The sequence below is a fragment of the Phyllobates terribilis genome, unplaced genomic scaffold (assembly GCF_046119375.1).
Source record: "Phyllobates terribilis strain yellow unplaced genomic scaffold, ASM4611937v1 Scaffold_4__5_contigs__length_816908805, whole genome shotgun sequence".
Lineage (NCBI taxonomy): Eukaryota > Metazoa > Chordata > Amphibia > Anura > Dendrobatidae > Phyllobates > Phyllobates terribilis.
Window position 1 is genome coordinate 678,254,860 of NW_027362764.1, and position 71,350 is coordinate 678,326,209.

The following is a 71,350-nucleotide window of genomic DNA, read 5'->3' on the forward strand; positions in this document are numbered from 1 at the left end:
TTACGTGACGTTGGCATCGTCAATTCCAGGTGGGTTGGGTCGCTCCCCCCCCCCCTTTTAACTGTAAGAAACTACATACACTATGGCTTGGGGTAACACAGATGATTGAGTCTGAAGAGCTGTTTACTCAGAGGTCTGCTCCAAATCTTCAGTGTCTGCTAGTCAGCGTAGAATTTTTAACTACATCTAACCTAGGCAATACTTTGGGCGTAGTAGCCCAGCTGCGAAGCAAGCTGCACAGCCTGTGTATCTAATAAGAATTTTTAAATGCATCTAGCCTAGGCAGACTGTGGGGACCCCCAACCAAACCCAGACGCTCAGCCCCCCTACCGCCCCCCTTTCCTTGACAATACAATAATGTAACTCTTACAACTGGATGGGTGAGGATCGGCCACAGCTTTATTAACTCTTTATACTCATTCCATTAGAAAGACATTTTATTTCTAAAATAATTCAGCTTGTTGCAGCATGCCCTGGGTCTCCACTCCGGCAACTTGGCCAACAAGTGTAACTCTCCAACATGTCCTTTCTATTTCCAGGCCACGGAGGATCCTGCGTACTCGTATGCAGGACTCTGACCCCCACCCATCACTCTTAACGCTTGTTCCACTCCGTCCTGGAGTCCTGACAGGAATATGTCCAGTCCAATATCCATTAAGTGAACACCGTCGGGCCGTATGAGGCCTGCTTTATCTCCTTCCAGTTGTCGGTGTCGTACCACTACACCGCCTCTGTCTCTTCTAAATTTTGCCATCCGAATATTTATTACCCGCCTTGTCCGTTCGATGGCCGAGATGTCTCGCGCACCTTGCCATACCGCTATCGGCACAATCTCTGACCATACTATAGCTAGTTTTGTGAAAAATTCTCTGAAGCGCTCAGTGTCTAGTTTCATTATTGCCATTAGTTATGCGCTCTTGTGATGACCTAGGTTGTTTCCCCCGGCCTGTATAACTAAGGTGACCAGACATCTTGCCTCTCTCCCTACCTTGATTACCTCCATTAGTACCTGTGGCCATAGCAGGCCTCTAATACCTCTCCAGTTGAAATATGTGTTATGAAACTCTAATTTCCTCCCGCCTGGGCGGACTTTCGCCCTTTAATCTGCCCAATATATATACGAGTGGCCTATCACCCACACTGTTGGCTTAGCGTCACCTGTAAAAGAAACAAACCACGATAGGATAACAAGTCCGGTCTTATGTATCTTGCCAAACACGTGGATCACCATCTCTCTATCCTCTGAACTTCCGTTTCTGACAGTCCTGCTCTTGCTGCTTCTGTGGCCGCGCCTATGCGGAATGAGTGTGTCCCGTAATCTTTGGGGTGGTTCCCTGCCGATGTTATGCATTTATTAAATATAGCTTGGAACTGGTATCTTGATAATGGCGTCCCATCAATGTGTGATAGGAACAAATTACTTTGTGATCTGATGGTTAGATATGGTTTTACTATTGTTACCCGACTCAGTGTACCGTTTGTGGGTTGTAGAAGTACCCAAGTGCCACTGCCCACTGGAACCATTTTCGATTTGTGTATGCATAGACGTATTGCATTATTGCCTATGACTACGTCATGGTGTAATAAGCCTCCACTGGTGCTAATTTTGGATTGAGGGACTAATTCGCTTATGCATAGCGCCCCGAAGAAGGCGATCACAAATGCAGTAGACAGTAGTGTTGCTTCAAATTGTGAGTGTCATGTTAATGGTGTTAGGGATATGATGTGAGAAATCAGTTTTAGTGACACGGGACGGGACGTCTACACTCCTGACTTGGCTGACCCCTTTTCCACCCTTTTATGGATTGTCTGATGATGAATCTTTGTCACATCTCCCCAATTCAGTAGTTGGAAGTGAAATGCTACTCCGGTCAGACACCGCTGCGCTGACGCCCCTGATATGCCCCTCATCATTAGCTGGTGGAGAAATTCTATGGTGACTTGTGATCTGGCTTGTTCACATTGGTCAACCCGTCTGCCTGCTACTAGTCGTGTCCACTCTTCCCATGCCTTACCATATGCTTGCCACGTCGACGGGGCAACTGACGTTCTGATTAATGGCATCAACTATTCGCCACTAGATCCCATAGGGAAGGTGGGCAACTGTTGTCCCGATGGGTGGGCATTGTGGAAGAGCTCTGTGAAAATCTGCCAATTTAATTGTTATAAAGCGTTAGCAGCAGCTTTAGACCACTCAGCATAGTGGCTAGCGCGGACCCATACATTGTGTTTTAGGCACAGGAATGCTAGCCTGGGTAGTAGGACTAGCACTGGGAGAGACAATGATGCCATCTTATTAATGCAGTGCGCTAAGCTGGTGTTTTTTGTTATTAAGCGTATATTTTTGTAAGCCAGGAGCGCGCCCCATATTTCTATTGCTACCACTATTGGGAAGAAAAATTATTTTCAGGGCTAGATGCAGCGAAAAATTATTATTAATTGAAAAGCTGGTGGAGCTTGGTATAGATGGCCTAATACAATGAGACCCACACACTGCTAGAAGGCCAAATATTTTTTCAGAGTTAGATGCAGAAAAAAATTATATTCAGTTTGCAACCTGATGGAGGTCAGTATAGATGGACTAATAGAACAAGTCCCACACACTGCTAGAAGGCCAAATATTTTTTCAGAGGTAGATGCAGACAAAAAATTATTTTGAATTTGCAACCTGATGGAGGTCAGTATAGATGACTAATAGAACAAGTCCCACACACTGCTAGAAGGCCAAATATTTTTTCAGTGCTAGATGCAGAAAAAAATTATATTCAGTTTGCAACCTTATGGAGGTCAGTATAGATGGACTAATAGAACAAGTCCCACACACAGCTAGAAGCCCAATATTTTTTCAGAGGTAGATGCAGAAAAAAATTATATTCAGTTTGCAACCTGATGGAGGTCTGTATAGATGGATTAATAGAACAAGTCCCACACACAGCTAGAAGCCCAATAATTTTTCAGAGGTAGATGCAGAAAAAAATATATTCAGTTTGCAACCTGATGGAGGTCTGTATAGATGGATTAATAGAACAAGTCCCACACACAGCTAGAAGCCCAATATTTTTTCAGAGGTAGATGCAGAAAAAAATATATTCAGTTTGCAACCTGATTGAGGTCTGTATAGATGGATTAATAGAACAAGTCCCACACACAGCTAGAAGCCCAATATTTTTTCAGAGGTAGATGCAGAAAAATATTATATTCAGTTTGCAACCTGATGGAGGTCAGTATAGATGGACTAATAGAACAAGTCCCACACACTGCTATAAGGCTAAACATTTTTTCAGAGCTAGATGCAGAAAAATATCATATTCAATTTGCAACCTGATGGAGGTCAGTATAGATGGACTAATAGAAAAAGTCCCACACACAGCTAGAAGGCCAAATATTTTTTCAGAGGTAGATGCAGAAAAAAATTATATTCAGTTTGCAACCTTATGGAGGTCAGTATAGATGGACTAATAGAACAAGACCCACACACAGCTAGAAGCCCAAATATTTTTTCAGAGGTAGATGCAGAAAAAAATTATATTCAGTTTGCAACCTGATGGAGGTCAGTATAGATGGACTAATAGAACAAGTCCCACACACTGCTAGAAGGCCAAACATTTTTTCAGAGCTAGATGCAGAAAAATATTATATTCAACTTGCAACCTGATGGAGGTCAGTATAGATGGACTAATAGAACAAGTCCCACACACTGCTAGAAGGCCAAATATTTTTTCAGAGGTAGATGCAGACAAAAAATTATTTTGAATTTGCAACCTGATGGAGGTCAGTATAGATGACTAATAGAACAAGTCCCACACACTGCTAGAAGGCCAAATATTTTTTCAGTGCTAGATGCAGAAAAAAATTATATTCAGTTTGCAACCTTATGGAGGTCAGTATAGATGGACTAATAGAACAAGTCCCACACACAGCTAGAAGCCCAAATATTTTTTCAGAGGTAGATGCAGAAAAAAATTATATTCAGTTTGCAACCTTATGGAGGTCAGTATAGATGGACTAATAGAACAAGTCCCACACACAGCTAGAAGCCCAAATATTTTTTCAGAGGTAGATGCAGAAAAAAATTAAATTCAGTTTGCAACCTGATGGAGGTCTGTATAGATGGATTAATAGAACAAGTCCCACACACAGCTAGAAGCCCAATATTTTTTCAGAGGTAGATGCAGAAAAAAATATATTCAGTTTGCAACCTGATGGAGGTCTGTATAGATGGATTAATAGAACAAGTCCCACACACAGCTAGAAGCCCAATATTTTTTCAGAGGTAGATGCAGAAAAAAATACATTCAGTTTGCAACCTGATGGAGGTCAGTATAGATGGACTAATAGAACAAGTCCCACACACTGCTAGAAGGCCAAACATTTTTTCAGAGCTAGATGCAGAAAAATATTATATTCAATTCGCAACCTGATGGAGGTCAGTATAGATGGACTAATAGAACAAGTCCCACACACAGCTAGAAGGCCAAATATTTTTTCAGAGGTAGATGCAGAAAAAAATTATATTCAGTTTGCAACCTTATGGAGGTCAGTATAGATGGACTAATAGAACAAGTCCCACACACAGCTAGAAGCCCAAATATTTTTTCAGAGGTAGATGCAGAAAAAAATTATATTCAGTTTGCAACCTGATGGAGGTCAGTATAGATGGACTATTAGAACAAGTCCCACACACTGCTAGAAGGCCAAATATTTTTTCAGAGCTAGATGCAGAAAAATATTATATTCAATTTGCAACCTGATGGAGGTCTGTATAGATGGATTAATAGAACAAGTCCCACACACAGCTAGAAGCCCAATATTTTTTCAGAGGTAGATGCAGAAAAAAATATATTCAGTTTGCAACCTGATGGAGGTCAGTATAGATGGATTAATAGAACAAGTCCCACACACTGCTAGAAGGCCAAACATTTTTTCAGAGCTAGATGCAGAAAAATATTATATTCAATTTGCAACCTGATGGAGGTCAGTATAGATGGACTAAAAGAACAAGTCCCACACACAGCTAGAAGGCCAAATATTTTTTCAGAGGTAGATGCAGAAAAAAATTATATTCAGTTTGCAACCTTATGGAGGTCAGTATAGATGGACTAATAGAACAAGTCCCACACACAGCTAGAAGCCCAAATATTTTTTCAGAGGTAGATGCAGAAAAAAATTATATTCAGTTTGCAACCTGATGGAGGTCAGTATAGATGGACTAATAGAACAAGTCCCACACACTGCTAGAAGCCCAAACATTTTTTCAGAGCTAGATGCAGAAAAATATTATATTCAATTTGCAACCTGATGGAGGTCAGTATAGATGGACTAATAGAACAAGTCCCACACACAGCTAGAAGGCCAAATATTTTTTCAGAGGTAGATGCAGAAAAAAATTATATTCAGTTTGCAACCTTATGGAGGTCAGTATAGATGGACTAATAGAACAAGTCCCACACACAGCTAGAAGCCCAAATATTTTTTCAGAGGTAGATGCAGAAAAAAATTATATTCAGTTTGCAACCTGATGGAGGTCTGTATAGATGGATTAATAGATCAAGTCCCACACACAGCTAGAAGCCCAATATTTTTTCAGAGGTAGATGCAGAAAAAAATATATTCAGTTTGCAACCTGATGGAGGTCTGTATAGATGGATTAATAGAACAAGTCCCACACACAGCTAGAAGCCCAATATTTTTTCAGAGGTAGATGCAGAAAAAAATATATTCAGTTTGCAACCTGATGGAGGTCTGTATAGATGGATTAATAGAACAAGTCCCACACCCAGCTAGAAGCCCAATATTTTTTCAGAGGTAGATGCAGAAAAAAATATATTCAGTTTGCAACCCGATGGAGGTCAGTATAGATGGACTAATACAACAAGTCCCACACACAGCTAGAAGCCCAATATTTTTTCAGAGGTAAATGCAGAAAAAAATATATTCAGTTTGCAACCTGATGGAGGTCAGTATAGATGGACTATTAGAACAAGTCCCACACACTGCTAGAAGGCCAAATATTTTTTCAGAGCTAGATGCAGAAAAATATTATATTCAATTTGCAACCTGATGGAGGTCTGTATAGATGGATTAATAGAACAAGTCCCACACACAGCTAGAAGCCCAATATTTTTTCAGAGGTAGATGCAGAAAAAAATATATTCAGTTTGCAACCTGATGGAGGTCAGTATAGATGGACTAATAGAACAAGTCCCACACACTGCTAGAGGGCCAAACATTTTTTCAGAGCTAGATGCAGAAAAATATTATATTCAATTTGCAACCTGATGGAGGTCAGTATAGATGGACTAATAGAACAAGTCCCACACACAGCTAGAAGGCCAAATATTTTTTCAGAGGTAGATGCAGAAAAAAATTATATTCAGTTTGCAACCTTATGGAGGTCAGTATAGATGGACTAATAGAACAAGTCCCACACAGAGCTAGAAGCCCAAATATTTTTTCAGAGGTAGATGCAGAAAAAAATTATATTCAGTTTGCAACCTGATGGAGGTCAGTATAGATGGACTAATAGAACAAGTCCCACACACTGCTAGAAGCCCAAACATTTTTTCAGAGCTAGATGCAGAAAAATATTATATTCAATTTGCAACCTGATGGAGGTCAGTATAGATGGACTAATAGAACAAGTCCCACACACAGCTAGAAGGCCAAATATTTTTTCAGAGGTAGATGCAGAAAAAAATTATATTCAGTTTGCAACCTTATGGAGGTCAGTATAGATGGACTAATAGAACAAGTCCCACACACAGCTAGAAGCCCAAATATTTTTTCAGAGGTAGATGCAGAAAAAAATTATATTCAGTTTGCAACCTGATGGAGGTCTGTATAGATGGATTAATAGATCAAGTCCCACACACAGCTAGAAGCCCAATATTTTTTCAGAGGTAGATGCAGAAAAAAATATATTCAGTTTGCAACCTGATGGAGGTCTGTATAGATGGATTAATAGAACAAGTCCCACACACAGCTAGAAGCCCAATATTTTTTCAGAGGTAGATGCAGAAAAAAATATATTCAGTTTGCAACCTGATGGAGGTCTGTATAGATGGATTAATAGAACAAGTCCCACACACAGCTAGAAGCCCAATATTTTTTCAGAGGTAGATGCAGAAAAAAATATATTCAGTTTGCAACCCGATGGAGGTCAGTATAGATGGACTAATACAACAAGTCCCACACACAGCTAGAAGCCCAATATTTTTTCAGAGGTAAATGCAGAAAAAAATATATTCAGTTTGCAACCTGATGGAGGTCTGTATAGATGGATTAATAGAACAAGTCCCACACACAGCTAGAAGCCCAATATTTTTTCAGAGGTAGATGCAGAAAAAAATATATTCAGTTTGCAACCTGATGGAGGTCTGTATAGATGGATTAATAGAACAAGTCCCACACACAGCTAGAAGCCCAATATTTTTTCAGAGCTAGATGCAGAAAAAAATTATATTCAATTTGCAACCTGATGGAGGTCAGTATAGATGGACTAATAGAATGATGCTATGCCCAAAAGATTTTACTTCACTAGGTGCAGTAAAAAAATTGGTATTCTATACACAGGTGGTATATCTTGCATCACAGATAGGCTACTCCACTGACTAACACACTCTGCAATAGGCCAAAAAGGATTAGCTTTGCTAGATTCAGCCAAATGCTGTGAAAAAAACTTGCACAGCACTGGCACAGACCTGCCTGGCAAAAACTGATAGGAACTGATGTAACCTAGTCCTGAAAAGGACTCCAATTACAATTAGTCGTTACTCCCACAATCTATCTATTTAAGAGCACAGACCTGCCTGATAAAAGTCGTAGGAAATGCTGTAATCTAGTCCTTAAAAGGACCTCAATCACAACTATTCCCTACTCCCAAGCTATCTGTAGATTTGTGCGAAAATTGGCTTGAAATTAACAAGGTATAGCGCACACAGCAACAGCGGTGCCGTCTAACACGCAGCTGCAGCAGTGAGAAAATGGTGGCGACGGGGAAAATGGCTTGGTCTTATAGGGCAAGGACATGTGACATACACTGCCAATGACACATGCCCTTGCTTGTGTGAAAAAAAGCACTTCCCTCCGTGTGTGCGCTGCTGATAGGCTGACAGATTGCACCTCCCCACTGCAAATGCAGGAAAGAGAGAAAAAAATGGAGAACTTCATTGTTCCTGCAGAGATCCATCCCCTGCCCCTCCCCCCACCCCGCTGTACACTCAAACTGCGTATTAAAATTAATTTTCATCATTACTGAGAAAAAATCCAGTTATGATTTTGGTGCACGAACATTTATCGAACATAACCTCGAACAGCCGAATTTTTCTCAAATTGTTCGTGTTCGCCGAACGGCTCGAACACCGCCCAAAACAGCTCTAATTTGAGATTGGCGAACAGTTCGAGTAGAACAACGCTCATCTCTAGACTCAACGCCCCACTCAGAGCCGCTGAGCTCACTGATCGGCTGCAGTGCTGTCGACGGAAAGTCAGCTTCACGGCCAATACCACAGACCGGGAGCAGAGGCGAGACTCACCGGTAGACCCGGGTAGGGTGAGCAGAGCGCGGTTAGTTGCTTTCAAATAGCCTACAGCCGGGGATTAAATTTTAATGAAAGGGAACAATCCCTTTGACTGTCTGCAGCGCGCCACACCTAGGAAGTGCACTCTCACACACAAGCCAGCATGCACACGTGCTCGCACGTGACAACACCCCCTATCTGCCCCTACAACCTCTCCGTCACCATGCGTCAGAATCTCCAGCCTGTTTTATGATTTCAGGGCCCTAACAGGAATCACCCCCCCTACCCAATTCCTTCCTTGCCTTCCTTGCACTGAGGTTAGCTCTTTGTCAGCCGTCTGGCTTGGTTACAGAAGCTTCTTTGCAGAGAAACATGTTACTTCTGCTGGTCCTCGCTAGGCGGCAGGCATCCAAAACCTTCCCTGGGCACCTGCTGAAAGCCTGGCCCCTTCACGGCCCCGGGTGCTTTTAACGCCATCATTTCCACACGTCGAGCTGCGGAGTCAATAAGCACTCCTAGCCATGGCAAGGAGCTCGGTGTCAGGCCTGCGTGAAGGCGGCAGGGTAGCGTACTTAGCTGCCAACTGGCTCAGAGGCCTTGGGGTTTCCATCATCTAAGTTACTTAAGGTCGGTGTCCGGCAAGGCGCCGTTCCATGCTTGCAGAGCTGGGCAGTAGGGCAAAACGTCATCAAAATGGACTACAGCACCCGGTGTTCCCAGGAGGTCTCCCATCCAAGTACTGTCCGAATCCTGCCCTGCTTTGATTTCGAGATCAGACGAGATCGGGCGTATCCAAGGTGGTATTACCAGTAGACGCTGCTCGATCCATCGCCCGGCCAGCCTTTCTCAGGATCGCTTGGTGGCGAGCAATCTGGCTGTGACGGGGCGGGCTCCGAAGGGTCTATGCAAAGGCTGTGCCGTCCCTACAGGTGTGGTTTGTTTAGCAGTGATTCACGCACCGCATCAGGTGTCTTCAAAAATGTCTCGGCGCAGGGTCTCCTGCAGGCTAAACCCTTCATCGTGGTAATGTGACAGAAAGAGCAAGCTGGACCCATAACTTGGGGGCGGAGCGAGACGTCCAGGGGTGAATGAAGGAATAGGGTGAGATGGTTGCCAGTGACTTTGAGCTGCTCTTCAGGGGGGAGGGTCGTGTTGCCTGCAAAGGTCTTCTGCTTGAGGTTACCGGTGGTTGCCTCTAGCCTCCCGGGAGACGCTGATCCTGGTTAAAAGGAGCCTAGTATTAAAAGTAAAGAAGCAACAATGCTGGAGGCCCACGGTGATCAGAAGGATGCTGGTATTTTGCAGAGATGAAATAGCGCAAGAGAGAAAGCAAATGAAAAAAAGAAAAGAGAATGAATGTGTGCACTTGTGAAAGGGAATAGAAAAAAGGCACAGAAAGAGTGCCCCCTGCTGGTGGAAGGAAAGAAAAAGCAAAAGCCTACAGCACCTGGTAGTCCCAGGTGGTCTTCCTTCCAAGTACTAACCAGTCCCAACACTGCTTAGCTTCCGAGATCAGACGAGATCAGGCATGTTCAGGGTGGTGTGGCCGTAGGCAGACACAAGCCTCTCACTTGCTGCTTTTCTACTTTGAAGTCTGGCTGCCGGTTGCCCTTTCCAGTGCTCAGCAAGACCAGGTCCTTTTGTGCTTTCTCTTCTCTTCAATTTTTTTGCTGGCTTCCTTAAAAGGTCTTGTAGACACAACGCCCCACTCAGAGCCGCTTAGCTCACTGATCGGCTGCAGCGCTGTCGACGGAACGTCAGCTTCACGGCCAATGCCACAGGCCGGGAGCAGAGGCGGGACTCACCGGTAGACCCGGGTAGGGTGAGTAGAGCGCGGTGAGTTGATTTCTAATAGCCTGCAGCCGGGGATTAACTTTTAATGAAAGGGAACAATCCCTTTGACTGTCTGCAGCGCGCCACACCTAGGAAGCGCTATCTCACACACAAGCCAGCATGCACACGTGCTCGCACGTGACAACACCCCCTATCTGCCCCTACATCCTCTCCGTCACCATGCGTCAGACTCTCCTGCCTGTTTTATGATTTCAGGGCCCTAGCAGGAATCACCCCCCCTCCCCAATTCCTTCCGCACCTTCCTTGCACTGAGGTTAGCTCTTTGTCAGCCGTCTGGCTTGGTTACACAAGCTTCTTTGCAGAGAAACATGTTACTTCTGCTGGCCCTTGCTAGGCGGCCGGCATCCAAATCCTTCCCTGGGCACGTGCTGAAAGCCTGGCCCCTTCACGGCCCCGGGTGCTTTTAACGCCATCATTTCCACACGGCGAACTGCGGAGTCAATAAGCACTCCTAGCCGTGGCAAGGAGCTCGGTGTCAGTCCTGCGTGAAGGCGGCGGGGTAACGTACTTAGCTGCCAACTGGCTCAGAGGCCTTGGGGCTTCCATCATCTAAGTTACTTAAGGTCGGTGTCCGGCAAGGCACCATTCCATGCTAGCCGAGCTGGGCAGTAGGGCAAAACGTCATCAAAATGGTCTACAGCACCTGGTGTTCCCAGGAGGTCTCCCATCCAAGTACTGTCCGAGCCCAGCCCTGCTTTGCTTTCGAGATCAGACGAAATCGGGCGTATCCAAGGTGGTATGGCCAGTAAATGCTGCTCGCTCCATCACCCGGCCAGCCTTTCTCAGGATCGCTTGGTGGCGAGCAATCTGGCCTGTGACGGGGCGGGCTCCGAAGGGTCCATGCAAAGGCTGTGCCGTCCCTACAGGTGTGGTTTGTTTAGCAGTGATTCACCCGCCGCATCAGGTGTCTTCAAAAATGTCTCGGCGCAGGGTCTCCTGCAGGCTAAACCCTTCATCGCGGTAATGTGACAGAAAGAGCAAGCTGGACCCGTAACTTGGGGGCGGAGCGAGACGTCCAGGGGTGAATGAAGGAAGAGGGTGAGATGGTTGCCAGTAACTTTGAGCTGCTCTTCAGGGGGGAGGGTCGTGTTGCCTGCAAAGGTCTTCTGCTTGGGGTTACCGGTGGTTGCCTCCAGCCACGCGGGACACGCTGGTCCAGGTGAAAAGGAGCCTAGTATTAAAAGTAAAGAAGCAACATTGCTGGAGGCCCACGGTGATCAGAAGGATGCTGGTATTTTGCAGAGATGAAATAGCGCAAGAGAGAAAGCAAATGAAATAAAGAGAATGAATGTGTGCACTTGTGAAAGGGAATGGAAAAAAGGCATAAAAGAGAGTGCCCCCTGCTGATGGAAGGAAAGAAAAAGCAAAAGCCTACAGCACCTGGTATTCCCAGGCGGTCTCCCATCCAAGTACTAACCAATTTTTTTGCTGGCTTCCTTAAAAGGCCTTGTAGACACAACGCGCCACTCAGAGCCGCTGAGCTCACTGATCGGCTGCAGCGCTGTCGACGGAACTTCTGCTTCACGGCCAATGCCACAGGCCGAGAGCAGAGGCGAGACTCACCGCTAGACCCGGGTAGGGTGAGTAGAGCGCGGTTAGTTGCTTTCTAATAGCCTGCAGCCGGGGATTAACTTTTAATGAAAGGGAACAATTCCTTTGACTGTCTGCAGCGCGCCACACCTAGGAAGCGCACTCTCACACACAAGCCAGCATGCACACGTGCTCGCACGTGACAACACCCCCTATCTGCCCCTACATCCACTCCGTCACCATGCATCAGACTCTCCTGCCTGTTTTATGATTTCAGGGCCCTAGCAGGAATCACCCCCCCCTCCCCAATTCCTTCCGCACCTTCCTTGCCTTCCTTGCACTGACGTTAGCTCTTTGTCAGCCGTCTGGCTTGGTTACACAAGCTTCTTTGCAGAGAAACATTTTACTTCTGCTGGCCCTCGCTAGGCGGCCGGCATCCAAATCCTTCCCTGGGCACCTGCTGAAAGCCTGGCCCCTTCACGGCCCCGGGTGCTTTTAACGCCATCATTTCCACACGGAGAGCTGCGGAGTCAATAAGCACTCCTAGCCGTGGCAAGGATCTCGGTGTCAGGCCTGCGTGAAGGCGGCGGGGTAGCGTACTTAGCTGCCAACTGGCTCAGAGACCTTGGGGCTTCCATCATCTAAGTTACTTAAGGTTGGTGTCCGGCAAGGCGCCGTTCCATGCTGGCCGAGCTGGGCTGTAGGGCAAAACGTCATCAAAATGGTCTACAGCACCCGGTGTTCCCAGGAAGTCTCCAATCCAAGTACTGTCCAAGAACAGCCCTGCTTTGCTTTCGAGATCAGATGAGATCGGGCATATCCAAGGTGGTATGGCCAGTAGACGCTGCTCGATCCATCACCCGGCCAGCCTTTCTCAGGATCGCTTGGTGGCGAGCAATCTGGCCGTGACGGGGCGGGCTCCGAAGGGTCCATGCAAAGGCTGTGCCGTCCCTACAGGTGTGGTTTGTTTAGCAGTGATTCACCCGCTGCATCAGGTGTCTTCAAAAATGTCTCGGCGCAGGGTCTCCTGCAGGCTAAACCCTTCATCGTGGTAATGTGACAGAAAGAGCAAGCTGGACCCGTAATGTGGGGGCGGAGCGAGACGTCCAGGGGTGAATGAAGGAAGAGGGTGAATGGTTGCCAGTGACTTTGAGCTGCTCTTCAGGGGGGAAGGTCGTGTTTCCTGCAAAGGTCTTCTGCTTGGGGTTACCGGTGGTTGCCTCCAGCCACGCGGGAGACGCTGGTCCTGGTGAAAAGTAGCCTAGTATTAAAAGTAAAGGATCAACAATGCTGGAGGCCCACGGTGATCAGAAGGATGCTGGTATTTTGCAGAGATGAAATAGCGCAAGAGAGAAAGCAAATGAAAAAAAGAAAAGAGAATGAATGTGTGCACTTGTGAAAGGGAATGGAAAAAAGGCATAGAAGAGAGTGCCCCCTGCTGATGGAAGGAAAGAAAAAGCAAAAGCCTACAGCACCTGGTATTCCAGGCGGTCTCCCATCCAAGTACTAACCAATTTTTTTGCTGGCTTCCTTAAAAGGTCTTGTAGACAGAACGCCCCACTCAGAGCCGCTGAGCTCACTGATCGGCTGCAGCGCTCTCGACGGAACGTCAGCTTCACGGCCAATGCCACAGGCCGGTATCAGAGGCGAGACTCACCGGTAGACCCGGGTAGGTTGAGTAGAGCGCGGTTAGTTGTTTTCTAATAGCCTGCAGCCGGGGATTAACTTTTAATGAAAGGGAACAATCCCTTTGACTGTCTGCAGCGCGCCACACCTAGGAAGCCCACTCTCACACACAAGCCAGCATGCACACGTGCTCGCACGTGACAACACCCCCAATCTGCCCCTACAACCTCTCCGTCACCATGCGTCAGACTCTCCGGCCTGTTTTATGATTTCAGGGCCCCAGCAGGAATCACCCCCCCTCCCCAATTCCTTCCGCACCTTCCTTTCCTTCCTTGCACTGAGGTTAGCTCTTTGTCAGCCGTCTGACTTGGTTACACAAGCTTCTTTGCAGAGAAACATGTTACTTCTGCAGGCCCTCGCTAGGCGGCCGGCATCCAAAACCTTACCTTGGCACCTGCTGAAAGCCTGGCCCCTTCACAGCCCCGGGCGCTTTTAACGCCATCATTTCCACACTGCGAGCTGCGGAGTCAATAAGCACTCCTAGCCGTGGCAAAGAGCTCAGTGTCAGCCCTGCGTGAAGGCGGCAGGGTAGTGTACTTAGCTGCCAACTGGCTCAGAGGCCTTGGGGCTTCCATCATCTAAGTTACTTAAGGTCGGTGTCCGGCAAGGCGCCGTTCCATGCTAGCCAAGCTGGGCAGTAGGGCAAAACGTCATCAAAATGGTCTACAGCACCCGGTGTTCCCAGGAGGTCTCCCAATGAAGTACTGTCCAAGCCCAGCCCTGCTTTGCTTCCAAGATCAGACGAGATCGGGCATATCCAAGGTGATATGGCCAGTAGACGCTGCTCGATCCATCGCCCGGCCAGCCTTTCTCAGGATCGCTTGGTGGCGAGCAATCTGGCCGTGACGGGGCAGGCTCCGAAGGGTCCATGCAAAGGCTGTGCCGTCCCTACAGGGGTGGTTTGTATAGCAGTGATTCACCCGCCGCATCAGGTGTCTTCAAAAATGTCTCGGCGCAGGGTCTCCTGCAGGCTAAACCCTTCATCGCGGGAATGTGACAGAAAGAGCAAGCTGGACCCGTAACGTGGGGGTGGAGCGATACGTCCAGGGGTGAATGAAGGAAGAGGGTGAATGGTTGCCAGTGACTTTGAGCTGCTCTTCAGGGGGGAGGGTCATGTTGCCTGCAAAGGTCTTCTGCTTGGGGTTACCGGTGGTTGCCTCCAGCCACCCGGGAGACGCTGGTCCTGCTGAAAAGGAGCCTAGTATTAAAAGTAAAGAAGCAACAATGCTGGAGGCCCACGGTGATCAGAAGGATGCTGGTATTTTGCAGAGATGAAATAGCGCAAGAGAGAAAGCAAATGAAAAAAAGAAAAGAGAATGAATGTGTGCACTTGTGAAAGGGAATGGAAAAAAGGCATAGAAGAGAGTGCCCCCTGCTGGTGGAAGGAAGGAAAAAGCAAAAGCCTATAGCACTGGTATTCCCAGGCAGTCTCCCATCCAAGTAACAACCAGGCCCAACCCTGCTTAGCTTCCAAGATCAGACAAGATCGGGCGTGTTCAGGGTGGTGTGGCCGTAGGCAGAGACAAGCCTCTCACTTGCTGCTTTTCTACTTTGAAGTCTGGCTGCCGGCTGCCCTTTCCAGTGCTGAGCAAGACAGGTCCTTTTGTGCTTTCCCTTCTCTTCAATTTTTTTGCTGGCTTCCTTAAAAGGTCTTGTAGACACAACGCCCCACTCAGAGCCGCTGAGCTCACTGATCGGCTGCAGCGCTGTCGACGGAACGTCAGCTTCACGGCCAATGCCACAGGCAGGGAGCAGAGGCGAGACTCACCGGTAGACCCGGGTAGGGTGAGTAGAGCGTGGTTAGTTGCTTTCTAATAGCCTGCAGCCGGGGATTAACTTTTAATGAAAGGGAACAATCCCCTTGACTGTCTGCAGCGCGCCACACCTAGGAAGCGCACTCTCACACACAAGCCAGCATGCACACGTGCTCGCACGTGACAACACCCCCTATCTGCCCCTACAACCTCTCCGTCACCATGCGTCAGACTCTCCTGCCTGTTTTATGATTTCAGGGCCCTAGCAGGAATCACCCCCCCCTCCCCAATTCCTTCCGCACCTTCCTTACCTTCCTTGCCTTCCTTGCACTGAGGTTAGCTCTTTGGCAGCCATCTGGCTTGGTTACACAAGCTTCTTTGCAGAGAAACATGTTACTTCTGCTGGCCCTCGCTAGGCGGCCGGCATCCAAAACCTTCCCTGGGCACCTGCCGAAAGTCTGGCCCCTTCACGGCCCCGGGTGCTTTTAACGCCATCATTTCCACACGGCGAGCTGCGGAGTCAATAAGCACTCCTAGCCGTGGTAAGGAGCTCGGTGTCAGGCCTGCGTGAAGGGCGGCGGGGTAGCGTACTTAGCTGCCAACTGGCTCAGAGGCCTTGGGGCTTCCATCATCTAAGTTACTTAAGGTCGGTGTCCGGCAAGGCGCCGTTCCATGCTAGCCGAGCTGGGCAGTAGGGCAAAACGTCATCAAAATGGTCTACAGCACCCGGTGTTCCCAGGTGGTCTCCCATTCAAGTACTGTCTGAGCCCAGCCCTGCTTTGCTACCGAGATCAGACGAGATCGGGCGTATCCAAGGTGGTATGGACAGTAGACGCTTCTCGATCCATCGCCCGGCCAGCCTTTCTCAGAATCGCTTGATGGCGAGCAATCTGGCCGTGAGGTGGCCGGCTCCGAAGGGTCCATGCAAAGGCTGTGCCGTCCCTACAGGTGTGGTTTGTTTAGCAGTGATTCAACCGCCGCATCAGGTGTCTTCAAAAATGGCTCGGCGCAGGGTCTCCTGCAGGCTAAACCCTTCATCGCGGTAATGTGACAGAAAGAGCAATCTGGACCCGTAACTTGGGGGCGGAGCGAGACGTCCAGGGGTGAATGAAGGAAGAGGGTGAGATGGTTGCCAGTGACTTTGAGCTGCTCTTCAGGGGGGAGGGTCGTGTTGCCTGCAAAGGTCTTCTGCTTGGGGTTACCGGTGGTTGCCTCCAGCCACCCGGGAGACGCTGGTCCTGGTGAAAAGGAGCCTAGTATTAAAAGTAAATAAGCAACAATGCTGGGGGCCCACGGTGATCAGAAGGATGCTGGTATTTTGCAGAGATGAAATAGCGCAAGAGAGAAAGCAAAGGAAAAAAGAAAAGAGAATGAATGTGTGCACTTGTGAAAGGGAATGGAAAAAAGGCATAAAAGAGAGTGCCCCCTGCTGGTGGAAGGAAGGAAAAAGCAAAAGCCTACAGCACCTGGCATTCCCAGGCGGTCTCTGTTAAATGGTTAATTATGGAAATTCATTTGGAATGTTAATCGATAATCATTTTTCTGAGTTCTATGCCTCAGCCATCGTGTTTAGTTGACATGCGCTATTTGTGTGTGTACCTTTGGTTCACTACCATATGTAGAACAGGTGTCCATACGACTGGCTATAAAAGCCCATGGTACAGAAAGGGGGGGCTCTCTTGCTCTGCCCACCCCACAAGACACAGAATCTTCATGCTGAGAAGCAGATGACATGTAGGCCTGGACACATGCTGGACAAAGACATGATTTACCAGCCAGGATCCAAGGAAAGATGGGTGAATCTCAACAATTAAGCTAATTATGGACAAATGGACAATTACTTTATAACTAATTATTGTATGTACCTGCTGCAATCTGATTCTTTTTAATGGACAATCCAAGAATAAATAGATACATTTTTTTATAAGAATATCGTGATATTGATACTTTGAGAAGTCCTCAGTAGAAAAAAATAATACAGGAAGAGTATTATTTTACAATTGTGAGCCAGCCAGTCCTGATTTTTTGTTTTTTAAATTAAGTAAGAGAATTTCTTCCGTGAACAAGGGGGGAGTCCTGACGAGCTGAACAGCTGTTGTTCACGTGTCAGTAAATTCACTAGTTTGTCACGAGAAGCAGAAAGGACCTACAGACTGAGGAAAGACAGGAAGCAGAGGTACTAACAAGGAACAGAATCACACAGGAAAAGAATCAGACGAACTGAAGACAGGACGTGCTGATAAAGAGAAGCCAAGGAATCTTAAGGTAAGCAAAATATGGATATATTTTCTTCTTTAGCTAAACAAAGTAATATTAATTTCAAAGTTAATGTAGGAGTTGACATAGAAGTTTTGTGGCTCAGTTTATACAAAGAATGTGAATTGCAGAATTTACAGTTAACTTCTAAATTGGTAAATAGAGACAAACAGAAATTGAGAAATATTCTACATTTGGTAGATTTTTTTCATAGTCTTGTGTTAGAGATTTCTAAGCAGGAAAATAGTGTAGAAGTGTCAGACGGTGATACTGATTCTGACTGTAATGTGGAAAATGAACAAGAAGTAAGACACGTGTCTATAACTGAAGGTGACCTTGGGTCTGACCAAGAGACGGACATACAGAAACCTGACATGGGAGGAGACATGACTGACATACGAGAAACCGACATACTAGGTGATGTGGGAGGAGACGTGAGTGACGTAGGAGGAACGGACGTACAAGAGCCACTAAAAATATCAGAGAATTCTGGAATTACCCAGGCTCAACTCCAAATTAAAATGAGGAAAAATTTGTTGAAATTATACAAAATCATGCCAAAATATGATGTCAAAATCCATGCCTGTAGAAATTCAGAGACATTTGAGAGCTTCTCTGATAAGTTTGATTTATCCAATGAGGAGAGGAATCAATTATTTAAAATATGGATTCCTGTGACATTGTCCAGACGTTTACATTTAATGCCCTGTGAAAATGACTCTCCTAATGGATGGGAAAATGATTCGGACAGATTAAGATATTTGATTTATTGTGTCACAAAGGATTTTCCCAACATAGAAGATCTGCAGAAACTAAGGATTGGTAGGAAGGAATGTACATATACATTCATGTCCATATTTGAACGGTTGTACAAAGCTCTCATCAAAAATGGAAAAGTACAACATATGATAACAACTTTTGTACAAAAATTCAAATTCCTAAATTCAATTTCCCAAGTTATGGCATCACAAAAAATTCATTATTTGAATGTGCGCAGATGCTGGATTTTGTTAGAAAACATGAGAATCGTGAAAAGAAAATAAATCAAGCTAAATTTATAAAACCAGGAAAGGTAAAATCTTACCAAAAGCCAATATCAAACTCTCCTAGACTGAGTCAACCCCATAGTGAACTCTATCAAATACGCAGAAGATTTCATATATGTTATAAGCCATATCAGCCAGTGCAAAGATCCATCTCTTCACAGAATGAGTTAATTCTCAGTCAGAACTGTGATTCTCTAAAAAGGAAAATGGCTGAAACTGATGGACAGAGACAGGTGAGACGATCAACTCAGTGACGTCATGGAATGTGGACAGAAGAACAGGCAGTTCTCTGAGGTTTTGAAGGATAGAAAAATGTCTTTCCTAAATAGGGCGTTCCTGGGGATATTTGAGAGAGACAGAAGATTTGGTTTAGGGAGTGGCTAAGGAAAAACTGCAATTATATTGTTGTATCAAAATGTAATACAATGTCTCAATATTTATTTATAATCTTATGCAGTAAAATTGTAGTTACATAGTTTCTAATAGTTCATATATATATATATATATATATATATATATATACACTTGTCTAAGTAGAGATTGCGTATAATTGTATTTATATATACGTTTATAAAATATATTTATATATATTAATTAATAAATTAGAACTTCATATATATAAATTTAAGTAGCAATATTTTGAATTACATTAGAACCAACCAATATATGTATAAGATATTTAAATAATTCTGTTTCTGTATGAATTTGATATTTAATTTTATTTTCTTATATTTCCTTAGAGTTTTCATTCCAAAGCAGGATTTGATCAAAGAACTCTAAAATGGATTTATTTCTTTATTCACACAGGAAGTGAAAAAATTGCATGATTTTATGTGTATAACATTTTAAAATAATAACAATATATCTAGTTGAACTATAATATATATGTAATACTTATTAATTCTTTTGTGTTGCTAATATTTTCTGTGCATGAAGTGTTCGTGCAAATTAAAGTAGCTTTACAGCATGACGTGTGACAGCTGCGGCCTTTGAACTTTGAGCTAATAGTATAGGATCCCATTCATTCTATTTTCAACTGATGTAACTTAAGACCGGGCAGCCAGTGAAAAAAGAATCTAAGACAAGAGTTTTTTCAAGTGTCTGAAATTCCAGTGACTTACTCTCATATTATATAATATGTACTTGGGGAATATTCAAAGAAATATAAAGATATTCAATTGATATGGCAATGCGCATTAATAAATTGGGATACAACAATTTTGGGTTAAATATATATATATATATATATATCTAAAACTTCATATGTGGAATGTTTGAGTTTAACAGATCTGTGAATGTCAGAGTGAAGGTGACAGATGAGTAAATCAGCAGCTGCTAAGTGTGATTGATGTGACAGAGGCCTCGTATGTTTGTATGTTTGAAAAAAAAAAAATGTTTCTTTATGTGAAGGTACAAAAATATATTTAATTCTGAGGAAATTATAATACATAATTAGGTATTATCTACATCTGTATATTTCTATATTTCTTTAATAATTATTATTTCTTGATTTAACTAATAGTGGATAAGGGCAACCACACATCAAAATGGTTTACAAAGCAAATTTATATTTAGAATAATTTTCCACATGATAATATTCTTGAATAACTATAATATTATTTTTAATGGTTACCTAAATAGGTACACACCTCTCTTTAGTCAAATCTATGCTACTCATCGATATGAAATTTATGCACAATATTTCTAGAAGAATAATTATTTTTAATTTGGTTCTGATATATACATAAATTTTATAAAATAATATTTTTGGTATTAAGGGGGAAAATGTGTTTTTGATCCTGATTACATAATCACTTTTGATCAATACTTATTTTCCACACATTTTAATAAAGAAGAAATAAAAATAAGGTACTATGGTATAATTAAGAAGGGTATTACATGCAAAGTTGCATAATTTAATATTTTTTGGTGGTACAAGATTATGACAAATATGAAATCATCCAGATAATGGAGATATAAGGGTATTTTTATGGAGAATATAATTACTCTGCATTTGTCATTAAAATTTAAAGGCCTTATTTTTATTTTTATTCTTATTTTTACTCTTAATTTCATTTTTCATTTTTAAAATTTTATTCTTACTTTATACTTCTTATTTTTCTATTTTTTCATTTTTTAATTCTCATTTGATTTTATTTCAGTTCAATATCTCAATTGAGAAAACACATTAATATTTAATAAAGTAATGTCTAATACAAGAGTATTGCTTCATTAAATATATATTGCTAAGGAAAAAAATGTTTACATTTTCTGAGTAAACACAACAATTCATTCATTCATTTATTCATTCATTCATTCATTCATTCATACATTCATATATTTATTCATTTTGGTTCAGGAGTATACATTCTTTGATATTATTGGTTTAATAAAGATCTAAAAACTTGTTTTTTCAAAATACACTGACACCTATGGGTTGGAAAAGGTAATTACACCTATGACATAAAAATGTTCTATCATATGGAGAACTTGATTGATAATGAATTATTATCTATTATTGTTTATTATTCCAAACATAATTTATTTTAATATTTTGATAATAATTAGATGGATATTACTGATTGCTATGGTACGCTGTGATATTATAGGTTAGGAAAAACTGCCAGATTTGGTATCAGATTAGGGAATGAAGACTTCAATCAAGACATCGCAATTATGAATTCTATCTTAATAAAGACTTTTAATTTTTATAAATCAAAGAGATTCTCAAAAGTTACAAGAAGAAGCAACTGACATCCGGACGTCTCAGAAGGTAACAGGTGTGAATGCTGAGTGTTATAATAGACTGTGTCCATTACATACAATACAATTCACACCACTGATCACCAGGACGGCAGAGGACGATGATCCTATATGTACTGTGTTGTGTTTAAGTTTCATCACGTTCCAGTGGTTTCTTATCACCTGCAACGCTTCAATGAAAGCTGGTGAACAGGTAATACCTGGCATATGTGTCCTGTATATAAAGGACTGAGTACTGGTTATGGTGCTATATAAAGCAGGAAAGTGTCAAGTTAACCCTTGCTTTACTGACCAAAGACGTCACATCTGTTCCAAAAGTGACACGAGACCAGTGCGGACACACGGAAGATTCCAAAGACGATCCAACGTAGGTCCAGGTTACACTGCACAGATATTAAAGCTACATTTCATCCATGGACTTTGTTTTCTTATCAACTGACACACATGATCTTTCTAATAAAGAGTACAGTTTATGGACTGAACAATAATGAACACAATTATGGACTGTACAATATCTACATGCTGTAATTTATTTCAAAGGAGTTTTCATCTAAAGAGTGTGTTATAAAAGAACCAAGAAGAAGACGAGACGACGACTCGATGACATCAGATGATGACGATTGAACCCGCGATTGCTTCAATTTAGATATAGGGAAGTATAATTATACATATTAAATGAGTATTAGTCACGGCTTACCATAACATGAATTCACATCATTATATAGCAATAATCCGATATTGATACTATTATTACTATTATTATTATTATGGAAATTTAATGATATTGCCAAGGAAGAAGAAAAGAAAAAATGATTGATGAATGTATCTTCTTTTGATAAATTTCAGTTAAAGTCCTTTTATTCTCAAAAAAGGGGGAAATGTTAAATGGTTAATTATGGAAATTCATTTGGAATGTTAATCGATAATCATTTTTCTGAGTTCTATGCCTCAGTCATCGTGTCTAGTTGACATGCGCTATTTGTGTGTGTATTTTTGGTTCACTACCATATGTAGAACAGGTGTCCATACGACTGGCTATAAAAGCCCATGGTACAGAAAGGGGGGGCTCTCTTGCTCTGCCCACCCCATAAGACACAGAATCTTCATGCTGAGAAGCAGATGACATGTAGGCCTGGACACATGCTGGACAAAGACATGATTTACCAGCCAGGATCCAAAGAAAGATGGGTGAATCTCAACAATTAAGCTAAATATGGACAAATGGACAATTACTTTATCACTAATTATTGTATGTACCTGCTGCAATCTGATTCTTTTTAATGGACAATCCAAGAATAAATAGATACATTTTTTTATAAGAATATCGTGATATTGATACTTTGAGAAGTCCTCAGTAGAAAAAAATAATACAGGAAGAGTATTATTTTACAGTCTCCCATCCAAGTACTAACCAGGCCTGACGCTGCTTAGCTTCCGAGATCAGATGAGATCGAGCGTGTTCAGGGTGGTGTGGCCGTAGGCAAAGACAAACCTCTCACTTGCTGCTTTTCTACTTTGACGTCTGGCTGCCGGCTGCCCTTTCCAGTGCTCAGCAAGACAAGGTCCTTTTGTGCTTTCCCTTCTCTTCAATTTTTTTGCTGGCTTCCTTAAAAGGTCTTGTAGACAGAAGGCCCCACTCAGAGCCGCTGAGCTCACTGATCGGCTGCAGCGCTGTCGACGGAACATCGGCTTCACGGCCAATGCCACAGGCCGGGAGCAGAGGCGAGACTCACCGGTAGACCCGGGTAGGTTGAGGAGAGCGCGGTTAGTTGCTTTCTAATAGCCTGCAGCCGGGGATTAACTTTTAATGAAAGGGAACAATCCCTTTGACTGTCTGCAGCGCGCCACACCTACGAAGCGCACTCTCACATACAAGCCAGCATGCAAACGTGCTCGCACGTGACAACACCCCCTATCTGCCCCTACCACCTCTCCGTCACCATGCGTCAGACTCTCCTGCCTGTTTTATGATTTCAGGGCCCTAGCAGGAATCACACCCCCCCTCCCCAATTCCTTCCTTGCCTTCCTTGCACTGAGGTTAGCTCTTTGTCAGCCGTCTGGCTTGGTTACACAAGCTTCTTTGCAGAGAAACATGTTACTTCTGCTGGCCCTCGCTAGGCGGCCGGCATCCAAAACCTTCCCTGGGCACCTGCTGTAAGCCTGGCCCCTTCACGGCCCCGGGTGCTTTTAACACCATCATTTCCACACGGCGAGCTGCGGAGTCAATAGGCACTACTAGCCGTGGCAAGGAGCCCGGTGTCAGGCCTGCATGGTAGCGTACTTAGCTGTCAACTGGCTCAGAGGCCTTGGGGCTTCCATCATCTAAGTTACTTAAGGTCGTTGTCCGGCAAGGCGCCATTCCATGCTAGCAGAGCTGGGCAGTAGGGCAAAATGTCATCAAAATGGTCTACAGCACCCGGTGTTCCCAGTAGGAATCCCATCCAAGTACTGTCCGAGCCCAGTCCTGCTTTGCTTCCGAGATCAGATGAGATCAGGCGTATCCAAGGTGGTATGGCCAGTAGACGCTGCTCGATCAATCGCCCGGTCAGCCTTTCTCAGGATCGCTTGGTGGCGAGCAATCTGGCCGTGATGGGGCGGGCTCCAAAGGGTCCATGCAAAGGCTGTGCCGTCCCTACAGGTGTGGTTTGTTTAGCAGTGATTCACCCCCCGCATCAGGTGTCTTCAAAAATGGCTTGGCGCAGGGTCTCCTGCAGGCTAAACCCTTCATCGCGGTAATATGACAGAAAGAGCAAGCTGGACCCGTAACTTGGGGGCGGAGTGAGACGTCCAGGGGTGAATGAAGGAAGAGGGTGAGATGGTTGCCAGTGACTTTGAGCTGCTCTTCAGGGGGGAGGGTCGTGTTGCCTGCAAAGGTCTTCTGCTTGGGGTTACCGGTGGTTGCCTCCAGCCACGTGGGAGACGCTGGTCCTGGTGAAAAGGAGCCTAGTATTAAAAGTAAAGAAGCAACAATGCTGGAGGCCCACGGTGATCAGAAGGATGCTGGTATTTTGCAGAGATGAAATAGCACAAGAGAGAAAGCAAATGAAAAAAAGAAAAGAGAATGAATGTGTGCACTTGTGAAAGGGAATGGAAAAACGTCATAGAAGAGAGTGCCCCCTGCTGGTGGAAGGAAGGAAAAAGCAAAAGCCTACAGCACCTGGTATTCCCAGGTGGTCTCCTATCCAAGTACTAACCAGGCCCAACCCTGCTTAGCTTCCAAGATCAGATGAGATCGGGCGTGTTCAGGGTGGTGTGGCACTAGGCAGAGACATGCCTCTCACTTGCTGCTTTTCTACGTTGACGTCTGGCTGCCGGATGCCCTTTCCAGTGCTCAGCAAGACCAGGTCCTTTTGTGCTTTCCCTTCTCTTCAATTTTTTTGCTGGCTTCCTTAAAAGGTCTTGTAGACACAACGCCCCACTCAGAGCCGCTGAGTTCACTGATTGGCTGCAGCGCTGTCGACGGAACGTCAGCTTCACGGCCAATGCCACAGGCCGGGAGCAGAGGCGAGACTCACCGGTAGACCCGGGTAGGGTGAGTAGAGCGTGGTTAGTTGCTTTCTAATAGCCTGCAGCCGGGGATTAACTTTTAATGAAAGGGAACAATCCCTTTGACTGTCTGCAGCGCGCCACACCTAGGAAGCGCACTCTCACACACAAGCCAGCATGCACACGTGCTCGCACGTGACAACACTCCCTATCTGCCCCAACATCCTCTCCGTCACCATGCGTCAGACTCTCCTGCCTGTTTTATGATTTCAGGGCCCTAGCAGGTATCACCCCCCCCCTCCCCAATTCCTTCTGCACCTTCCTTGCCCTGAGGTTAGCTCTTTGTCAAATGTCTGGCTTGGTTACACAAGCTTCTTTGCAGAGAAACATGTTACTTCTGCTGGCCCTCGCTAGGCGGCGGGCATCCAAAACCTTCCCTGGGCACCTGCTGAAAGCCTGGCCCCTTCACGGCCCCGGGTGCTTTTAACGCCATAATTTCCACATGGCGAGCTGCGGAGTCAATAAGCACTCCTAGCCGTGGCAAGGAGCTCGGTATCAGGCCTGCGTGAAGGCGGCGGGGTAGCGTACTTAGCTGCTAACTGGCTCAGAGGCCTTGGGGCTTCCATCATCTAAGTTACTTAAGGTCGGTGTCCGGCAAGGCGCCGTTCCATGCTAGCCGAGCTGGGCAGTAGGGCAAAATGTCATCAAAATGGTCTACAGCACCCGGTGTTCCCAGGAGGTCTCCCATCCAAGCACTGTCCGAGCCCAGCCCTACTTTGCTTTCAAGATCAGACGAGATCGGGCGTATCCAAGGTGGTATGGCCAGTAGACGCTGCTGGATTCATCGCCCGGCCAGCCTTTCTCAGGATCGCTTTGTTATGATCTGCTACAGAGAGTATGGAAAGAAAGGAGATCTATCCCTACAATAGAACTAAACTAGATCCCTACGATGTAACGGGGAACCTGATCCTGCGATCAGACCCGCTAAAGTCCTCGGCTAGTCTAAACGCAGACCTATAGATGTGAGGGAGGGATCCCTACAAGATCTAGGGACTGGGAAAAGTTGGACACCTCCTAGCAGAAATAGTAGCAGTCAAAGACAAACACACAACAAAAAGGCATAGGGGTCAGAAGACCTAGCAAAACTAACAGAGAACGGCAACAGAGCAACAAGCTAGCTCAACAGTAGTAAATACAAATGAAGTCCAGCAAAGCCAGGAGGGCGGAGCCGGATTAAATAGGCAAAATGGTCATGTGAACAGCAAATTTAAAAAAAACTAACAGGAGAGTTGTAACAGTACCCCCTCTTCTAAGAGGATCCTCCGGATCCCCTAGGCCCAGGCTTACCAGGAAACCTCCTGTGAAACGCTTGGACAAGTCTGGGGGCAGAAACATAATCCGCTCTCACCCATTAGTTATCCTCAGGTCCGAAACCCTTCCAAGCGATGAGATACTGCAAACTCCCTCTATACTGTCTAGAATTTAGGATGCGGGAAATTTCATATTCCCCATCCTCCACCACCGGAGGAACAGTGGCAGAGGCGTCACCATCCGACACATCAGCTTTTTTCAACAGAGAAACATGAAACACCGGATTAATCCTCCAGGACGTAGGAACCTCCAGCCTAACATCAGATTGGTTAACTATCTGAAGTACCTTAAAGGGCCCTACGAACTTGGGACCCAATTTTTTAGAAGGAATCCTCAATCGCAGATTCTTAGAGGACAACCAAACCATGTCACCAACCGCAAACAAAACCTCTTGCCGTTTCCTATCAAAGTACCTCTTAGATTTTTTGTTAGCCTCCTGAAGATTACCACGCACATCCGTCCAAACTCTCTCCAAATCACCGGAAAAACTATCCTCCTCAGGCACAGCCGAAACCAATTTGGAAAATGACCCAAAAGACGGATGTCTCCCAGAACAACAAAAAAAAGGCGAACACCCAGCAGAAGAGGATGTATTGTTGTTAAGAGCAAATTCAGCAAGTGGCAGAAATTCAGACCACCCCTCTTGATTGTCTGCCACAAAACAACGCAAGAACTGCTCAACATCCTGGTTCTTCCTTTCTGTCTGGCCATTAGACTCAGGATGATATCCGGATGAAGACGACAAATGAACTCCCAACCTGTCACAAAAGGCACGCCAAAAACGAGCCACGAACTGAGGTCCCCTATCAGAAACAATGTCAGTAGGAACACCATGTAGTCTGACAATCTCCTTGACAAAGGCCTTAGCAAGTGTCTTAGCGCAAGGCAGTTTGATGAAGGGAACCAAGTGACACATCTTGCTAAAACGGTCCACGACCACCCAGATGACTGTGAAACCTTCAGAGGGAGGAAGGTCAGTAATAAAGTCCATAGCCAGATGTGTCCAAGGTGCACTAGGAACCTCCAGAGGGCAAAGCAACCCCGCAGCAGGAGCATGCGAAGACTTGGATATTGCACACACAGTACATTGGCGCACCCACTTAATGACTTCCTTCTGCCATCCAGGCCACCAAAAACTGCGACCCACAAGTCTCTTGGTCTCAGAAATTCCTGGATGACCTGCCAACCGAGACTCATGACACTCAACAAACAAATCTCTCCTAAAGGTCCTAGGCACAAACAACCTCCCATGGGGAGTGTTAGATGGGGCATTCTCCTGTGCTTTAAGAATCTCATCCTCCAAAACGGAGTCCAAAGCAGCAATCACAACACCTTCTTGTAAAATGGTCTCCTCTTCCTCCTCAACACCGACCATGGGAGAAAAGCTGCGAGACAAAGCATCCGCTTTAACATTCTTGGTACCCAGGATGTAAGTAACGGAAAAATTAAACCGCGAGAAAAAAAGTGACCATCTAGCCTGACGGGCATTCAAGCGCTTGGCAGCATCAAGATAGATCAGATTTTTATGATCAGTGAAAACCTGAATGGGAAATTCAGCACCTTCCAAGAGATGACGCCAGTGTTCAAATGCGAGTTTAATCGCCAGCAATTCCCGATTACCAATATCGTAATTAAGTTCAGTCTCGGAAAATTTTTTTGAAAAAAAGGCACAGGGATGTACTCCATCCTTGTTTTCCTGAGACAACACCGCACCAACCCCCACCGAAGAAGCATCAACCTCAACCAAAAACGGCTTAGTCACATCAGGCTGCATAAGGATGGGAGCAGAGGTGAACCTCTCCTTTAGAAACACAAAAGCTTCAATGGACTCAGAAGTCCACTGAACCGCATTAGCACCTTTCCTGGTGAGATCGGTCAGCGGTTTGACAATAATAGAAATTTTTTTTATGAATTTTCTGTAATAATTGGCGAAACCCAAAAACCTCTGTATCGATTTCAAACCAATAGGCCTAGGCCATTCCTGCACAGCTTGAACTTTAACCGGGTCCATCTCAAAACCTTCACTGGAGATAATGTAGCCCAAAAAACTAATTCTCTGTACAGCGAACTCACATTTCTCCAGCTTAGCAAAAAGCGAATTGTCCATTAATAACTGTAATACCTCACGTACGCTCCGCCAATGAGACTCCAAATCCGGCGAATAAATCAAAATGTCATCCAAATACACAACCACATTTTTGCCGATTAAAGGTCTAAGGATATCATTAATAAGATTCTGAAAAAATGCTGGAGCATTGGTGAGACCAAAAGGCATAACCAGATTCTCAAAATGACCCACAGGAGTGTTAAAAGCAGTCTTCCATTCATCACCCTCCTTCATGCGCAACAAATTGTATGCCCCCCGGAGATCAATTTTAGAGAACCACTTGGCCCCCACTAACTGGTTAAATAAATCAGGAATCAATGGCAGTGGGTAAGGATTGCGTACAGTAATTTTATTAATCTCACGAAAGTCCAGACAAGGACGTAAACCGCCATCTTTTTTTTTTACAAAAAAAAATCCAACAGCCACAGGAGACTTGGAAGGCCTAATGTGACCGGCGGCCAAGCTTGTCTGTATGTATTCTTCCAAAGCCTTTCTTTCAGGAATAGTAAGATTAAATAAACGACTCTTAGGAAGAGTCGCGCCAGGGACAAATTCAATGGTACAATCATAGTCTCTATGGGGAGGCAAAACCTGCGACTCCTCCTCAGAAAAAACTCTCCAAAAATCCTGAATAGGTACAGGCAATTCCCCTCTATCCACAGCAGCAATGTGCCCGTTACAACACTTGTCATAACACTTAGGGCTCCAGGACTTAATTTCATTGGTAGACCAATCCAGTACAGGATTGTGCAATTTTAACCAGGGTAACCCCAATATTACAGGAGAAGGCAAATTATCCAATACCACCAAATCCAAATTCTCTTGATGAATACCATTAATAGTGAGGGGAAATTCACAGACCTTGTGAGTAACACTCTTCAAGGGAGAGCCATCGACAGAAACCACAGCAATAGGGGATGACAAAGTTTTAGGTTCTAATCTAAGTTTTTCCAAGAATCCCCCATCAATCACATTCAGAGTAGATCCATAATCCACAAATACCCGAAATTCAATTACTTCATCCTGAGCAGCAGTAGTGGCAGATAGGAATACTCCCTTAGAATTTAAACAGGCAATACGAGCATGACTGACCTTTTTTTTTTTCTTTCTTCTTACGAAGCACACAGCTCTTAATAAAATGACCAGAATTTCCGCAATAGAAACACAAGCCTTCAGAAAGTCGGCGGTCTTTTTCCTGAGAGCGGGGTGCCATCGCCCCAATTTCCATCGGCTCTCCATTGTCAGCACAGAACCTCTCAGGACTCGAAGCTGACATAGCAGAGGATTTGCTCTCATTAACCCTTTCACGCAGTCTCCTGTCCACCCGTATAGCTAATTGCATTGCCTCCTGCAAGTTTCCAGGTGTGGGATAAGCAATCAGTAAATCCTTTACCCTTTCACATAGCCCTGCAAGAAACAAGCTTTTCAAAGCAGAATCGTTCCACCCCACCTGGGCAGACCACCGACGGAAGTGAGAACAATATTTTTCCACATTACCTGATCCCTGCCTCAAACGTCTTAATTCAGACTCAGCAGATGAGACACGATCAGGATCATCGTACAACAAACCCAAAGCAGAAAAAAAACTATCCACTGATCTAAAGCACGGATCACTAGGTTGGAGAGAGAAGGCCCATCCCTGAGGATCTTTGCGCAAAAGTCACATTATGATCCCTATGCGCTGTGATTCACCACCAGAGGATCCGGGTCTCAAACGAAAATATAATAGACAAGCATTTTTAAAAGAAAAAAAATCTTGTTGTTTGCCAAAAAATAGATCAGGCAGACGTACCTTAGGTTCCACAAAATGCGCTCCAGAACAGCTACTCACGTGTTGTTGGAGCTTGGTCACCTCCAGAGAGAGTCCCTGCAAGCGTTGAGCCAAATCTTGCACCGAGACCATGATGGAAAACTGGAGGTCTTTCCTTAGAGAAATTTTTTTTTTTATGGCTGGAATTACTGTTATGATCTGCTACAGAGACTAAGGAAAGAAAGGAGATCTATCCCTACAATAGAACTAAACTAGATCCCTACGATGTAACGGGGAACCTGATCCTGCGATCAGACCCGCTAAAGTCCTCGGCTAGTCTGAACGCAGACCTATAGATGTGAGGGAGGGATCCCTACAAGATCTAGGGACTGGGAAAAGATGGACACCTCCTAGCAGAAATAGTAGCAGTCAAAGACAAACACACAACAAAAAGGCATAGGGGTCAGAAGACCTAGCAAAACTAACAGAGAACGGCAACAGAGCAACAAGCTAGCTCAACAGTAGTAAATACAAATGAAGTCCAGCAAAGTCAGGAGGGCGGAGCCGGATTAAATAGGCAAAATGGTCATGTGACCAGCAAACTAAAAAAAAACTAACAGGAGAGTTGTAACACGCTTGGTGGCGAGCAATCTGGCCATGACGGGGCGGGCTCCGAAGGGTCCATGCAAAGGCTGTGCCGTCCCTACAGGTGTGGTTTGTTTAGCAGTGATTCACCCGCCGCATCAGGTGTCTTCAAAAATGTCTCGGCGCAGGGTCTCCTGCAGGCTAAACCCTTCATCGCGGTAATGTGACAGAAAGAGCAAGCTGGACCCATAACTTTGGGGCGGAGCGAGATGTCCAGGGGTGAATGAAGGAAGAGGGTGAGATGGTTGCCAGTGACTTTGAGCTGCTCTTCAGGGGGGATGGTCGTGTTGCCTGCAAAGGTCTTCTGCTTGGGGTTACCGGTGGTTGCCTCCAGCCACCCGGGAGACGCTGGTCCTGGTGAAAAGGAGCCTAGTATTAAAAGTAAATAAGCAACAATGCTGGAGGCCCACGGTGATCAGAAGGATGCTGGTATTTTGCAGAGATGAAATAGCGCAAGAGAGAAAGCAAATGAAAAAAAGAAAAGAGAATGAATGTGTGCACTTTTGAAAGGGAATGGAAAAAAGGCATAGAAGAGAGTGCCCCCTGCTGGTGGAAGGAAGGAAAAAGCAAAATCCAACAGCACCTGGTATTCCCAGGTGGTCTCCCATCCATGTAATAATCAAGCCCAACCCTGCTTAGCTTCCAATATCAGATGAGATCGGGCGTGTTCAGGGTGGTGTGGCCATAGACAGAGACAAGCCTCTCACTTGATGCTTTTCTACTTTGAAGTCTGGCTGCCGGATGCCCTTTCCAGTGTTCAGCAAGACCAGGTCCTTTTGTGCTTTCCCTTCTCTTCAATTATTTTGCTGGCTTCCTTAAAAGGTCTTGTAGACAGAACGCCCCACTCAGAGCCACTGAGCTCAATGATCGGCTGCAGCGCTGTCGATGGAACGTCAGCTTTACGGCCAATGCCACAGGCCGGGAGCAGAGGCGAGACTCAACGGTAGACCCGGGTAGGGTGAGTAGAGCACGGTTAGTTGCTTTCTAATAGCCTGCAGCCGGGGATTAACTTTTAATGAAAGGGAACAATCCCTTTGACTGTCTGCAGCGCGCCACACCTAGGAAGCGCACTCTCACACACAAGCCAGCATGCACACGTGCTCGCACGTGACAACACCCCCTATCTGCCCCTACAACCTCTCCGTCACCATGCGTCAGACTCTCCTGCCTGTTTTATGATTTCAGGGCCCTAGCAGGACTCCCCCCCCCTCCCCAATTCCTTCCGCACCTTCCTTGCCTTCCTTGCACTGAGGTTAGCTCTTTGTCAGCCGTCTGGCTTGGTTACACAAGCTTCTTTGCAGAGAAACATGTTACTTCTGCTGGCCCTCGCTAGGCGGCCGGCATCCAAAACCTTCCCTGGGCACCTTCTGTAAGCCTGGCCCCTTCACGGCGCCGGGTGCTTTTAACGCCATCATTTCCACACGGCGAGCTGCGGAGTCAATAAGCTCTCCTAGCCGTGGCAAGGAGCTTGGTGTCAGGCCTGCGTGAAGGGCGGCGGGGTAGCGTACTTAGCTGCCAACTGGCTCAGAGGCCTTGGGGCTTCCATCATCTAAGTTACTTAAGGTCGGTGACCGGCAAGGCGCTGTTCCATGCTAGCCGAGCTGGGCAGTAGGGCAAAACGTCATCAAAATGGTCTACAGCACCCGGTGTTCCCAGGAGGTATCCCATCCAAGTACTGTCCGAGCCCAGCCCTGCTTTGCTTCCGAGATCAGACGAGATCAGGTGTATCCAAGGTGGTATGGCCAGTAGACGGTGCTCGATCCATCGCCCGGCCAGCCTTTCTCAGGATCGCTTGTTGGCGAGCAATCTGGCCGTGATGGGGCGGGCTCCGAAGGGTCCATGCAAAGGCTGTGCCGTCCCTACAGGTGTGGTTTGTTTAGCAGTGATTCACCCGCCGCATCAGGTGTCTTCAAAAATGTCTCGGCGCAGGGTCTCCTGCAGGCTAAACCCTTCATCGCGGTAATGTTACAGAAAGAGCAAGCTGGACCCGTAACTTGGGGGCGGAGCAAGACGTCCAGGGGTGAATGAAAGAAGAGGGTGAGAAGGTTACAAGTGACTTTGAGCTGCTCTTCAGAGGGGAGGGTTGTGTTGCCTGCAAAGGTCTTCTGCTTGGGGTTACCGGTGGTTGCCTCCAGCCACGCGGGAGACGCTGGTCCTGGTGAAAAGGAGCCTAGTATTAAAAGTAGAGAAGCAACAATGCTGGAGGCCCACGGTGATCAGAAGGATGCTGGTATTTTGCAGAGATTAAATAGCGCAAGAGAGAAAGCAAATAAAAAAAGAAAAGAGAATGAATGTGTGCACTTGTGAAAGGGAATGGAAAAAAGGCATAGAAGAGAGTGCCCCTGCTGGTGGAAGGAAGGAAAAAGCAAAAGCCTACAGCACCTGGCATTCTCAGGCGGTCTCTGTTAAATGGTTAATTATGGAAATTCATTTGGAATGTTAATCGATAATCATTTTTCTGAGTTCTATGCCTCAGCCATCGTGTCTAGTTGACATGCGCTATTTGTGTGTGTATATTTGGTTCACTACCATATGTAGAACAGGTGTCCATACGACTGGCTATAAAAGCCCATGGTACAGAAAGGGGGGGCTCTCTTGCTCTGCCCACCCCACAAGACACAGAATCTTCATGCTGAGAAGCAGATGACATGTAGGCCTGGACACATGCTGGACAAAGACATGATTTACCAGCCAGGATCCAAGGAAAGATGGGTGAATCTCAACAATTAAGCAAATTATGGACAAATGGACAATTACTTTATAACTAATTATTGTTTGTACCTGCTGCAATCTGATTCTTTTTAATGGACAATCCAAGAATAAATAGATACATTTTTTTATTAGAATATCGTGATATTGATACTTTGAGAAGTCCTCAGTAGAAAAAAATAATACAGGAAGAGTATTATTTTACAATGGTGAGCCAGCCAGTCCTGTTTTTTTGTTTTTTAAATTAAGTAAGTGAATTTCTTCCGTGAACAAGGGGGGAGTCCTGACGAGCTGAACAGCTGTTGTTCACGTGTCAGTAAATTCACTAGTTTGTCACGAGAAGCAGAAAGGACCTACAGACTGAGGAAAGACAGGAAGCAGAGGTACTAACAAGGAACAGAATCACACAGGAAAAGAATCAGACGAACTGAAGACAGGACGTGCTGATAAAGAGAAGCCAAGGAATCTTAAGGTAAGCAAAATATGGATATAATTTCTTCTTTTGCTAAACAAAGTAATATTAATTTCAAAGTTAATGTAGGAGATGACATAGAAGTTTTGTGGCTCAGTTTATACAAAGAATGTGAATTGCAGAATTTACAGTTAACTTCTAAATTGGTAAAAAGAGACAAACAGAAATTGAGAAATATTCTACATTTGGTAGATTTTTTTCATAGTCTTGTGTTAGAGATTTCTAAGCAGGAAAATAGTGTAGAAGTGTCAGACGGTGATACTGATTCTGACTGTAATGTGGAAAATGAACAAGAAGTAAGACACGTGTCTGTAACTGAAGGTGACCTTGGGTCTGACCAAGAGACGGACATACAGAAACCTGACATGGGAGGAGACATGACTGACATACGAGAAACCGACATACTAGGTGATGTGGGAGGAGACGTGAGTGACGTAGGAGGAACGGACGTACAAGAGCCACTAAAAATATCAGAGAATTCTGGAATTACCCAGGCTCAACTCCAAATTAAAATGAGGAAAAATTTGCTGAAATTATGCAAAATCATGCCAAAATATGATGTCAAAATCCATGCCTGTAGAAATTCAGAGACATTTGAGAGCTTCTCTGATAAGTTTGATTTATCCAATGAGGAGAGGAATCAATTATTTAAAATATGGATTCCTGTGACATTGTCCAGACGTTTACATTTAATGCCCTGTGAAAATGACTCTCCTAATGGATGGGAAAATGATTCGGACAGATTAAGATATTTGATTTATTGTGTCACAAAGGATTTTCCCAACATAGAAGATCTGCAGAAACTAAGGATTGGTAGGAAGGAATGTACATATACATTCATGTCCATATTTGAACGGTTGTACAAAGCTCTCATCAAAAATGGAAAAGTACAACATATGATAACAACTTTTGTACAAAAATTCAAATTCCTAAATTCAGTTTCCCAAGTTATGGCATCACAAAAAAATTCATTATTTGAATGTCCGCAGATGCTGGATTTTGTTAGAAAACATGAGAATCGTGAAAAGAAAATAAATCAAGCTAAATTTATAAAACCAGGAAAGGTAAAATCTTACCAAAAGCCAATATCAAACTCTCCTAGACTGAGTCATCCCCATAGTGAACTCTATCAAATACGCAGAAGATTTCATATATGTTATAAGCCATATCAGCCAGTGCAAAGATCCATCTCTCCACAGAATGAGTTAATTCTCAGTCAGAACTGTGATTCTCTAAAAAGGAAAATGGCTGAAACTGATGGACAGAGACAGGTGAGACGACCAACTCACAGTGACGTCATGGAATGTGGACAGAAGAACAGGCAGTTCTCTGAGGTTTTGAAGGATAGAAAAATGTCTTTCCTAAATAGGGCGTTCCTGGAGATATTTGAGAGAGACAGAAGATTTGGTTTAGGGAGTGGCTAAGGAAAAACTGTAATTATAATGTTGTATCAAAATGTAATACAATGTCTCAATATTTATTTATAATCTTATACAGTAAAATTGTAGTTACATAGTTTCTAATAGTTCATATATATATATATATATATATATATATATATATATATATATATACACTTGTCTAAGTAGATATTGCGTATAATTTTATTTATATATACGTTTATAAAATATATATATATATATATATTAATTAATAAATTAGAACTTCATATATATAAATTTAAGTAGCAATATTTTGAATTACATTAGAACCAACCAATATATGTATAAGATATTTAAATAATTCTGTTTCTGTATGAATTTGATATTTAATTTTATTTTCTTATATTTCCTTAGAGTTTTCATTCCAAAGCAGGATTTGATCAAAGAACTCTAAAATTGGATTTATTTCTTTATTCACACAGGAAGTGAAAAAATTGCATGATTTTATGTGTATAACATTTTAAAATAATAACAATATATCTAGTTGAACTATAATATATATGTAATACTTATTAATTCTTTTGTGTTGCTAATATTTTCTGTGCATGAAGTGTTCGTGCAAATTAAAGTAGCTTTACAGCATGACGTGTGACAGCTGCGGCCTTTGAACTTTGAGCTAATAGTATAGGATCCCATTAATTCTATTTTCAACTGATGTAACTTAAGACCGGGCAGCCAGTGAAAAAAGAATCTAAGACAAGAGTTTTTTCAAGTGTCTGAAATTCCAGTGACTTACTCTCATATTATATAATATGTACTTGGGGAATATTCAAAGAAATATAAAGATATTCAATTGATATGGCAATGCGCATTAATAAATTGGGATACAACAATTTTGGGTTAAATATATATATATATATATATATATATAAAACTTCATATGTGGAATGTTTGAGTTGAACAGATCTGTGAATGTGTAGCATCGGCGTCTCTGCCCCGTTCTAGGCAGAGACGCCGTCCCTCTCACCTCCCCGCTCCTGGCGCGGCGTCCTCCAGCGCTTCTCTCCCGCTGCTTCCGGCACGCGCTCCTTCCCCGGCAGTGTGCTTAGGGCGCGCGCGCTCCCCCTCTCTTAAAGGGACCGCGCGCGCCGTCCTAAGGCGTCCCCAGCCAATTGCCGGAGGACCTCCCATATAAAAGGCACCTCCTCCAAAATGGAGGTGCCCGAGCAATGTTGTAGCACTGTTCACTACTCTGCTTCAGCCCTCAGGTCTCGTTGCCAGTTACCTGCCAGATACCTGCCAGATTCCTGCCAGTCTGCTGTCTAATTCCTGCCTGATATCCTGCTACCTGCCTGCTAGCCTGAGGTCCGACGGTCTGCCCTCCAACTTCTGTCAGTCTGTCTAAGGACCAGCTTGCCCGCTCACCTGGGAGCGCACATCTTCTACCTGCCTGCTTGCCTGAGGTCCGACGGTCTGCCTTCCAACTCCAGTCAGTCTGTCTAAGGACCAGCTTGCCCGCTCACCTGGGAGCGCTCATCTGCTGCCTGTCTGCTAGCCTACCAGGAGGCTCTGCCGTCACGTGCTGTGAACACCCGCCTGTCCAGAGACTCCTGCCCGCTCACCTGGGAGCGCTCATCTGCTACCTGTCTGTTGGTCTTCCTGGAGGCTCCGCCGTCACATGCTGTGACCACCCGTTTATCCAGAGACTCTCGCCTGCTCACCTGGGAGCTCACGTCTATCATCTGCCGCCACAGGTCGTACCAATCCTTTACCCAGAGACTGCCCCGGTCACTTGCCGTGACCTCCTGCCCGTTCATCCAGAGACTGCCCCGGTCACTTGCCGTGACCTCCTGCCCGTTCATCCAGAGACTGCCCCGGTCACTTGCCGTGACCTCCTGTCCGTTCATTCAGAGACTGTCCCAGTCACCTGCTGTGACTGCCTGCCCGTCTACCCTGGTCGCCACCCGCTCCCTTACAAGGACCGCCCCCTTGTATAGTAGCTCAGAGGTTCCGCCTCCCAGACCCGTTACAGTTTGCTCGGGCCATGGAACCCGGTGGCACCCAAGCTCCCTTGCACTCGGACCTGTGTCATGAACTGTCCCGTCAGAGGTCCCAACAGAAGTCCATCCTGGGTCACCTGCAGAATGTCAATTCTCGCCTGGACACTCTGATTGCTCTGCCTGCAACCACCGCCAGTGCCATGACTCGCAATCTGGCAGCTCCACTGCCCACTAATAACATGGTATCCTACCCCGGACCACGGCTTTCTGCACCTCCTCGTTTCGGAGGCGACTCCGCCCAGGCTCGGGGCTTCATAAATCAGTGCACCCTGCACTTTGAACTCCTGTCTCACCAGTTTAACTCCGACCGGGCCAAAATTGCCTTCATCATGTCCCATCTCACCGGGGAGGCCCTGGCCTGGCTAAATCCTCTATGGGAGAGAGGAGACCCCCTGGTGTCCGACTTGCCTGCCTTTCTCACGGCTTTCCGGAAAGTCTTCGACGAACCCGGACGGAAGACCTCATCCGCATCATCTCTGCTACGCCTCCGTCAGGGAAGTCTCACCGTGGGCCAATATGCCATACGGTTCCGTACCCTTGCCTCGGAGCTGGCCTGGGATAATGACGCTCTGGTTTCCGTCTTCTGGGAGGGTCTGTCCGGCCGTATTAAAGATGAACTTGCCGGTCGGGACATTCCTACCACTCTCGATGACCTTATAACTCTTGCCACCCGGATTGACCTGCGGTTCCCGGAGCGTGCCAAAGAGGTCACCCGTGAGAGGAGGGTTCCACGTCTAGCTCCTACTATCCAGAAACCCGTCACTCCCTCCGTCTCTCCTCAGCTACACTCTCCTGAGCCTATGCAGGTCGACCAGACCAAGATGGTCGGTTCTCGCCAAGAATCTCGCCGAGCCGAGGGAAGCTGTTTCTATTGTGGCAGTATGAAGCACTTCATCCGTTCCTGCCCGGAAAAACCGGGAAGCGCCAGTGTCTAGGACCACTCGGAGAGGTCGTCCTAGACAAAAGTAAGCCCTCTCCGTCTCTGACCTTATCGGTCTCTATTGCTTGGGGAGAGAACCGTCTCTTTGAACTCGCCCATCTGGATTCTGGAGCTGCTGGAAACCTCATCTCCCAGTCTCTGGTAGAGAGATACCATATTCCCACCAAGTCCTTGGCTGAACCATTGTCAGTCGCCTCCGTGGATGGAAGACTTCTCTCGGAGACCATCCTGCTCGTCACCGAACCCATAACCATGCAGGTGGGAATGCTGCACTCTGAGGAGATCTCATTCCATGTGCTGTCCGGACTTTCTCACTCCCTGTTGCTAGGTCTACCTTGGCTCCAGACACATGAACCCGTATTGAACTGACGGTCCGGTGAAGTACTCCGATGGGGTCCTGACTGCCATAGGACCTGCCTGGTCCCGGTCCGTCCACTTCGCCCTCAGCCTACTCCAGCTAACTTACCTGGTCTCCCGGCTCCCTACTGGCCCTATGCAGACGTCTTCGGTAAGAAGGAAGCTGAGACGTTGCCACCCCATAGGCCATACGATTGCCCGATCGACCTGGTACCTGGCACCACTCCTCCCCGTGGGCGTATCTACCCGTTGTCTGCAGCCGAGACCCGAGCCATGTCTGAGTACATTGAAGAGAATCTGGCTAGGGGATTTATCCGAAAATCTACCTCCCTGGCTGGAGCCGGATTCTTCTTTGTCAAAAAGAAAGATGACTCGCTACGTCCCTGTATTGACTACAGAGGACTCAATATCATCACGGTAAAAAACAAATATCCCCTGCCACTCATCTCCGATTTGTTTGACCGTCTCAAGGGCGCCAGGATCTTCTCCAAGCTGGATCTACGAGGAGCGTATAATCTGGTCCGTATCCGTCAAGGAGACGAGTGGAAGACGGCATTCAATACCCGGGACGGTCACTACGAGTACCTTGTGATGCCCTTTGGTCTCTGTAATGCTCCCGCGGTCTTTCAGGAACTAGTCAACGACATCTTCCATGACCTCCTGTACTCCTGCGTAGTGGTATACCTGGACGATATCTTGGTCTTCTCTCCGGATCTCCGCACACACCGGAGGGATGTTCGTCAGGTCCTGCTTAGGCTTCGGCAGAACCACCTTTACGCCAAATACGAGAAGTGCCTCTTCGATCAGACCTCCCTTCCGTTCTTGGGCTATGTCATCTCCCAAACAGGTCTGAAAATGGATCCCGAGAAGCTCTCTTCCGTTCTAAGATGGCCTCGTCCTGAAGGTTTGAAGGCGATACAGCGATTCCTGGGCTTCGCTAATTATTATCGTCTTTTCATCCCACACTTCTCGTCTCGGACTGCTCCCATATCTGCACTTACCCGTAAGGGGGCTAACCCCAGGACATGGTCGCCTGAAGCCGAGGAGGCCTTCCTTTCCCTAAAGAAAGCCTTCGCCTCTGCTCCTGTCCTGCACCGTCCAGACTGTAATAAACAATTCTACCTGGAGGTTGATGCCTCCTCCTCCAGAGCCAGAGCGGTGCTCACCCAGAAGTCTTCTACCGGGAGAATGGTAACGTGCGGCTTCTTCTCCAAAATCTTCTCCTCGTCGGAGCGCAACTACTCCATTGAAGACCGGGAATTGCTAGCCATCAAATTGGCACTGGGAGGGTGGCGCTATCTGCTTGAAGGGGCTCTCTACCCGGTAATTATCTACACGGATCACAAAAACCTGGCATATCTCCAAAATGCCCAGAGACTCAATCCTCGCCAGGCCCGGTGGTCGTTGTTTTTTGCCCGCTTCGACTTCATTCTTCATTTCCGTCCGGCGGACAAGAATGTCAAAGCTGATGCCTTGTCCCGGTCCTTCTTGTCCTCCGATCAAGAGGAGGAACCTACGCACATCATCGACTCCTCCAAGGTGATGAATGTGGCCCCCTTGGATCTGACTCGTCTTCCACCCGGTAAGACGTTCGTAGCTGTGCCAGATCGGGAGAGGGTTCTTCGCTGGGGACATTCTTCTAAACTAGCTGGCCATGCTGGCCAAAAGAAGACCTTCCAACTTATTACCCGGCATTACTGGTGGCCTACCCTGCGTAAGGACGTGGTAGACTTCGTCGCGGCCTGTTCATCCTGTGCCCGTAACAAAGTTCCCCGACATCTACCTGCCGGCCATCTCCTGCCCCTTCCCGTACCTGCTGCTCCTTGGCAACACATCGGTATGGACTTTATCACCGACCTTCCAGTTTCTGCCGGTTGTACTGTCATTTGGGTTGTCGCTGACCGTTTTTCTAAGATGGCCCACTTCATTCCCCTGCCTGGTCTTCCGTCTGCACCCGAGCTGGCTAAAGACTTTATCCGCCACATCTTCCGTCTCCATGGTCTGCCCCTCCACATCGTGTCGGATCGTGGGGTTCAGTTCACCTCTCGCTTCTGGAGAGCCACATGTAAGCTGCTGGACATTACCCTGGATTTCTCCTCCGCTTACCACCCTCAGTCCAATGGTCAAGTGGAGCGGATCAATCAGATCTTGTCCAGCTACCTCCGGCACTTCGTTGATGCTCACCACTCGGACTGGGTGGATCTCTTACCATGGGCCGAGTTCTCTTATAACAACCATGAGAGCGAGTCCTCTTCCAAATCCCCGTTCTTTATAGTCGGTGGCCAACATCCCCGGATTCCACTTCCTGTCTCCGTTTCTGTGGACAACCCTGCTGCGGAGTCTCTTGTCAGTGAATTTTCTACTATTTGGGAGAGCACCAGGTCCGCTCTTCTTCTCTCCTCTGAGCGGATGAAGAGATATGCTGATAAGAGACGTCTGGATCCGCCCCAATTCCATCCGGGAGACAAGGTTTGGCTCTCATCCAAACATGTGCGGCTCAAAGTACCCTCCTACAAGTTGGGTCCTCGATTCATCGGCCCCTTCGAAGTCCTCAGGCAAATTAACCCTGTGGCCTACAAATTAAAACTCCCGGCCACCGTACGGATCCCCAACTCCTTCCACGTATCTCTCCTTAAACCCGTTGTCTTTAACTTTTTTTCCAAAAATCCAGGTGCCCCTCCTGCTCCGGTTTCCGCTGATGACATCTTTGAGGTAGAGAGTATTCTGGCCTCCAAGAGGGTAAGATGAAAAACCTTTTTTCTGGTAGATTGGAAGGGGTTTGGTCCTGAGGAGAGAACTTGGGAACCCAGGGAGAACATCAACGCCCCGCTTCTCCTTGAGAAATTTCTTTCTGGCCAAAAAAAGAGGGGGCCTAAAGGGGGGGGTACTGTAGCATCGGCGTCTCTGCCCCGTTCTAGGCAGAGACGCCGTCCCTCTCACCTCCCCGCTCCTGGCGCGGCGTCCTCCAGCGCTTCTCTCCCCGCTGCTTCCGGCACGCGCTCCTTCCCCGGCAGTGTGCTTAGGGCGCGCGCGCGCTCGCCCTCTCTTAAAGGGACCGCGCGCGCCGTCCTAAGGAGTCCCCGGCCAATTGCCGGAGGACCTCCCATATAAAAGGCACCTCCTCCAAAATGGAGGTGCCCGAGCAATGTTGTAGCACTGTTCACTACTCTGCTTCAGCCCTCAGGTCTCGTTGCCAGTTACCTGCCAGATACCTGCCAGATTCCTGCCAGTCTGCTGTCTAATTCCTGCCTGATATCCTGCTACCTGCCTGCTAGCCTGAGGTCCGACGGTCTGCCCTCCAACTTCTGTCAGTCTGTCTAAGGACCAGCTTGCCCGCTCACCTGGGAGCGCACATCTTCTACCTGCCTGCTTGCCTGAGGTCCGACGGTCTGCCTTCCAACTCCTGTCAGTCTGTCTAAGGACCAGCTTGCCCGCTCACCTGGGAGCGCTCATCTGCTGCCTGTCTGCTAGCCTACCAGGAGGCTCTGCCGTCACGTGCTGTGACCACCCGCCTGTCCAGAGACTCCTGCCCGCTCACCTGGGAGCGCTCATCTGCTACCTGTCTGTTGGTCTTCCTGGAGGCTCCGCCGTCACATGCTGTGACCACCCGTTTATCCAGAGACTCTCGCCTGCTCACCTGGGAGCTCACGTCTATCATCTGCCGCCACAGGTCATACCAATCCTTTACCCAGAGACTGCCCCGGTCACTTGCCGTGACCTCCTGCCCGTTCATCCAGAGACTGCCCCCGTCACTTGCCGTGACCTCCTGCCCGTTCATCCAGAGACTGCCCCGGTCACTTGCCGTGACCTCCTGTCCGTTCATTCAGAGACTGTCCCAGTCACCTGCTGTGACTGCCTGCCCGTCTACCCTGGTCGCCACCCGCTCCCTTACAAGGAACGCCCCCTTGTATAGTAGCTCAGAGGTTCCGCCTCCCAGACCCGTTACAGAATGTCAGAGTGAAGGTGACAGATGAGTAAATCAGCAGCTGCTAAGTGTGATTGATGTGACAGAGGTCTCGTATGTTTGTATGTTTGAAAAAAAAAAATGTTTCTTTATGTGAAGGTACAAAAATATATTTAATTCTGAGGAAATTATAATACATAATTAGGTATTATCTACATATATATTTCTATATTTCTTTAATAATTATTATTTCTTGATTTAACTAATAGTGGATAAGGGCAACCACACATCAAAATGGTTTACAAAGCAAATTTATATTTAGAATAATTTTCCACATGATAATATTCTTGAATAACTATAATATTATTTTTAATGGTTACCTAAATAGGTACACACTTCTCTTTAGTCAAATCTATGCTACTCATCGATATGAAATTTATGCACAATATTTCTAGAAGAATAATTATTTTTAATTTGGTTCTGATATATACATAAATTTTATAAAATAATATTTTTGGTATTAAGGGGGAAAATGTGTTTTTGATCCTGATTACATAATCACTTTTGATCAATACTTATTTTCCACACATTTTAATAAAGAAGAAATAATAATAAGGTACTATGGTATAATTAAGAAGGGTATTACATGCAAAGTTGCATAATTTAATATTTTTTGGTAGTACAAGGTTATGACAAATATGAAATCATCCAGATAATGGAGATATAAGGGTATTTTTTATGGAGAATATAATTACTCTGCATTTGTCATTCAAATTTAAAGGACTTATTTTTATTTTTATTCTTATTTTTACTCTTAATTTTATTTTTCATTTTTAAAATTTTATTCTTACTTTATACTTCTTATTTTTCTATTTTTTCATTTTTTAATTCTCATTTGATTTTATTTGAGTTCAATATCTCAATTAAGAAAACACATTAATATTTAATAAAGTAATGTCTAATACAAGAGTATTGCTTCATTAAATATATATTGCTAAGGAAAAAAATGTTTACATTTTCTGAGTAAACACAACAATTCATTCATTCATTTATTCATTCATTCATTCATTCATACATTCATATATTTATTCATTTTGGTTCAGGAGTATACATTCTTTGATATTATTGGTTTAATAAAGATCTAAAAACTTGTTTTTTCAAAATACACTGACACCTATGGGTTGGAAAAGGTAATTACACCTATGACATAAAAATGTTCTATCATATGGAGAACTTGATTGATAATGAATTATTATCTATTATTGTTTATTATTCCAAACATAATTTATTTTAATATTTTGATAATAATTAGATGGATATTACTGATTGCTATGGTACGCTGTGATATTATAGGTTAGGAAAAACTGCCAGATTTGGTATCAGATTAGGGAATGAAGACTTCAATCAAGACATCGCAATTATGAATTCTATCTTAATAAAGACTTTTAATTTTTATAAATCAAAGAGATTCTCAAAAGTTACAAGAAGAAGCAACTGATATCCGGACGTCTCAGAAGGTAACAGGTGTGAATGCTGAGTGTTATAATAGACTGTGTCCATTACATACAATACAATTCACACCACTGATCACCAGGACGGCAGAGGACGATGATCCTATATGTACTGTGTTGTGTTCAAGTTTCATCATGTTCCAGTGGTTTCTTATCACCTGCAACGCTTCAATGAAAGCTGGTGAACAGGTAATACCAGGCATATGTGTCCTGTATATAAAGGACTGAGTACTGGTTATGGTGCTATATAAAGCAGGAAAGTGTCAAGTTAACCCTTGCTTTACTGACCAAAGACGTCACATCTATTCCAAAAGTGACACGAGACCAGTGCGGACACACGGAAGATTCCAAAGACGATCCAACGTAAGTCCAGGTGACACTGCACAGATATTAAAGCTACATTTCATCCATGGACTTTGTTTTCTTATCAACTGACACACATGATCTTTCTAATAAAGAGTACAGTTTATGGACTGAACAATAATGAACACAATTATGGACTGTACAATATCTACATGCTGTAATTTATTTCAAAGGAGTTTTCATCTAAAGACTGTGTTATAAAAGAACCAAGAAGAAGACGAGACGACGACCCGATGACATCAGATGATGACGATTGAACCCGCGATTGCTTCAATTTAGATATAGGGAAGTATAATTATACATATTAAATGAATATTAGTCACGGCTTACCATAACATGAATTCACATCATTATATAACAATAATCCGATATTGATACTATTATTACTATTATTATTATTATGGAAATTTAATGATATTGCCAAGGAAGAAGGAAAGAAAAAATGATTGATGAATGTATCTTCTTTTGAGATTTTTCAGTTAAAGTCCTTTTATTCTCAAAAAAGGGGGAAATCTTAAATGGTTAATTATGGAAATTCATTTGGAATGTTAATCGATAATCATTTTTCTGAGTTCTATGCCTCAGCCATCGTGTCTAGTTGACATGCGCTATTTGTGTGTGTATTTTTGGTTCACTACCATATGTAGAACAGGTGTGCCATATGACTGGCTATAAAAGCCCATGGTACAGAAAGGGGGGGCTCTCTTGCTCTGCCCACCCCACAAGACACAGAATCTTCATGCTGAGAAGCAGATGACATGTAGGCCTGGACACATGCTGGACAAAGACATGATTTACCATCCAGGATCCAAGGAAAGATGGGTGAATCTCAACAATTAAGCTAATTATGGACAAATGGACAATTAACTACCCCGATATAGACTGGGAAACCGAAAGCTGTAAATCTCAGAAAGGAAACAGGTTTCTGTCAATTATCATAGACAATTATTTGTCACAACTTGTGCAGGAACCAACTAGATGGACGGCCCTTTTAGACTTAATATTAACTAACAGGCCAGACAGAATAACTGAGGTGCAGGTCGGGGGGCACCTGGGAAATAGTGACCACAACATTATACAATTCCACATGTGCTTCAGTAGGGTGCCCAGCAAGGGAGTCACAAAAACACTGAACTTCAGGAGGGCAAAGTTTGATCAGCTAAGAGATGCCCTTCACCTTATAGACTGGGATAGTATCTTTAGTAATAGGAGCACGGATAGAAAATGGGAAATTTTTAAAACAGTCCTACATAGTCACTGTAGAAGGTACATACCTTATGGGAATAAAAGGGCTAGGAATAGGAGGAAGCCAATGTGGCTAAATAAGGAAGTCAAGAGGGCAATGAAAAACAAAAAAAGGGCTTTCGGTAAACTTAAACAAGAAGGCAGCAAGGAAGCGCTAATATCTTATAGGGAAAAAAACAAAATCTGTAAGAAACAAATAAGAATAGCAAAAGAGGAGACAGAGAGACTAATTGCCAAGGAAAGTAAAACGAATCCCAAACTGTTCTTTAACTATATAAACAGTAAAAGGATTAAAACTGATGGAGTTGGCCCATTGAAAAATAACCTGGGTAAAATCATAGAGGGCGATGAGTGTAAAGCAAACCTACTCAATAGCTTCTTCTCCACTGTTTTCACAAAAGAAAACAATTTATCGGAGGAAATGCAGAGTGATAAAGTAAACCCTCCGCTAAATATCACCCACCTAACCCAGGAGGAAGTTCAGAAACGCCTAAATAATATCAAAATAGACAAGTCACCAGGCCCAGATGGCATACACCCCCGGGTACTAAAAGAATTAAGTAATGTGATAGACAGACCGCTGTATCTTATATTCAATCACTCTTTATGGACAGGGACTGTCCCACTAGACTGGCGCCAAGCAAATGTGGTACCAATATTCAAAAAGGGGTCTAAAAGTGACCCTGGGAACTATAGACCAGTAAGCTTAACGTCTGTTGTGGGTAAATTGTTTGAAGGATTTCTTAGAGATGCTATTGTAGAATATCTTAATGATAATAACTGTCTAACTCCATATCAACATGGATTCATGAGGGATCGCTCCTGCCAAACAAACCTGATGGCCTTCTACGAGGAGGTGAGCTCACAGCTGGATCGGGGAGAGTCAGTGGATGTTGTATACCTTGACTTCTCCAAAGCGTTTGATACCGTGCCACACAAAAGGTTGGTATATAAAATGAGAATGCTTGGTCTGGGGGATAATGTGTGCAAGTGGGTAAATAGCTGGCTGAGTGATAGAAAGCAGAGGGTGGTTATCAATGGAGTAAGCTCAGGGTGTGTCAGGGTTACTAGCGGGGTGCCTCAAGGGTCTGTCTTGGGCCCTATATTATTTAATATATTTATTAATGATCTAGTGGAAGGGTTGCATAGTAAAATAGCAATATTTGCAGATGATACTAAACTTTGTAAAGTAGTTAATACAGATGAGGATAGGGCACAGCTACAGGAGGATTTAGATAAATTGGGGAGTTGGGCCAAAAAATGGCAAATGGGGTTCAATGCCGATAAATGTAAGGTCATGCACATGGGAAAGAAAAACAGCAGTCACCCATACATATTAAATGGGAAACCGTTGGGGAAATCTGACATGGAGAAGGACCTGGGTGTCTTATTTAATAGCAAATTAAATTGGAGTGCCCAGTGTCAGGCAGCAGCTGCGAAGGCAAATAGAGTCATGGCATGCATCAGAAGAGGAATAGGGGCATATGATGAGAACATTGTTCTTCCTCTGTATAAAGCGCTGGTAAGGCCGCACTTAGAATATTGTGCACAGTTCTTTGCTCCTGTGCTCAGGAAAGACATATTGGAGCTAGAGAGGGTACAAAGGAGGGCGACTAAGGTAATAAAGGGAATGGAGGGACTAGAATACCCAGAGAGGTTGTCAAAATTAGGCCTATTTACATTGGATAAGAGAAGGCTTAGGGGAGACCTCATAAACATGTATAAATACATCAGGGGGCAGTACAGAGATCTCTCCCATGATCTGTTTATACCAAGGATGGTGACAAAGACGAGGGGGCACACTATGCGTCTGGAGGAAAGGAGGTTCCTGCACCATCATAGAAGGGGATTCTTTACGGTCAGAGCCGTGAGACTCTGGAACTCTCTGGGAGAGGAAGTGGTGATGTCCAACTCACTTAAAGAGTTCAAGAGAGGCCTGGACGCCTTTCTTGAGAACAATAAAATTACATCTTATGCCTAGTTAATTAATCCAGGGATTTAATCTGACTGCCAGATTGGTGTCGGGAAGTGAATTTTTCCTCAATGATGTAAATTGGCCTATGCCGCATGTTTTTTTGTTGCCTTCCCCTGGATCAATGCTGCGGAATAGCTGCAGTGCACAAGAAATAGGCTGAACTGGATGGACGCTTGTCTTTTTTCGGCCTTATAAACTATGTAACTATGTAACTTTATAACTAATTATTGTATGTACCTGCTGCAATCTGATTCTTTTTAATGGACAATCCAAAAATAAAGAGATACATTTTTTTATAAGAATATCGTGATATTGATACTTTGAGAAGTCCTCAGTAGAAAAAAATAATACAGAAAGAGTATTATTTTACAGTCTCCCACTCAAGTACTAACCAGGCCCAACCCTGCTTAGCTTCCAAGATTAGATGAGATCGGGCGTGTTCAGGGTGGTGTGGCCGTAGGCAGAGACAAGCCTCTCACTTGCTGCTTTTCTACTTTGACGTCTGGCTGCCGGCTGCCCTTTCCAGTGCTCAGCAAGACCAGGTCCTTTTGTGCTTTCCCTTCTCTTCAATTTTTTTGCTGGCTTCCTTAAAAGGTCTTGTAGACACAACGCCCCACTCAGAGCCGCTGAGCTCACTGATCGGCTGCAGCGCTGTCGACGGAACGTCAGCTTCACGACCAATGCCACAGGCCGGGAGCAGAGGCGGGACTCACCGGTAGACCCGGGTAGGGTGAGTAGAGCGCGGTTAGTTGCTTTCTAATAGCCTGCAGCCGGGGATTAACTTTTAATGAAAGGGAACAATCCCTTTGACTGTCTGCAGCGCGCCACACCTAGGAAGCGCACTCTCACACACAAGCCAGCATGCACACGTGCTCGCACGTGACAACACCCCCTATCTGCCCCTACAACCTCTCCGTCACCATGCGTAAAACTCTCCTGCCTGTTTTATGATTTCAGGGCCCTATCAGGAATCACCCACCCCCCCTCCCCAATTTCTTCCGCACCTTCCTTGCCTTCCTTGTACTGAGGTTAGCTCTTTGGCAACCGTCTGGCTTGGTTACACAAGCTTCTTTGCAGAGATACATGTTACTTCTGCTGGCCCTCGCTAGACAGCCGGCATCCAAAACCTTCCCTGGGCACCTGCTGAAAGCCTGGCCCCTTCACGGCCCCGGGTGCTTTTAACGCCATCATTTCCACACGGCGAGCTGCGGAGTCAATAAGCACTCCTAGCCGTGACAAGGAGCTCGGTGTCAGGCCTGCGTGAAGGCGGCGGGGTAGCGTACTTAGCTGCCAACTGGCTCAGAGGCCTTGGGGCTTCCATCATCTAAGTTACTTTAGGTCGGTGTCCGGCAAGGCGCCGTTCCATGCTAGCCGAGCTGGGCAGTAGGGCAAAACGTCATCAAAATGGTCTACAGCACCCGGTGTTCCCAGGAGGTCTCCCATCCAAGTACTGTCTGAGCTCAGCCCTGCTTTGCTTCCAAGATCAGACGAGATCGGGCATATCCAAGGTGGTATGGCCAGTAGACGCTGCTTGATCCATCGCCCGGCCAGCCTTTCTGAGGATCGCTTGATGGCGAGCAATCTGGCCGTGACAGGGCGGGCTCCGAAGGGTCCATGCAAAGGCTGTGCCGTCCCTACAGGTGTGGTTTGTTTAGCAGTGATTCACCCGCCGCATCAGGTGTCTTCAAAAATGTCTCGGCGCAGGGTCTCCTGCAGGCTAAACCCTTCATCGTGGTAATGTGACAGAAAGAGCAAGCTGGACCCGTAACTTGGGGGCGGAGCGAGACGTCCAGGGGTGAATGAAGGAAGAGGGTGAGATGGTTGCCATTGACTTTGAGCTGCTCTTCAGGGGGGATGGTCGTGTTGCCTGCAAAGGTCTTCTGCTTGGGGTTACCGGTTGTTGCCTCCAGCCACACGGGAGATGCCTGTCCTGGTGAAAAGGAGCCTAGTATTAAAAGTAAAGAAGCAACAATGCTGGAGGCCCACGGTGATCAGAAGGATGCTGGTATTTTGCAGAGATGAAATAGCGCAAGAGAGAAAGCAAATGAAAAAAAGAAAAGAGAATGAATGTGTGCACTTGTGAAAGGGAATGGAAAAAAGGCATAGAAGAGAGTGCACCCTGCTGGTGGAAGGAAAAAGCAAAAGCCTACAGCACCTGGTATTCCCAGGCGGTCTCCCATCCAAGTACTAACCAGGCCCAACTCTGCTTAGTTTCTGAGATCAGATGAGATCGGGCGAGTTCAGGGTGGTGTGGCTGTAAGCAGAGAAAAGCCTCTCACTTGCTGCTTTTCTACTTTGACGTCTGGCTGCCGGCTGCCCTTTCCAGTGCTCAGCAAGACCAGGTCCTTTTGTGCTTTCCCTTCTCTTCAATTTTTTTGCTGGCTTCCTTAAAAGGTCTTGTAGACAGAACGCCCCACTCAGAGCCACTGAGCTCACTGATCGGCTGCAGCGCTGTCGACGGAACATCAGCTTCACGGCCAATGCCACAGGCCGGGAGCAGAGGCGAGACTCACCGGTAGAACCGGGTAGGGTGAGTAGAGCGCGGTTAGTTGCTTTCTAATTGCCTGCAGCCGGGGATTAACTTTTAATGAAAGGGAACAATCCCTTTGACTGTCTGCAGCGCACCACACCTAGGAAGCGCACTCTCACACACAAGCCAGCATGCACACGTGCTCGCTCATGACAACACCCCCTATCTGCCCCTACAACCTCTCCGTCACCATGCGTCAGACTCTCCTGCCTGTTTTATGATTTCAGAGCCCTAGCAGGAATCACACCCCCCCTCCCCAATTCCTTCCGCACCTTCCTTGCCTTCCTTGCACTGAGGTTAGCTCTTTGTCAGCCATCTGCCTTGGCTACACAAGCTTCTTTGCAGTGAAACATGTTACTTCTGCTGGACCTCGCTAGACGGCCGGCATCCAAAACCTTCCCTGGGCACCTGCTGAAAGCCTGGCCCCTTCACGGTCCCGGGTGCTTTTAATGCCATCATTTCCACACTTCGAGCTGCGGAGTCAATAAACACTCCTAGCCGTGGCAAGGAGCTCGATGTCAGGCCTGCGAGAAGGCGGCGGGGTAGCGTACTTAGCTGCCAACTGGCTCAGAGGCCTTGGGGCTTCCATCATCTAAGTTACTTAAGGTCGGTGTCCGGCAAGGCGCCGTTCCATGCTAGCCGAGCTGGGCAGTAGGGCAAAACATCATCAAAATGGTTTACAGCACCTGGTGTTCCCAAGAGGTCTCCCATCCAAGTACTGTCCAAGCCCAGCCCTGCTTTGCTTTCCAGATCAGATGAGATCGGGCGTATCCAAGGTGGTATGGCCAGTAGACGCTGCTCAATCCATCGCCCGGCCAGCCTTTCTCAGGATCTCTTGGTTGCGAGCAATCTGGCCGTGACAGGGCGGGCTCCGAAGGGTCCATGCAAAGGCTGTGCCGTCCCTACAGGTGTGGTTTGTTTAGCAGTGATTCACCCGCTGCATCAGGTGTCTTCAAAAATGTCTCGGCGCAGGGTTTCCTGCAGGCTAAACCCTTCATTGCGGTAATGTGACAGAAAGAGCAAGCTGGACCCCTAACTTGGGGGTGGAGCGAGACGTCCAGGGGTTAATGAAGGAAGAGGGTGAGATGGTTGCCAGTGACTTTGAGCTGCTCTTCAGGGGGGAAGGTCGTGTTGCCTGCAAAGGTCTTCTGCTTGGGGTTACCAGTGGTTGCCTCCAGCCACGCGGGAGACGCTGGTCCTGGTGAAAAGGAGCCTAGTATTAAAAGTAAAGAAGCAACAATGCTGGAGGCCCACGGTGATCAGAAGGATGCTGGTATTTTGCAGAGATGAAATAGCGCAAGAGAGAAAGCAAATGAAAAAAAGAAAAGAGAATGAATGTGTGCACTTGTGAAAGGGAATAGAAAAAAGGCACAGAAGAGAGTGCCCCCTGCTGGTGGAAGGAAAGAAAAAGCAAAAGCCTACAGCACCTGGTAGTCCCAGGTGGTCTCGCATCCAAGTACTAACAAGGCCCGACACTGCTTAGCTTCCAAGATCAGACGAGATCAAGCGTGTTCAGGGTGGTGTGGCCGTAGGCAGAGACAAGTCTCTCACTTGCTGCTTTTCTACTTTGACGTCTGGCTGCCTGCTGCCCTTTCCAGTGCTCAGCAAGACCAGGTCCTTTTGTGCTTTCCCTTCTCTTCAATTTTTTTGCTGGCTTCCTTAATAGGTCTTGTAGACACAACGCCCCACTCAGAGCCGCTGAGCTCACTGATCGGCTGCAGCGCTGTCGACGGAACGTCAGCTTCACGGCCAAAGCCACAGGCCGGGAGCAGAGGCGAGACTCACCGGTAGACCCGGGTAGGGTGAGTAGAGCGCGGTTAGTTGCTTTCTAATAGCCTGCAGCCGGGGATTAACTTTAATGAAAGGGAACAATCCCTTTGACTGTCTGCAGCGCGCCACACCTAGGAAGCGCACTCTCACACACAAGCCAGCATGCACACGTGCTCGCACGTGACAACACCCCCTATCTGCCCCTACATCCTTTCCGTCACCATGCGTCAGACTCTCCTGCCTGTTTTATGATTTCAGGGCCCTAGCAGGAATCACCCCACCCTCCCCAATTCCTTCCGCACCTTCCTTGCCTTCCTTGCACTGAGGTTAGCTCTTTGTCAGCCGTCTGGCTTGGTTACACAAGCTTCTTTGCAGAGAAACATGTTACTTCTGCTGGCCCTCGCTAGGCGGCCGGCATCCAAAACCTTCCCTGGGAACCTGCAGAAAGCCTGGCCCCTTCACGGCCCCGGGTGCTTTTAACACCATCATTTCCACACAGCGAGCTGCGGAGTCAATAAACACTCCTAGCTGTGGCAAGGAGCTCGGTGTCAGGCGTGCGTGAAGGCGGCGGAGTAGCGTACTTAGCTACCAACTGGCTCAGAGGCCTTGGGGCTTCCATAATCTAAGTTACTTAAGGTCGGTGTCCGGCAAGGCGCCGTTCCATGCTAGCCGAGCTGGGCAGTAGGGCAAAACGTCATCAAAATGGTCTACAGCACCCGGTGTTCCCAGGAGGTCTCCCATCCAAGTACTGTCCGAGCCCAGCCCTGCTTTGCTTCCGAGATTAGATGAGATGAGGCGTATCCAAGGTGGTACGGCCAGTAGACGCTGCTCGATCCATCGCCCGGCCAGCCTTTCTCAGGATCGCTTGGTGGCGAGCAATCTGGCCGTGACGGGGCGGGCTCCGAAGGGTCCATGCAAAGGCTGTGCCGTCCCTACAGGTGTGGTTTATTTAGCAGTGATTCACCCGCCACATCAGGTGTCTTCAAAAATGGCTCGGCGCAGGGTCTCCTGCAGGCTAAACCCTTCATCGCGGTAATGTGACAGAAAGAGCAAGCTGGACCCGTAACTTGGGGGCGGAGCGAGACGTCCAGGGGTGAATGAAGGAAGAGGGTGAGATGGTTGCCAGTGACTTTGAGCTGCTCTTCAGGGGGGAGGGTCGTGTTGCCTGCAGAGGCCTTCTGCTTGGGGTTACCGGTGGTTGCCTCCAGCCACCCGGGAGACGCTGGTCCTGGTGAAAAGGAGCCTAGTATTAAAAGTAAAGAAGCAACAATGCTGGAGGCCCACGGTGATCAGAAGGATGCTGGTATTTTGCAGAGATGAAATAGCGCAAGAGAGAAAGCAAATGAAAAAAAGAAAAGAGAATGAATGTGTGCACTTGTGAAAGGGAATGGAAAAAAGGCATAGAAGAAAGTGCCCCCTGCTGGTGGAAGGAAGGAAAAAGCAAAAGCCTACAGCACCTGGCATTCCCAGGCGGTCTCTGTTAAATGGTTAATTATGGAAATTCATTTGGAATGTTAATCGATAATCATTTTTCTGAGTTCTATGCCTCAGCCATCGTGCCTAATTGACATGCGCTATTTGTGTGTGTATATTTGGTCACTACCATATGTAGAACAGGTGTCCATACGACTGGCTATAAAAGCCCATGGTACAGAAAGGGGGGGCTCTCTTGCTCTGCCCACCCCACAAGACACAGAATCTTCATGCTGAGAAGCAGATGACATGTAGGCCTGGACACATGCTGGACAAAGACATGATTTACCAGCCAGGATCCAAGGAAAGATGGGTGAATCTCAACAATTAAGCTAATTATGGACAAATGGACAATTACTTTATAACTAATTATTGTATGTACCTGCTGCAATCTGATTCTTTTTAATGGACAATCCAAGAATAAATAGATACATTTTTTATAAGAATATCGTGATATTGATACTTTGAGAAGTCCTCAGTAGAAAAAAAATAATACAGGAAGAGTATTATTTTACAATGGTGAGCCAGCCAGTCCTGTTTTTTTGTTTTTTAAATTAAGTAAGTGAATTTCTTCCGTGAACAAGGGGGGAGTCCTGACGAGCTGAACAGCTGTTGTTCACGTGTCAGTAAATTCACTAGTTTGTCACGAGAAGCAGAAAGGACCTACAGACTGAGGAAAGACAGGAAGCAGAGGTACTAACAAGGAACAGAATCACACAGGAAAAGAATCAGACGAACTGAAGACAGGACGTGCTGATAAAGAGAAGCCAAGGAATCTTAAGGTAAGCAAAATATAGATATAATTTCTTCTTTTCCTAAACAAAGTAATATTAATTTCAAAGTTAATGTAGGAGATGACATAGAAGTTTTGTGGCTCAGTTTATACAAAGAATGTGAATTGCAGAATTTACAGTTAACCTCTAAATTGGTAAATAGAGACAAACAGAAATTGAGAAATATTCTACATTTGGTAGATTTTTTTCATAGGCTTGTGCTAGAGATTTCTAAGCAGGAAAATAGTGTAGAAGTGTCAGACGGTGATACTGATTCTGACTGTAATGTGGAAAATGAACAAGAAGTAAGACACGTGTCTGTAACTGAAGGTGACCTTGGGTCTGACCAAGAGACGGACATACAGAAACCTGACATGGGAGGAGACATGACTGACATACGAGAAACCGACATACTAGGTGATGTGGGAGGAGACGTGAGTGACGTAGGAGGAACAGACGTACAAGAGCCACTAAAAATATCAGAGAATTCTGGAATTACCCAGGCTCAACTCCAAATTAAAATGAGGAAAAATTTGCTGAAATTATACAAAATCATGCCAAAATACGATGTCAAAATCCATGCCTGTAGAAATTCAGAGACATTTGAGAGCTTCTCTGATAAGTTTGATTTATCCAATGAGGAGAGGAATCAATTATTTAAAATATGGATTCCTGTGACATTGTCCACACGTTTACATTTAATGCCCTGTGAAAATGACTCTCCTAATGGATGGGAAAATGAATCGGACAGATTAAGATATTTGATTTATTGTGTCACAAAGGATTTTCCCAACATAGAAGATCTGCAGAAACTAAGGATTGGTAGGAAGGAATGTACATATACATTCATGCCCATATTTGAACGGTTGTACAAAGCTCTCATCAAAAATGGAAAAGTACAACATATGATAACAACTTTTGTACAAAAATTCAAATTCCTAAATTCAGTTTCCCAAGTTATGGCATCACAAAAATATTCATTATTTGAATGTGCGCAGATGCTGGATTTTGTTAGAAAACATGAGAATCGTGAAAAGAAAATAAATCAAGCTAAATTTATAAAACCAGGAAAGGTAAAATCTTACCAAAAGCCAATATCAAACTCTCCTAGACTGAGTCATCCCCATAGTGAACTCTATCAAATATGCAGAAGATTTCATATATGTTATAAGCCATATCAGCCAGTGCAAAGATCCATCTCTCCACAGAATGAGTTAATTCTCAGTCAGAACTGTGATTCTCTAAAAAGGAAAATGGCTGAAACTGATGGACAGAGACAGGTGAGACGACCAACTCACTGTGACGTCATGGAATGTGGACAGAAGAACAGGCAGTTCTCTGAGGTTTTGAAGGATAGAAAAATGTCTTTCCTAAATTGGGCGTTCCTGGAGATATTTGAGAGAGACAGAAGATTTGGTTTAGGGAGTGGCTAAGGAAAAACAGTAATTATAATGTTGTATCAAAATGTAATACAATGTCTCAATATTTATTTATAATCTTATACAGTAAAATTGTAGTTACATAGTTTCTAATAGTTCATATATATATATGTATATATATATATATATACACTTGTCTAAGTCGAGATTGCGTATAATTGTCTTTATATATACTTTTATAAAATATATATATATATATATACATATTAATTAATAATTAGAACTTCATATATATAACTTTAAGTCGCAATATTTTGAATTACATTAGAACCAACCAATATATGTATAAGATATTTAAATAATTCTGTTTCTGTATGAATTTGATATTTAATTTTATTTTCTTATATTTCCTTAGAGTTTTCATTCCAAAGCAGGATTTGATCAAAGAACTCTAAAATGGATTTATTTCTTTATTCACACAGGAAGTGAAAAAATTGCATGATTTTATGTGTATAACATTTTAAAATAATAACAATATATCTAGTTGAACTATAATATATATATGTAATACTTATTAATTCTTTTGTGTTGCTAATATTTTCTGTGCATGAAGTGTTCGTGCAAATTAAAGTAGCTTTACAGCATGACGTGTGACAGCTGCGGCCTTTGAACTTTGAGCTAATAGTATAGGATCCCATTCATTCTATTTTAAACTGATGTAACTTAAGACCGGGCAGCCAGTGAAAAAAGAATCTAAGACAAGAGTTTTTTCAAGTGTCTGAAATTCCAGTGACTTACTCTCATATTATATAATATGTACTTGGGGAATATTCAAAGAAATATAAAGATATTCAATTGATATGGCAATGCGCATTAATAAATTGGGATACAACAATTTTGGGTTAAATATATATATATATATCTAAAACTTCATATGTGGAATGTTTGAGTTGAACAGATCTGTGAATGTCAGAGTGAAGGTGACAGATGAGTAAATCAGCAGCTGCTAAGTGTGATTGATGTGACAGAGGCCTCGTATGCTTGTATGTTTAAAAAAAAAAAAATGTTTCTTTATGTGAAGGTACAAAAATATATTTAATTCTGAGGAAATTATAATACATAATTAGGTATTATCTACATATACAGTATATATTTCTATAATTCTTTAATAATTATTATTTCTTGATTTAACTAATAGTGTATAAGGGCAACCACACATCAAAATGGTTTACAAAGCAAATTTATATTTAGAATAATTTTCCACATGATAATATTCTTGAATAACTATAATTTTATTTTTAATGGTTACCTAAATAGGTACACACCTCTCTTTAGTCAAATCTATGCTACTCATCAATATGAAATTTATGCACAATATTTCTAGAAGAATAATTATTTTTAATTGGGTTCTGATATATACATAAATTTTATAAAATAATATTTTTGGTATTAAGGGGGAAAATGTGTTTTTGATCCTGATTACATAATCACTTTTGACAAATACTTATTTTCCACACATTTTAATAAAGAAGAAATAATAATAAGGTACTATGGTATAATTAAGAAGGGTATTACATGCAAAGTTGCATAATTTAATATTTTTTGGTGGTACAAGGTTATGACAAATATGAAATCATCCAGATAATGGAGATATAAGGGTATTTTTTATGGAGAATCTAATTACTCTGCATTTGTCATTAAAATTTAAAGGCCTTATTTTTATTTTTATTCTTATTTTTACTCTTAATTTTATTTTTCATTTTTAAAATTTTATTCTTACTTTATACTTCTTATTTTTCTATTTTTTCATTTTTTAATTCTCATTTGATTTTATTTGAGTTCAATATCTCAATTGAGAAAACACATCAATATTTAATAAAGTAATGTCTAATACAAGAGTATTGCTTCATTAAATATATATTGCTAAGGAAAAAAATGTTTACATTTTCTGAGTAAACACAACAATTCATTCATTCATTTATTCATTTATTCATTCATTCATTCATTCATATATTCATATATTTATTCATTTTGGTTCAGGAGTATACATTCTTTGATATTATTGGTTTAATAAAGATATAAAAACTTGTTTTTTCAAAATACACTGACACCTATGGGTTGGAAAAGGTAATTACACCTATGACATAAAAATGTTCTATCATATGGAGAACTTGATTGATAATGAATTATTATCTATTATTGTTTATTATTCCAAACATAATTTATTTTAATATTTTGATAATAATTAGATGGATATTACTGATTGCTATGGTACGCTGTGAAATTATAGGTTAGGAAAAACTGCCAGATTTGGTATCAGATTAGGGAATGAAGACTTCAATCAAGACATCGCAATTATGAATTCTATCTTAATAAAGACTTTTAATTTTTATAAATCAAAGAGATTCTCAAAAGTTACAAGAAGAAGCAACTGATATCCGGACGTCTCAGAAGGTAACAGGTGTGAATGCTGAGTGTTATAATAGACTGTGTCCATTACATACAATACAATTCACACCACTGATCACCAGGACGGCAGAGGACGATGATCCTATATGTACTGTGTTGTGTTCAAGTTTCATCACGTTCCAGTGGTTTCTTATCACCTGCAACGCTTCAATGAAAGCTGGTGAACAGGTAATACCTGGCATATGTGTCCTGTATATAAAGGACTGAGTACTGGTTATGGTGCTATATAAAGCAGGAAAGTGTCAAGTTAACCCTTGCTTTACTGACCAAAGACGTCACATCTGTTCCAAAAGTGACACGACACCAGTGCGGACACACGGAAGATTCCAAAGACGATCCAACGTAAGTCCAGGTGACGCTGCACAGATATTAAAGCTACATTTCATCCATGGACTTTGTTTTCTTATCAACTGACACACATGATCTTTCCAATAAAGAGTACAGTTTATGGACTGAACAATAATGAGCACAATTATGGACTGTACAATATCTACATGCTGTAATTTATTTCAAAGGAGTTTTTGTAACGGGTCTGGGAGGCGGAACCTCTGAGCTACTATACAAGGGGGCGGTCCTTGTAAGGGAGCGGGTGTCGACCAGGCAGGCAGTCACAGCAGGTGACCGGGACAGTCTCTGGGTGTACGGGCAGGAGGTCACGGCAAGTGACCGGGACAGTCTCTGGAAGAACGGGCTGGAGGTCACGGCAAGTGACCGGGGCAGTCTCTGGGTGAACGGGCTGGAGGTCACGGCAAGTGACCGGGGCAGTCTCTGGGTGAACGGGCTGGAGGTCACGGCAAGTGACCGGGGCAGTCTCTGGGTGAACGGGCTGGAGATCACGGCAAGTGACCGGGACAGTCTCTGGGTGAACGGGCTGGAGGTCACGGCAAGTGACCGGGGCAGTCTCTGGGTGAACGGGCTGGAGGTCACGGCAAGTGACCGGGGCAGTCTCTAGGTAAAGGGTAGGTACGACCTGTGATGGCTGAAGGTAGGCTCCAGGTAGGCTAGCAAGGCAGATGGAGGATGTGTGCTCCCAGGTGAGCAAGCGAGAGTCTCTGGAATAGCAGGTGGTCACAGCACGTGACGGCGAAGCCTCCAGGTAGGCAAGCAGGCAGGTAGCGGAGAAGCGCTCCCAGGTGAGCGGGCAAGAGTCTCTGGAATAGCTGGTGGTCACAGCACGTGACGGCGGAGCCTCTGGGCTGGCAAGCAGGCAGGTAGCGGAGAAGCGCTCCCAGGTGAGCAGGCAAGAGTCTCTGGAATAGCTGGTGGTCACAGCACGTGACGGCGGAGCCTCCGGGCAGGCAAGCAGGCAGGTAGCGGAGGAGCGCTCCCAGGTGAGCGGGCAAGCTGGTCCATAGACAGACTGACAGGAGTAGAAAGGCAGACCGTCGGACCTCAGGCTAGCAAGCAGGTAGCAGGAATAACTGGCAGGAAACAGACAGCAAACTGGCAGGACTCTGGCAGGAATCAGGCAGATAACTGGCAGGTAACTGGCAACGGGACCTGAGGGCTGAAGCACAGTAGAACAGTGCAACAACATTGCTCGGGCACCTCCATTTTGGAGGAGGTGCCTTATATATGGTGAAGTCCTCCGGCCATTGGCCAGGGACTCCTTAGGACGGCGCGCGCGCGCTCTCCCTCCCTCTTAAAGGGGCTGCGCCCTAAGCACAGTGGCCGGGAGGGAGCGCGCGCTGCCAGCAGAGCGGGAGGAGGACGCCGGGCACGGAGCAGGGAGGTGAGGGGAACAGCGTCCCTGCCTAGCAGAGGGCAGGGACGCCGGCGCTACAGTACCCCCCCCTTTAGGCCCCCCCTTTTTTAGGCCAGACAGAAATTTAGCAAGGATAAGAGGGGCATGGATGTTCTCCCGGGGCTCCCACGTTCTCTCCTCAGGACCAAACCCCTTCCAATCTACTAGAAAAAAGGTCTTTCCTCTTACCCTTTTGGTGGCAAGAATGTTCTCTACCTCAAACTCGTCCTCAGCAGAAACCGGAGCAGGAGGCGTACCTGTAGACTTGGAAAAGAGTTAAGTACCACAGGTTTGAGGAGAGATACATGGAAGGAGTTAGGGATCCGTAAGTTGGCCGGGAGTTTCAATTTATAGGCCACCGGGTTGATCTGACTGATGACCTCCAGGGGGCCGATGAACCGAGGCCCTAACTTGTAAGAAGGTATCTTGAGTCGGACATATTTAGATGAGAGCCAGACTTTATCTCCGGGACGAAATTGTGGAGGATCCAGGCGTTTTTTGTCAGCGTGTCTTCTCATCCGTTCGGACGACTGAAGGAGTGCGGATCGGGTACTCTCCCAAATGGAGGAAAATTTGCCAACGAGAGATTCCGCAGCCGGGTTGTCCACAGAGGTGGAGACAGCAAAAGGAATCCGAGGATGCTGACCGAAGACTACAAAAAACGGGGATTTGGAGGAGGATTCGCTCTCGTGATTGTTATAAGAGAACTCGGCCCATGGTAGGAGATCCACCCAGTCTGAATGATGGGCATTAACGAAGTGCCGGAGGTAACTGGTCAGGTTCTGATTGATCCGCTCCACTTGACCATTGGACTGTGGGTGGTAAGCGGAAGAGAAGTCCAGGGTGACGTCTAGCAGTTTACAAGTGGCTCTCCAGAAGCGTGAGGTGAACTGTACCCCACGATCCGACACGATGTGGAGGGGCAGGCCATGAAGACGGAAGATGTGACGAATAAAGTCTTTAGCTAGCTCGGGTGCAGACGGGAGGCCTGGCAGGGGAACGAAATGAGCCATCTTGGAGAAGCGGTCAGCGACCACCCAAATGACCGTACAACCGGCAGAGACTGGGAGGTCTGTTATAAAGTCCATTGCTATATGCTGCCAGGGGGCAGCAGGTACTGGGAGCGGAAGGAGGCGACCGGCTGGCAGATGTCTCGGAACCTTGTTGCGGGCGCAGGACACACAGGCAGAAACAAAGTCTATTACGTCCTTGTGCAGGGTAGGCCACCAGTAGTGCCGGGTAATAAGCTGGAGGGTCTTTTTTTGACCGGCATGGCCAGCCAGTTTAGACGAGTGACCCCAGTGAAGGATCTTCTCCCGATCAGGTACTGATACGAACGTCTTTCCGGGAGGGAGATGATTTAGACTCACGGGAGCCACCTGCATTACTCTGGCGGGATCGATGATGTGTTTCGGATCTTCCTCGAGATCAGACACCAGAAAGGATCGAGACAAGGCGTCCGCCTTGACGTTTTTGTCAGCCGGGCGAAAATGAAGAACAAAATCAAAGCGGGCAAAAAACAAGTACCACCGGGCTTGGCGCGGGTTAAGTCTCTGGGCATGCTGGAGGTAAGCCAAGTTCTTGTGGTCCGTGTAAATTATTACCGGGTGAAGAGCCCCCTCGAGCAGGTAACGCCACTCCTCCAATGCCAGTTTGATGGCCAATAACTCTCGGTCTCCTATGGAATAATTGCGCTCTGAGGAGGAGAAGAGTTTAGAGAAGAAGCCGCAAGTTACCATCCTCCCGGAAGATGATTTTTGAGTAAGTACCACTCCGGCTCCAGAGGAGGAGGCGTCAACTTCCAGGAAGAACTGCTTGTTGCCGTCCGGGCGATGCAGCACCGGGGCGGAAGAGAAGGCCTGTTTTAAGGAAAGAAAGGCCTCCTCTGCTTCGGGCGGCCACTCTTTGGGATTAGTACCCTTACGGGTGAGCGCGGAAATTGGGGCAGTCCGGGAAGAGAAGTGTGGTATGAAGAGGCGGTAGTAGTTGGCGAAGCCCAGGAACCGCTGAATGGCCTTCAACCCCTCCGGTCGAGGCCATTTCTCGATGGCAGACAGTTTCTCTGGATCCATTCGTAGGCCGGTCTGAGAAATAATGTAGCCCAAAAACGGAAGCGAGGTCTGCTCAAAGAGGCACTTCTCGTATTTAGCGAAGAGGTGATTCTGCCTGAGCCTGAGCAGGACCTGACGAACGTCCCTCCGGTGAGTCTGGAGATCCGGAGAGAAGACCAAGATGTCGTCCAGGTACACTACTACGCAGGAGTAGAGAAGGTCCCGGAAGATGTCATTGACTAACTCTTGAAAGACGGCAGGAGCGTTACAGAGACCAAAGGGCATTACCAGATATTCATAGTGGCCGTCCCGGGTGTTGAATGCCGTCTTCCATTCATCCCCCTGACGGATACGAACCAGGTTGTACGCCCCACGGAGGTCCAGTTTGGTGAAGATTCTAGCCCCTCTCAGACGATCAAATAACTCCGGAATGAGCGGAAGGGGGTACTTATTCTTCACCGTGATTTGGTTAAGGCCTCTATAGTCTATACAGGGACGGAGAGAGCCGTCCTTCTTTTTTACGAAGAAGAAGCCTGCTCCCGCCGGGGAGGTAGATTTCCGGATGAATCCCCTGGCCAGATTCTCCTCAATATATTCGGACATCGACCGGGTCTCAGCAGTGGATAATGGATAAATACGCCCACGGGGAGGAGTAGTACCGGGTAACAGGTCGATAGGGCAGTCGTATGGTCTATGAGGGGGTAGCGTCTCTGCTTCCTTTTTATTAAAGACATCAGCATAAGACCAATAAGGAATCGGAAGTCCAGGTAGATTAGCTGGGGTAGGAGAAGGACGGACGGGATGGACGGGAACCAGACAGGTCTTATGGCAGTCCTGTCTCCAGCGAAGGACTTCTCCGGTCTGCCAGTCAAGCACGGGTGCATGTCTCTGGAGCCAAGGTAGACCTAGCAAGAGGGCGTGAGAGAGTCCAGGCAGAACATGAAAGGAGATACTCTCAGAATGCAGCATTCCCACCTGCAGAGTAATGGATTCGGTGATGAGTTGGATGGGGCGTGGTAAGAGACCCCCATCCACGGCAGCAACAGACAAGGGTACAGCCAGAGGTTTGGTGGGGATGCGGTATTTCTCTACCAGGGACTGTGAAATAAGATTCCCGGCTGCTCCAGAGTCCAGTTGGGCTAGTTCGAAATAACGGTTCTCCCCGCAGACGATTGAAACTGACAGCAGCAGAGATGGAGAGGATTTATTCTTGTCTAGGTCGACCTCTCTGAGCGAACCTAGACACAGGCGTTTCCCGACCTCTCTGGGCAGGCACGGATCCGGTGCTCCTTACTGCCACAGTAGAAGCAGCTCCCCTCGGCACGGCGTAAGTCCTGATGGGTTTTGACCATCTTGGTCTGGTCGACCTGCATAGACTCAGAAGAGTGTACCTGGGGAGAGATGGAGGGAGTGACGGGTCTCTGAAAGGTAGGAGCTAGACGTGGAAACCTCCTCTCACGGGTGACCTCTTTGGCACGCTCCTGGAACCGTAGGTCAATCCGGGTGGCAAGAGTTATTAGGTCATCGAGAGTGGTAGGAATGTCCCGACCGGCAAGTTCATCTTTAATACGGCCGGACAGACCCTCCCAGAAGACGGATACCAGAGCGTCGTTATCCCAGGCCAGCTCCGAGGCAAGGGTATGGAACCGTATGGCATATTGGCCCACGGTGAGACTTCCCTGACGGAGGCGTAGCAGAGATGATGCGGATGAGGTCTTCCGTCCGGGTTCGTCGAAGACTTTCCGGAAAGCCGTGAGGAAGGCAGGCAAGTCGGACACCAGGGGGTCTCCTCTCTCCCATAGAGGATTTAGCCAGGCCAGGGCCTCCCCGCTGAGATGGGACATGATGAAGGCAATTTTGGCCCAGTCGGAGTTAAACTGGTGGGACAATAGTTCAAAGTGCAGGGTGCACTGATTTATGAAGCCCCGAGCCTGGGCGGAGTCGCCTCCGAAGCGAGGAGGTGCAGAAAGCCGGGGTCCGGGGTAGGATACCATGGTATTGGTGGGCAGCGGAGCTGCCGGGTTGTGAGTCATGGCACTGGCAATGGTTGCTGGTGGAGCAGTCAGAGTATCCAGGCGAGAATTGACATTCCGCAGGTGACCCAGGATGGACTCCTGTTGCGACCTCTGACGGGACAGTTCATGACAGAGGTCCGAGAGCGAGGGAGCTTGGGTGCCACCGGGTTCCATGGCCCGAGCAAACTGTAACGGGTCTGGGAGGCGGAACCTCTGAGCTACTATACAAGGGGGCAGTCCTTGTAAGGGAGCGGGTGGCGACCAGGCAGGCAGTCACAGCAGGTGACCGGGACAGTCTCTGGGTGTACGGGCAGGAGGTCACGGCAAGTGACCGGGACAGTCTCTGGAAGAACGGGCTGGAGGTCACGGCAAGTGACCGGGGCAGTCTCTGGGTGAACGGGCTGGAGGTCACGGCAAGTAACCGGGGCAGTCTCTGGGTGAACGGGCTGGAGATCACGGCAAGTGACCAGGACAGTCTCTGGGTGAACGGGCTGGAGGTCACGGCAAGTGACCGGGGCAGTCTCTGGGTGAACGGGCTGGAGGTCACGGCAAGTGACCGGGGCAGTCTCTAGGTAAAGGGTAGGTACGACCTGTGATGGCTGAACCTCCAGGTAGGCTAGCAAGGCAGATGGAGGATGTGTGCTCCCAGGTGAGCAAGCAAGAGTCTCTGGAATAGCAGGTGGTCACAGCACGTGACGGCGAAGCCTCCAGGTAGGCAAGCAGGCAGGTAGCAGAGAAGCGCTCCCAGGTGAGCGGGCAAGAGTCTCTGGAATAGCTGGTGGTCACAGCACGTGACGGCGGAGCCTCCGGGCTGGCAAGCAGGCAGGTAGCGGAGAAGCGCTCCCAGGTGAGCGGGCAAGAGTCTCTGGAATAGCTGGTGGTCACAGCACGTGACGGCGGAGAATCCGGGCTGGCAAGCAGGCAGGTAGCGGAGAAGTGCTCCCAGGTGAGCGGGCAAGAGTCTCTGGAATAGCTGGTGGTCACAGCACGTGACGGCGGAGCCTCCGGGCAGGCAAGCAGGCAGGTAGCGGAGGAGCGCTCCCAGGTGAGCGGGCAAGCTGGTCCATAGACAGACTGACAGGAGTAGAAAGGCAGACCGTCGGACCTCAGGCTAGCAAGCAGGTAGCAGGAATAACTGGCAGGAAACAGACAGCAAACTGGCAGGACTCTGGCAGGAATCAGGCAGGTAACTGGCAGGTAACTGGCAACGGGACCTGAGGGCTGAAGCAGAGTAGAACAGTGCAACAACATTGCTCGGGCACCTCCATTTTGGAGGAGGTGCCTTATATATGGTGAAGTCCTCCGGCCATTGGCCGGGGACTCCTTAGGACGGCGCGCGCGGCCCCTTTAAGAGGGAGGGAGAGCGCGCGCGCCCTAAGCACAGTGGTCGGGAAGGAGCGCGCGCTGCCAGCAGAGCGGGAGGAGGACGCCGGGCACGGAGCAGGGAGGTGAGGGGAACAGCGTCCCTGCCTAGCAGAGGGCAGGGACGCCGGCGCTACAGTTTTCATCTAAAGACTGTGTTATAAAAGAACCAAGAAGAAGACGAGACGACGACCCGATGACATCAGATGATGACGATTGTACCCGCGATTGCTTCAATTTAGATATAGGGAAGTATAATTATACATATTAAATGAATATTAGTCACGGCTTACCATAACATGAATTCACATCATTATATAACAATAATCCGATATTGATACTATTATTACTATTATTATTATTATGGAAATTTAATGATATTGCCAAGGAAGAAGGAAAGAAAAAATGATTGATGAATGTATCTTCTTTTAAGAATTTTCAGTTAAAGTCCTTTTATTCTCAAAAAGGGGGAAATGTTAAATGGTTAGTTATGGAAATTCATTTGGAATGTTAATCGATAATCATTTTTCTGAGTTCTATGCCTCAGCCATCGTGTCTAGTTGACATGTGCTATTTGTGTGTGTATTTTTGGTTCACTACCATATGTAGAACAGGTGTCCATACGACTGGCTATAAAAGCCCATGGTACAGAAAGGGGGGGCTCTCTTGCTCTGCCCACCCCACAAGACACAGAATCTTCATGCTAAGAAGCAGATGACATGTAGGCCTGAACACATGCTGGACAAAGACATGATTTACCAGCCAGGATCCAAGGAAAGATGGGTGAATCTCAGCAATTAAACAATTAAGCTAATTATGGACAAATGGACAATTACTTTATAACTAATTATTGTATGTACCTGTTGCAATCTGATTCTTTTTAATGACAATCCAAGAATAAATAGATACATTTTTTTATAAGAATATCATGATATTGATACTTTGAGAAGTCCTCAGTAGAAAAAAATAATACAGGAAGAGTATTATTCTACAGTCTCCCATCCAAGTACTAACCAGGCCCGACACTGCTTAGCTTCCGAGATGAGATGAGATCGGGCGTGTTCAGGGTGGTGTGGCCGTAGGCAGAGACACGTCTCGCACTTGCTGCTGAAGGCTAAACCCTTCATCGCGGTAATGTGACAGAAAGAGCAAGCTGGACCCGTAACTTGGTGGCGGAGCGAGACGTCCAGGGGTGAATGAAGGAAGAGGGTGAGATGGTTGCCAGTGACTTTGAGCTGCTCTTCAGGGGGGAGGGTCATGTTGCCTGCAAAGGTCTTCTGCTTGGGGTTACCGGTGGTTGCCTCCAGCCACGCGGGAGACGCTGGTCCTGGTGAAAAGGAGCCTAGTATTAAAAGTAAAGAAGCAACAATGCTGGAGGGCCACGGTGATCAGAAGGATGCTGGTATTTTGCAGAGATCAAATAGCGCAAGAGAGAAAGCAAATGAAAAAAAGAAAAGAGATTGAATGTGTGGACTTGTGAAAGGGAATGGAAAAAAGTCATAGAAGAGAGTGCCCCCTGCTGGTGGAAGGAAGGAAAAAGCAAAAGCCTACAGCACCTGTTATTCCCAGGTGGTCTCCCATCCAAGCTCTAACCAGGCCCAACCCTGCTTAGTTTCCAAGATCAGACAAGATCAGGTGTGTCCAGGGTGGTGTGACCGTAGGCGAAAACCAGCCTCTCACTTGCTGCTTTTCTACTTTGACGTCTGGCTGCCGGCTGCCCTTTCCAGTGCTCAGCAAGACCAAGTCCTTTTGTGCTTTCCCTTCTCTTCAATTTTTTTGCTGGCTTCCTTAAAAGGTCTTGTAGACACAACGCCCCACTCAGAGCCGCTGAGCTCACTGATCGGCTGCAGCGCTGTCGACGGAACGTCAGCTTCACGGCCAATGCCACAGGCCGGGAGCAGAGGCGAGACTCACCGGTAGACCTGGGTAGGGTGAGTAGAGCGCGGTTAGTTGCTTTCTAATAGCCTGCAGCCAGGGATTAACTTTTAATGAAAGGGAACAATCCCTTTGACTATCTGCAGCACGCCACACCTAGGAAGCGCACTCTCACACACAAGCCAGCATGCACACGTGCTCGCACGTGACAACACCCCCTATCTGCCCCTACAACTTCTCCGTCACCATGCGTCAGACTCTCCTGCCTGTTTTATGATTTCAGGGCCCTAGCAGGAATCACCCCCCCTCCCCAATTCCTTCCGCACCTTCCTTGCACTGAGGTTAGCTCTTTGTCAGCCGTCTGACTTGGTTACACAAGCTTCTTTGCAGAGAAACATGTTACTTCTGCTGGCCCTCGCTAGGCGGCCGGCATCCAAAACCTTCCCTGGGCACCTGCTGTAAGCCTGGCCCCTTCACGGCCCCGGTTGCTTTTAATGCCATCATTTCAACACGGCGAGCTGCGGATTCAATAGGCACTCCTATCCGTGGCAAGGAGCTCGGTTTCAGGCCTGCGTGGTAGCGTACTTAGCTGCCAACTGGCTCAGAGGCCTTGGGGCTTCCATCATCTAAGTTACTTAAGGTCGGTGTCCGGCAAGGCGCCGTTCCATGCTAGCCGAGCTGGGCAGTAGGGCAAAACGTCATCAAAATAGTCTACAGCACCCGGTGTTCCCAGGAGGTCTCCCATCCAAGAGCTGTCCGAGCCCAGCCCTGCTTCCGAGATCAGACGAGAACGGGCGTATCCAAGGTGGTATGGCCAGTAGACGCTGTCCGATCCATCGCCCGGCCAGCCTTTCTCAGGATCGCTTGGTGGCGAGCAATCTGCCCGTGACGGGGCGGGTTCCGAAGGGTCCATGCAAAGGCTGTGCCGTCCCTACAGGTGTGGTTTGTTCAGCAGTGATTCACCCGCCGCATCAGGTGTCTTCAAAAATGTCTCGGCGCAGGGTCTCCTGCAGGCTAAACCCTTCATCGCAGTAATGTGACAGAAAGAGCAATCTGGACGCATAACTTGGGGACGGAGCGAGACGTCCAGGGGTGAATGAAGGAAGAGGGTGAGATGGTTGCCAGTGACTTTGAGCTGCTCTTCAGGGGAGAGGGTCGTGTTGCCTGCAAAGGTCTTCTGCTTGGGGTTACCGGTGGTTGCCTCCAGCCACCCGGGAGACGCTGGTCCTGGTGAAAAGGAGCCTAGTATTAAAAGTAAATAAGCAACAATGCTGGAGGCCCAGGGTGATCAGAAGGATGCTGGTATTTTGCAGAGATGAAATGGCGCAAGAGAGAAAGCAAATGAAAAAAAGAAAAGAGAATGAATGTGTGCACTTGTGAAAGGGAATGGAAAAAAGGCATAGAAGAGAGTGCCCCCTGCTGGTGGAAGGAAGGAAAAAGCAAAAGCCTACAGCACCTGGCATTCCCAGGCGGTCTCTGTTAAATGGTTAATTATGGAAATTCATTTGGAATGTTAATCGATAATCATTTTTCTGAGTTCTATGCCTCAGCCATCGTGTCTAGTTGACATGCGCTATTTGTGTGTGTATTTTTGGTTCACTACCATATGTAGAACAGGTGTCCATACGACTGGCTATAAAAGTCCATGGTACAGAAAGGGGGGGCTCTCTTGCTCTGCCCACCCCACAAGACACAGAATCTTCATGCTGAGAAGCAGATGACATGTAGGCCTGGACACATGCTGGACAAAGACATGATTTACCAGCCAGGATCCAAGGAAAGATGGGTGAATCTCAACAATTAAGCTAATTATGGACAAATGGACAATTACTTTATAACTAATTATTGTATGTACCTGCTGCAATCTGATTCTTTTTAATGGACAATCCAAGAATAAATAGATACATTTTTTATAAGAATATCGTGATATTGATACTTTGCGAAGTCCTCAGTAGAAAAAAATAATACAGGAAGAGTATTATTTTACAATGGTGAGCCAGCCAGTCCTGTTTTTTTGTTTTTTAAATTAAGTAAGTGAATTTCTTCCGTGAACAAGGGGGGAGTCCTGACGAGCTGAACAGCTGTTGTTCACGTGTCAGTAAATTCACTAGTTTGTCACGAGAAGCAGAAAGGACCTACAGACTGAGGAAAGACAGAAAGCAGAGGTACTAACAAGGAACAGAATCACACAGGAAAAGAATCAGACGAACTGAAGACAGGACGTGCTGATAAAGAGAAGCCAAGGAATCTTAAGGTAAGCAAAATATGGATATAATTTCTTCTTTTGCTAAACAAAGTAATATTAATTTCAAAGTTAATGTAGGAGATGACATAGAAGTTTTGTGGCTCAGTTTATACAAAGAATGTGAATTGCAGAATTTACAGTTAACTTCTAAATTGGTAAATAGAGACAAACAGAAATTGAGAAATATTCTACATTTGGTAGATTTTTTTCATAGTTTTGTGTTAGAGATTTCTAAGCAGGAAAATAGTGTAGAAGTGTCAGACGGTGATACTGATTCAGACTGTAATGTGGAAAATGAACAAGAAGTAAGACACGTGTCTGTAACTGAAGGTGACCTTGGGTCTGACCAAGAGACGGACATACAGAAACCTGACATGGGAGGAGACATGACTGACATACGAGAAACCGACATACTAGGTGATGTGGGAGGAGACGTGAGTGACGTAGGAGGAACGGACGTACAAGAGCCACTAAAAATATCAGAGAATTCTGGAATTACCCAGGCTCAACTCCAAATTAAAATGAGGAAAAATTTGCTGAAATTATACAAAATCATGCCAAAATATGATGTCAAAATCCATGCCTGTAGAAATTCAGAGACATTTGAGAGCTTCTCTGATAAGTTTGATTTATCCAATGAGGAGAGGAATCAATTATTTAAAATATGGATTCCTGTGACATTGTCCAGACGTTTACATTTAATGCCCTGTGAAAATGACTCTCCTAATGGATGGGAAAATGATTCGGACAGATTAAGATATTTGTTTTATTGTGTCACAAAGGATTTTCCCAACATAGAAGATCTGCAGAAACAAAGGATTGGTAGGAAGGAATGTACATATACATTCATGTCCATATTTGAACGGTTGTATAAAGCTCTCATCAAAAATGGAAAAGTACAACATATGATAACAACTTTTGTACAAAAATTCAAATTCCTAAATTCAGTTTCCCAAGTTATGGCATCACAAAAAAATTCATTATTTGAATGTGCGCAGATGCTGGATTTTGTTAGAAAACATGAGAATCGTGAAAAGAAAATAAATCAAGCTAAATTTATAAAACCAGGAAAGGTAAAATCTTACCAAAAGCCAATATCAAACTCTCCTAGACTGAGTCATCCCCATAGTGAACTCTATCAAATACGCAGAAGATTACATATATGTTATAAGCCATATCAGCCAGTGCAAAGATCCATCTCTCCACAGAATGAGTTAATTCTCAGTCAGAACTGTGATTCTCTAAAAAGGAAAATGGCTGAAACTGATGGACAGAGACAGGTGAGACGACCAACTCACAGTGACGTCATGGAATGTGGACAGAAGAACAGGCAGTTCTCTGAGGTTTTGAAGGATAGAAAAATGTCTTTCCTAAATAGGGCGTTCCTGGAGATATTTGAGAGAGACAGAAGATTTGGTTTAGGGAGTGGCTAAGGAAAAACTGTAATTATAATGTTGTATCAAAATGTAATACAATGTCTCAATATTTATTTATAATCTTATAGAGTAAAATTGTAGTTACATAGTTTCTAACAGTTCATATATATATATATATGTATATATATATATATATATATACACTTGTCTAAGTAGAGATTGCGTATAATTGTATTTATATATACGTTTATAAGATATATATATATATATTAATTAATAAATTAGAACTTCATATATATAAATTTAAGTAGCAATATTTTGAATTACATTAGAACCAACCAATATATGTATAAGATATTTAAATAATTCTGTTTCTGTATGAATTTGATATTTAATTTTATTTTCTTATATTTCCTTAGAGTTTTCATTCCAAAGCAGGATTTGATCAAAGAACTCTAAAATGGATTTATTTCTTTATTCACACAGGAAGTGAAAAAATTGCATGATTTTATGTGTATAACATTTTAAAATAATAACAATATATCTAGTTGAACTATAATATATATGTAATACTTATTAATTCTTTTGTGTTGCTAATATTTT

At 45.6% G+C, this 71,350-nt stretch overlaps 3 non-coding genes and 15 pseudogenes across 3 annotated transcripts; all 18 read right to left on the bottom strand.

The window, feature by feature from the left end:
- Positions 1–9,214: 9,214 nt before the first annotated feature.
- LOC141269885 (5S ribosomal RNA) lies at positions 9,215–9,334 on the bottom strand (annotated as a pseudogene).
- A 620-nt stretch (positions 9,335–9,954) lies between these two features.
- On the bottom strand, positions 9,955–10,073 carry LOC141268672 (5S ribosomal RNA; annotated as a pseudogene).
- Positions 10,074–11,004: 931 nt separating this feature from the next.
- LOC141268181 (5S ribosomal RNA) lies at positions 11,005–11,124 on the bottom strand (annotated as a pseudogene).
- A 1,502-nt stretch (positions 11,125–12,626) lies between these two features.
- On the bottom strand, positions 12,627–12,746 carry LOC141269703 (5S ribosomal RNA; annotated as a pseudogene).
- Positions 12,747–14,249: 1,503 nt separating this feature from the next.
- LOC141268675 (5S ribosomal RNA) lies at positions 14,250–14,369 on the bottom strand (annotated as a pseudogene).
- A 620-nt stretch (positions 14,370–14,989) lies between these two features.
- Positions 14,990–15,107, bottom strand: LOC141269408 (5S ribosomal RNA; annotated as a pseudogene).
- Positions 15,108–16,057: 950 nt separating this feature from the next.
- Positions 16,058–16,177, bottom strand: LOC141268460 (5S ribosomal RNA; annotated as a pseudogene).
- A 7,635-nt stretch (positions 16,178–23,812) lies between these two features.
- LOC141268710 (5S ribosomal RNA) lies at positions 23,813–23,932 on the bottom strand (annotated as a pseudogene).
- Positions 23,933–24,553: 621 nt separating this feature from the next.
- LOC141266634 (5S ribosomal RNA) lies at positions 24,554–24,672 on the bottom strand. The gene has a single exon (XR_012320664.1). It is a non-coding gene; the product is annotated as a 5S ribosomal RNA (ribosomal RNA).
- Positions 24,673–25,605: 933 nt separating this feature from the next.
- LOC141269010 (5S ribosomal RNA) lies at positions 25,606–25,725 on the bottom strand (annotated as a pseudogene).
- Positions 25,726–31,338: 5,613 nt separating this feature from the next.
- LOC141268852 (5S ribosomal RNA) lies at positions 31,339–31,457 on the bottom strand (annotated as a pseudogene).
- Positions 31,458–32,398: 941 nt separating this feature from the next.
- On the bottom strand, positions 32,399–32,518 carry LOC141267182 (5S ribosomal RNA). The gene has a single exon (XR_012321195.1). It is a non-coding gene; the product is annotated as a 5S ribosomal RNA (ribosomal RNA).
- A 16,573-nt stretch (positions 32,519–49,091) lies between these two features.
- Positions 49,092–49,211, bottom strand: LOC141269119 (5S ribosomal RNA; annotated as a pseudogene).
- A 617-nt stretch (positions 49,212–49,828) lies between these two features.
- Positions 49,829–49,947, bottom strand: LOC141266926 (5S ribosomal RNA). Its single transcript, XR_012320945.1, has one exon. It is a non-coding gene; the product is annotated as a 5S ribosomal RNA (ribosomal RNA).
- A 942-nt stretch (positions 49,948–50,889) lies between these two features.
- Positions 50,890–51,009, bottom strand: LOC141268609 (5S ribosomal RNA; annotated as a pseudogene).
- A 621-nt stretch (positions 51,010–51,630) lies between these two features.
- LOC141269471 (5S ribosomal RNA) lies at positions 51,631–51,749 on the bottom strand (annotated as a pseudogene).
- Positions 51,750–52,689: 940 nt separating this feature from the next.
- LOC141269507 (5S ribosomal RNA) lies at positions 52,690–52,809 on the bottom strand (annotated as a pseudogene).
- A 13,986-nt stretch (positions 52,810–66,795) lies between these two features.
- LOC141268905 (5S ribosomal RNA) lies at positions 66,796–66,914 on the bottom strand (annotated as a pseudogene).
- Positions 66,915–71,350: the final 4,436 nt, after the last annotated feature.